Below are 68,702 nucleotides of genomic sequence, written 5' to 3'. Positions count from 1 at the left end.
TTTTTTACCATTTTAATTGAAAACAATCACAGTAAGGCACTTAATTGTTACCCGGAAATGATTTGTTATTGAGATACAAACGGCTGCATTGGACCTAAAGTTTTGGGAGAAATGGAGTGGTAGAGACAGCTCAAAGAGGACAAATAAATAAAATAAAAATAAATAATTCCATTATTATTATAATGGAATTGTAGAAAAATACTGTATTAATGTTTTAAAGGGAGGCACCCTTTCCAAAACTCAGGGTGCAGAAAACAGTAAAAAAATAAATACGGAATGTTAATTAGATGAGGAACTCCTAGGGATTCTCAAATTCCACAGGAGAATTCCCAGGGAGACTTATGAAGAGACGGACGGTATGAAGGAACACCAGAACTGAATAGTACACAACTGTTATGTTTTATATAGTCCAGTGTTTTGCTGCTATTTTTGTATATACAGTATGTATGCATTTGCATAGAAGTCACAATGTTTACAATGATAATAAAATACATTCTAGCTGTGAGCTAAAATAGCATCAAAGGTCATGTAAATGTATTAGAACTATAATTTGATATTTGTACAGACTGTTGAAAATGTTAAGGGATGTTGAAAATGTAGAATGATTTATATTGTATTTAGTGGTAAAAACATAGAAACTGGATATATACTATAGGTGAGGGACAACATACTGTATGAGGATTCAGGACCATAGAGTTAAGATTTCAGTAGAATGCCTATCAGAGGTAATAACATTAGACAGCTATTTACACTATACTCACATGTAATTCTGTGAATATGGCAGTTTAGGTTGATGGGAGTCAAGAACTCAATTGCACTCCGCTACTGTATATCCACATGTATACACTTTGACCCTACAGTTCCCTCCCCCACTACTCTATATCCACATTTATAAAGTGGGAGGTTTGAGCCCTGAATTCTGATTGGCTGAAGGCCATGGTATATCAGGCCATATACCAAGAGGTATGAGAAAACATTTCATTTTACTGATCTAATTACGTAGGTAACCAGTTTATAATAGCATTAAGTCTCCTCTGGGGTTTGTGATATATGGCTAAAATACCACGGCTAAGGGCTGTGTCCAGGCACTCCGCATTGCGTCGTGCATAAGAACAGCCCTTAGCCGTGGTATATTACATTGGCCATATACCACACATCCCCAGGCCTTATTCCTGAAATATATACTTTGTGAAAATATTTCTAGTTACACTTTACATTTCACTTCCATCACACTGCAGTTTGCTTCCCAGACAATGTTCAGGGAGTGAAGTGAAGGGATTAAGTGATTTGTTTGTTAGTTTGTCACAGAAGCAGAATGTGTGTCTTTTAGAGTGTGTCAAGTAGCCTGATCTATACAGTACAGTATGTGCTGTAGCCAACTCTTCTAGCATTGTCATGCCTTACTGTATATACTGTATGTTTGGCATGAAAATTAATGAACACATAGAACACAGAGAGGAGTTGGCTAAAGCACAAACAGACTCATTCACCAGGCTATGTGTAAAGATGTCAAGGTCCCAACACGCATTGTCCGTTTCATTCCCAATCCGTCCCAATAGTTCATATACGTTTTCAACCCTGTCCATCCCAATGTCCGTTTCATTCCCAATCCGTCCCAATAGTTCATATACGTTTTCAACCCTGTCCATCCCAATGTCTGTTTCATTCCCAATCCGTCCCAATAGTTCATATACGTTTTCAACCCTGTCCATCCCAATGTCTGTTTCATTCCCAATCCGTCCCAATAGTTCATATACGTTTTCAACCCTGTCCATCCCAATGTACGTTTCATTTCTGATCTCGGTGTGGCTTGCTATTCCTATTTATTGTCATGATCTTATATGGTTAGGGCACATGATCTTTTATACTGAAGAGTAGAGCTAAATATAAAGATGGAGATCATTTTCTGCCTCACAAAGATCTGTTGCGTGATATAAGCGAGATGTAAGGATACCATTAGAGAAAGTGTTACCTAAAGATGCCATCTAAGCCAACAAGAAAATGAAAAATACAGTAGAATATCCCCATTTTCTTATACAGTGGTTATCTTAAACCAACCTACAGCCAACAAACATTCCACTGACAAGTAGATACGTTTGGGAGTATTATTAGTATTATGTTTTGTATGTATGTCCGTCTGAACTTTAACTGTCCATGTTTGGTTCGGAGGGGGCAATGCTAGAGCCAGTGTTGATTAGGAATTTTATTTTTTATTTTTATATATTTGAGCACTTTAATACCCTATTATATTTCCTATTGTTGGAGCTAGGAACACAAGCATTTCATTACATCCGCAATAACGTCTGCTAAATATGTGTATGTGACCAATAACATTTCTTTTGATTTGATTTATTGATTGTATCATGTAAATGTATTGTTTTTTAAATTCAGTATGTAAACAGGCCAATACTTAACAGAGCTAATATTGTACTCGTTTTTTGAAAGTTACCTCTCATGGAAGTAAAAATTACATGATATTTTCATTGTTTTATTATTTATCTTATATTGAAAATGTGTCTGTCCTCAAAGAGATAGGAGTTGTTATTTTTCATTAATAGTCTTTATGCCATAAGTAGAGAGGGTGTGACTGTTTGTGTTTGAAATAGGACACATCATACCTGGTTGATTTCACTCAAAGTCGGTTGATTGAAGTCAATGTTGTAAATGTAAACGTGGGTTTAAAATAAAATAAAATTCCAATCTAATGTTCATCATTGTATTGTGAATAAGACATTAAAATGTACAATTGTACTGTAACTGAAGTGTTCATTGAATTTGAAACATGACTGCAATCCTATAGTAATTCTGTTCTTGTTCGAACAAGAACTTACATACAGGTTAAAGAAATTAATGTACTTTTATTCTCATTATATACAATATTATACGCATTCCATATTTACAAAAAGTATAAAAAAATCGACAAGTAAAAAAATAAATGTGTGTTTCCGGCCCAGTGTTCACTTTTTCACAGCAGGTTTTTTGGCTCCCCCCTTTGCGCCTCCTTTTGCACCTCCTCCTTTATCACCTCCTCCTTTCTCTATCTTCTTCCCTTTTACTTCACTTGCTTCTCCTTTCTTTCCTCCTTCCTTTTCACCTTTTTCTCCTTTTTTCTTAGTTGATCCCTCCTTTTCATCACCCTTTTCCTCCTTGGCACCCTTGCCCTCTTTCTTTCCCTTGGTCTTCTTTTCCCCCTTGTCACCGTCCACTTTTCCTGAGACCGTTGTTACCGCTTCTTTTTTCTCCACAACTACAGCTAGAAGGATAAAAAGCACAAGAGGGAACAATCACTTGGAGGCCGCAACAATAGCATTTGTTATCATCAAGACCTCTGACAGCAATAATATCTGGTAAGTGGAAAGGAAAATATATAATCCCGGCAAAGAGAACCCTACCTTCAGTGGGTCACAGTACATCTGTCTTTCTCCATTCTAATGAAAACGGCCTATATATTCTACTAATGAGGTTTCATACGTTTACTGGGCTGGCTGGGAAACAAATTATGGGTATTTGAAATATAAAAATATTTGATTACCTACGTTTGAATCTACCAGAAGGCCATGAAGTACTGTAGGCAATCTGCACTCCAGAGGATTTCATAATCCTGGTAACTGATCACGACAAACATAACAATCTAAATGGCTTCTGTACTACACAACATCAAAATAACTATGTTTGTTCTATGCTATAAGTTTTGTTTGCTCCACATCCGAGAACCAATCAAAATGTAAGGTGAACCCAGGTCAAGGTAGGAACGAGCTTCCCACTGATGCTAGGACAGCAGAGTTCCTGTCCATCTTCTGAAAATGTTTGAAACCCTAACTCTGTAAAAGTATCTTAAATACCCTCAGATTGCAGCACCTCAGATTGCAGCCCAAATAAACGCTTCATAGATTTCAAGTAACAGACACACCTCAACATCAGCTGTTTAGAGGAGACTGCGTGAATCAGGCCTTCATGGTCGAATTTCTGCAAAGAAACCACTACTAAAGGACACCAATAAGAAGAGACTTGCTTGGGCCAAGAACCACAAGCAATGGATATTAGACCGATGGAAATCTGTCCTTTGGTCTTATTAGTCCAAATTTTAGATTTTTGGTTCCAACCGCTGTGTCTTTGTGGGACGCAGAGTAGGTGAACGGATGATGTCCGCATGTGTGGTTCCCACTGTGAAGCATGGAGGCGAAGTTGTAATGGTGTGGGGATGCTTTGCTGGTGACACTGTGATTTATTTAGAATTCAGGGCACACTTAACCAGCATGGCTACCACAGCATTCTGCAGCAATACGCTGCCCCATCTGGTTTGCACTTAGTGGGACTATCATTTGTTTTTCAACAGGACAATGACCCAAAAAACAGGCTCTGTAAGGGCTATTTGACCAAGAAGGAGAGTGATGGAGTGCTGCATCAGATGACCTGGCCTCAACAATCACCCAACCGCAACCCAATTGAGATGGTTTGGGATGAGTTGGACGGCAGAGTGAAGGAAAAGCAGCCAACAAGTGCTCAGCATATGTGGGAACTCCTTCAAGACTGTTGGAAAAGCATTCCAGGTGATTACCTCATGAAGTTGGTTGAGAGAATGCCAAGAGTGTGCAAAGCTGTCAACAAGGCAAAGGGTGGCTACTTGGAAAAATCTCAAATATATTATGATTTATTTAAAACTTTTTTGGTTACTACATGATTCCATATGTTTAATTTCACAGTTTTTATGTCTACAATGTAGAAAATAGTAAAAATAAAGAAAAACCCTTGAGTGAGTAGGTGTGTCCAAACTTTTAACTGGTACTGTTTATACAGTTGAAGTCGTAAGTATACATACACAAATTTCTTGATAACAAACTATGGTTTTGGCAAGTCGGTTAGGACATCTACTTTGTGCATGACACAAGTAATTTTTACAACAATTGTTTACAGAGAGATTATTTCACTTATAATTCACTGTATCACAATTCCAGTGGGTCAGAAGTTTACAAACACCAAGTTGATTGTTTCTTTAAACAGCTTGGAAAATTCCAGAAAATTATGTCATGGCTTTAGAAGCTTCTGATAGGCTAATTAACACAATTTGAGTCAATTGGAGGTGTACCTGTGGATGTATTTCAAGGCCTACCCTCAAACTCATGCCTCTTTGCTTGACGTCATGGGAAAATCTAAAGAAAGAACCCCAAGTCCTCAGAAAAAGAACTGTAGACCTCCACAAGTCTGGTTCATCATTGGGAGCAATTTCCAAATGCATGAAGGTACCACGTTCATCTGTACAAACAATAGTACGCAAGTATGAACACCATGGGACCACGCAGCTGTCATACCGCTCAGAAAGGAGATGTGTTCTGTCTCCTATAGATTAACGTACTTTGGTGCGAAAAGTGCAAATCAATCCCAGAACAACAGCAAAGGACCTTGTGAAGATGCTGGAGGAAACGGGTACAAAAGTATCTATATCCACAGTAAAACAAGTCTTATATCAACATAACCTGAAAGGCCGTTCAGCAAGGAAGAAGCCACTGCTCCAAAACCAACATAAAAAAGCTAGACTACGGTTTGCAACTGCACATGGGGACAAAGATTGTACTTTTTGGAGAAATGTCCTCTGGTCTGATGAAACAAAAATACAACTTTTTGGCCATAATGACCATCGTTGGAGGAAAGAGGGGGAGGCTTGCAAGCCGAAGAACACCATCTCAACCGTGAAGCACGGGAGTGGCAGCATCATGTTGTGGGGGTGCTTTGCTGCAGGAGGGACTGGTGCACATCACAAAATAGATGGCATCATGAGGTAGGAAATTATGTGGATATATTGAAGCAACATCTCAAGACATCAGTCAGGAAATTAAAGCTTGGTTGCAAATGGGTCTTCCAAATGGACAATGACCCCAAGTATACTTCCAAAGTTGTGACAAAATGGCTTAAGGACAACAAAGTCAAGGTATTGGATTGGCCATCACAAAACCCCAACCTCATTCCTATAGAAAATGTGTGGACAGAACTGAAAAAGCGTGTGCGAGCAAGGAGGCCTACAAACCTGACTCAGTTACACCAGCTCTGTCAGGAGGAATGGGCCAAAATTCACCCAATTTATTGTGGGATGCTTGTGGAAGGCTACCCAAAACGTTTGACCCAAGTTAAACAATTTAAAGGCAATGCTACCAAATACTAATTGAGTGTATGTAAACTTCTGACCCACTGGGAATGTGATGAAAGAAATAAAAGCTGAAATAAATCATTCTATCTACTGTTACTCTGACATTTCACATTCTTACAATATAGTGGTGATCCTAACTGACCTATAACAGGGAATTTTTGCTCTGATTAAATGTCAGGAATTTAGAAAAACTGAGTTTAAATGTATTTGGCTAAGGTGTATGTAAACTTCAACTGTAAATGGTTGTCTAGCAATGATCAACAACCAATTTGGCAGAGCTTGATCATTTATTTTATAATAATGGGAAAATATTGTACAATCCAGGTGTGCAAGGCTCTTAGAGACTAATCCATGATGACTGTAAACACTGCCAAAGGTGATTCTAACATGTATTGACTCAGGGGTGTTAATACGTATGTACATTTCTGTATTTCATTCTCAATAAATTTGCAAAAATGTGTTGAAACATGTTTTCACTTTGTCATGTTTTTTGTGTGTAGATGGGTAAGAAAAACAATCTATTGAATCCATTTTTAATTCAACTGTAACGCAACAAAATGTGTGCTAATTAAAGGTGTATGAATACTTTTTGAAGGCAATGTGGATGGTTATATCCCTTCCTTGATCCAGCATATCCATTGATGTGTATTTATTCATTGTTTTACATGTATTTATTCATTGTTTCCAAAGTCAAATGGCATTTTGAGATAGATGAAAGTATTGAAACTATTTAGATGAAGACTGTTGCGGATACAGGTATTCTGTGTGTATCCTGTGTGTGTGTGTGTGTGTGTGTGTGTGTGTGTGTGTATTTCTTTTCTCTCCTTCTCCCCTCCTCACAGGTGGCAATCATCATTCCCCAATCAGTCAACATGCAGTCATCAATCAGAAGACACACCTCATTTTCCCTTACCCTATCACATTTCCTTTCCCTTGGTTTAAAAACCCAATCAGTTGTTTTCTCAGGAGCTCGATCTCTTTGTGTTTCAATCTCTCTGTGTCGCAATCTCTCTTTCTCTGGATTGAGCTCTTTTGTTTTGTTTTAGCACCTCCATATCACTTTGTCCCCACCTGTGAGTATTGGTTTTGTTATGGTGTTTGATGGTGGGAAAAGGGGGAACCAAGACAAGTTGCCCATGGGCATACACTACCCGTAGGACTACTTTGTCTAAGAACACTAGTTAGAACTGGGCGGACCACCCACTGTATTTTTGGTTAGTTAGTTAGCTGTATGGAAGTAGGCTAGTCTAGTTTAGGGGTATTTTTGGATGTTTGTTTCTTTCCTTGGGTCCAGCTCAGCCCCTTTTTCCTGGACCCCCCCCCCCCCCCCCGTGGTTATTTCGTTCTCACCATTACTTTGTCACTATTACACTTTGCATGAGTTATGTTACGGGTCTCGACACCATCCCCCCCTAGACTGCCGGACCAAAGGGATTTTTAACAAAGACAAAGCTGTTTATATGCCATCTGTTACAACTAAACATGTGAATCAGCATGAAGACAAACACAGTGTGCATGTCTTACAACGTCCACTCCATGCATGAGAGGATTTCTGTAATGAAAAATTCAACAGCTCCCACAATCTAGAGCTGTGAAGATTGCGAGGATTACCTACCTCCCGAATGCCCCCTCCCTCTTTAACATCCATGGTAACACCCTGGGTGTGCTAGTTCCTGCTCTAGGCGAAACCACTGCTGAGAGGGAGAGGATACTGCTGCTTCTTACTATACCTTCTTAAAGCAATTGAGCGGGACCTTAAGTGCAACAAATGTGTGAATTACTGTATGAATTAGATTCATAACATATCACACAAAAAGGGGACCCATTTTGGTTTGTGAGCAGTACTTTCAAAGCAGTACTTTCAAAGCTACTGGCTAAAATTATGCAAAACTTGTATAACGCAGCTTGAATACAGTAACAGAGGAGCAAACACAGAGAAATAGAATGGAAGTCCCCATTCAAGTCCATGATGGCATAATGGGTGGACCGGCAGCCATTTTCAGTGAACTCATTGGAGCAAAGGAGGAAGTAAAAACAGGAAGTAATAGTAAGAAGTGTACCCATCAATCTGTGCTGTGATTTCTTGATTCAACTCAACTGACATGCCATTATATGAGCCACATCAGTTAACATAATTTGAATGAACATTCCACATTACATCCAAGATGGTGTAGCAGTCAGACGTATTTTATCCTTGTCTTGTCGTATATATCTTTTAAAATATCTTTTTTTTTTTTCATATATTTTTTAAATATTTTTCTTAACCTCAACCTCAATATACTCTCCTGCAATCCGCCTCCCCCAATGTGGTATGGATCTGCTATTTTCTTTACACTTTGAACTGTAAACCCCAACATAAACTAGCTACTAGCTAATAGTCAGCTAGCTACTGCTAGCGGTCATCAGCTACCTTTAGCCCAACTCTCGCCAGTCTGCACAGCATGACTCAAACCAGAGCAAATCTGACTTATTTTTCTCCATATCTCTGGATTCCTACCTCAAGCTCTGAACCTTTTTCACCTGGATCATCGCAACTAGCTAGCTGCTATTCGAGTGGCCACTCCTGGCTAACGTCCATGTCCCGAAGCAAGAACCAATTAGCCTGGAGCTAACCGTTGCTAGGCCCAACTCAAGGCTAGCCGAAGAGGTCCAAAAGCCACTCCTTTGGCTACAATACCTATTTTGCCAATTGGCCTGGACCCCCGCCGACCCATCATGACTGGACTACCAACGTAAATCACCCGAGGGAGTTTTTCAACTGGCTCCTCCGTCGCGACGTCCCCTGAATGCCCATCTGCTAGCCTGCTAGCTGCGGCCGGCTAGCTGTCTAGAGCATATCGGATTGTTAGAGGCCCATCGGACAAATTGTTTGGCCACTACACCTATTTTGCCAATTGGCCTGGACCCTTTTACCACATGGAGCCCTGCTGATACCATCCTAACCAAATACACCATCCTAGCCCTCCAAATACACCTCTGCTGTCTTTAACCAGGATCTGTGTTCACTGCCTCATTGCCTGCGTCCGTAATGGGTCTGCGGTCAAATGACCGCCCCTCATCACTGTCTAAAAGCTCCCTAAAACACTTCAGCGAGCAGGCCTTTCTAATCAACCTGGCCCGGTATCCTGGAAGGATATTGACCTCATTCTGTTAGTAGAGGATGCCTGGTTATTCTTTGAAAGTGTTTTCCTCACCATCTTAAATAAGCATGCCCCATTCAAAAAATGTAGAACCAGGAACAGCTATAAATCAAATCAAAACAAATGTATTGATAAAGCCCTTCTTACAACAGCTGATATCTCAAAGTGCTATACAGAAACCCAGCCTAAAACCCCAAACAGCAAGCAATGCAGGTGTATAGCCCTTGGTTCACTCCAGACCTGACTGCACATGACCAGCACAAAAACATCCTGTGATGTACTGCATTAGCATCGAATAGCCCCCGCGAGGAAAGTTAGGAACCAATATACACAGGCAGTTAGGAAAGCAAAGGATAGCTTTTTCAAACAGAAATTTGCATCCTGTAGCACAAACTTCAAAACGTTCTGGGGCACTGTAAAGTCCATGGAGAATAAGAGCACCTCCTCCCAGCTGCCCACTGCACTGAGGCTAGGAAACACTATCACCACCAGTAAATCTGCAATAATTGAGAATTTCAGTAAGCCTTTTTCTACGGCTGGCCATGCTTTCCACCTTGCTACCCCTACCCCGGTCAACAGCCCTGCGCCCCCTACAGCAACTTGCCCAAGCCTCCCTCATTTCTCCTTCACCCAAATCCTGATAGCTGATGTTCTGGAAGAGCTGCAAAATATGGACCCCTACAAATCAGCCGGGCTAGACAATCTGAACCCTCTCTTTCTAAAATTATCTGCCAAAATTGTTGCAACCCCTATTACTAGCCTGTTCAACCTCTCTTTCGTATCGTCTGAGATTCCCTATATTCCCTATATCTATCCTACCCTGCCTTTCTAAGGTCTTCGAAAGTCAAGTTAACAAACAGATCACCAAACATTTTGAATCCCACCTTACCGTCTCCACTATGCAATCTGGTTCTGAGCTGGTCATGGGTGCACCTCAGCCACGCTCAAGGTCCTAAACGATATCATAACCGCCATCGATAGGAGACAATACTGTGCAGCTGTATTCATCGACCTGGCCAAGGCTTTCGACTCTGTCAATCATCACATTCTTATCAGCAGACTCAACAGCCTTGGTATCTCAAATGACTGCCTCGCCTGGTTCACCAACTACTTCCCAGACAGAGTTCAGTGTGTCAAATTGGAGGGCCTGTTGTCCGGACCTCTGACAGTCTCTATGGGGGAGCCACAGGGTTCAATCCTTGGGCCGTCACTTTTCTCTGTACACATCAATGATGTTGCTCTTGCTGCTGGTGATTCTCTGATCCACCTCTACGCAGATGACACCATTCTGTATACTTCTGGCCCTTCGTTGGACACTGTGAACTAACCTCCAGACGAGCTTCAATCCCATACAACTTTCCATCCGTGGCCTCCAACTGCTCTTAAAAGCAAGTAAAACTAAATGCATGCTCTTCAACCAATTGCTGCCCACACCTGCCCGCCAGTCTTTGCTAGGTAAAGCCCCGCCTTATCTCAGCTCACTGGTCACCATAGCAGCACCCACCCATAGCACTGGTCACCCCCAAAGCCAATTCCTCCTTTGGCCGCCTTTCCTTCCAGTTCTCTGCTGCCAATGACTGGAACGAACTGCAAAAATCACTGAAGCTGGAGTCTTATATCTCCCTCACTAGCTTTAAGCACCAGTTGTCAGATCCTCTCACAGATCACTGCACCTATACATAGCCCATCTGTAAATAGCCCATCCAACTACCTCATCCCCATACTGTTATTTATTTTGCTTCTTTGCACTTAAGTATCTCTACTTGCACACTCATCTTCTGCACATCTATCACTCTAGTGTTTAATTGCTATATAGTAATTATTTCTGGCCTATTTATTGCCTCACCTCCCTTATCCTACCTCATTTGCACCACACTTTATATAGACTTTTTCTATTGTATTATTGCCTGTATGTTTGTTTATTCAATGTGTAACTCTGTGTTGTTGTTTGTGTCGCACTGATTTGCTTTATCTAGGCCAGGTCGCAGTTGTAAATGAGAACTTGTTCTCAACTAGCCTACCTGGTTAAATAAAGGTGGAATACATTTTTTTACAAAAAAAATAAAAATTACAATGGAAATGATTGCATCACAATACCAAATTGTGAGGGATTTCTGACATTGCAATGCAGCAAATACATAGAGCACAACCCCACTAACTTCGTCACCGACAAGAGCAGGGTGGATTTTGTGTCTCTACTCACAGGCAAAGCCCTGGATTCCCACCGCCATATGGACTGCCAACAGCACAGAACTCGGCTCCAAGACCCATTTCCGCACCCTCTTCAAGGAGGTATTCAATCACTCTCCCTCCGGTCGTCCTTCTCTGATACAGAGCGTCACCTTCCAGATTGGAGTTTTCCACGCCGAAACCATTCAACTCATGGAACTCTCATCCCAAATACAGACACTCGTTCTCAGACAGCCCTGGCTTTGTCATCACAACCCTGCCATCTCGTGACAACAAGGTAAACTACTGTCCTGGTCTTCTACTTGCTTCTCCAGTTGTCCCAGCCTACCCTGCAGAGCCATCACCATTGAGGACTCTGCCTCGGCAGTGCCACCCACCATACCATCTGAATACGCCCAGTACAGCAATGTCTTCAGCAAAATCGAGGCCTCCACTATGCCACCACATCGCCCAGTTTACTGTGCTATTGACTTACTCCCTGGAGTGTCCCCACCGAAGGGCCGTGTTTACACCTATCTATCCCGGAAAATTAGGCAATGGAGAACTACATTGAATCACTCAAACGGTTTCATTCGTCCTTCTTCACCGGCTGCGTCCAGCTTCTTCTTGGGAAAAAAAAGTATGGTGGTCTTTGTCCATGTATTAATTGTCGTTCCCTGAATGACATAGTCAAGAACCATTTGCCTCTTCCTCTGATCTCAGCGACCCTTGAACAAGTGGGCCGCGCCAACATCTATACTAAACTCGACCTGCAAAGTGCATATAACCTTGTCTGTATACTTGAAGGTGATGAATGGAAGATGGCCTTTATCACCGCTCGAGGGCACTATGAATACCTGTTCATGCCTTACGAACGCCCCCGCCATCTTCCAATCCTTTATGAATGAGGTTTTCTCATCTTCTACATTGTTGACATCTTGATTTACTCCCACTCCCTGAAGGAACACATACAGCATGTGCAAAAGGTTCTTTAAGGGCACCTTGACCATAACCTTTATGTGAAGACTGTGTAACCTCAGTAAGCGTCTTACGGACACCTGGAGGGGTCCGAATGGATGAGAACAAAGTCACCCCCATCAATAACGGGCCCAAACCCACCATCGTTAAGGAACTCCAACTTTTCATTGGGTTCTCCAACTACTATCGCCGGTTCATTCAGAACTTCAGTTCTACTGCCGCTCCCCTAACTGCCCTTACCAGCCAAAAGACCCTGACCCTTCAATGGACTGAAACCGCCCTGACTGCGTTCAACAACTTGAAACACCTCTTCACCTCCGCTCCTGTACTTCGCCTACCTGATCCGAACCTTCCTTTCACCCTTGAGGTGGAAGCCTCTGGAGTAGGAGCCATACTCTCTCAGCGGGTGGGAACACCTCCCAAATCACATCCCTGTGCCTTCTTCTCCAGGAAGTTATTCCCAGCTGAGAGGAATAACGATGTGGGGAACTGCACTTCTCACCATCAAGCTGGCCCTCGAGGAGTGGCGCCACTGGTTGGAGGACGCACAACATCCCTTTCTCGTCCTAACAGATCATTGTAATCTGGAATATATCAGATGGGCCAACAGATTAAACTCCAGAGAAGCCCGCTGGTCTCTTCACACACTTCCATTTTCATGTTACTAACATCCTTGAAAAGAAAAACGTAAAAGCTGATGCTCTCTCCTGCCAGTTTGACCTTCCGACCAGTAACTCCGACCCTACACCCATTCTTCCTCCCTCTTGCGTTATGGAACTGGTACAGTGGGGGGGAACTGGTACAGTGGGGGGGAACTGTACGGTTCTGCTTTTCTTAGTCAGCCTTGTGTTTTTCTTTGTTCTTGGACGTAGCCCTGTCTTTCATTTTTGTTCATTTTCACCTGTGTTCATTTCTCACCTGCTCCCTATTTAGTTCAGTTCTTTCTGTTTGTATGGTTGAGGTATTGTTTGTTTTTGACTGCCTACCTGTGTTTGGCCATTGCCTTCTGTGAAGGCTTAATTAACAACTGCTGCGCTCTGTGCGTCAATCTATATATTTTTTCTACCTGAGTATTTAGGGAGATGCAGAAAAATTAATCTATGCTTTTGTCACTTCTAGGTTAGACTACTGCAATGCTCTACTTTCCGACTACCCGGATAAAGCACTAAATAAACTTCAATTGGTGCTAAACACGGCTGCTAGAATCTTGACTAGAACCACATTTTTTTATCATATTACTCCAGAGCTAGCCTCTCTACACTGACTTCCTGTTAAGGCAAGGGCTGATTTCAAGATTTTACTGCTAACCTACAAAGCATTGCATGGGCTTGCGCCTACCCATCTTTCTGATTTGGTCCTGCTGTACATGCATAAGCTATGGTCACAAGACACAGGCCTCCTTACTGTCCCTGGAATTTCTAAGCAAACAGCTGGAGGCAGGGCTTTCTCCTACAGAGCTTCATTTTTTTGGAATGGTCTGCCTATCCATGTGAGACGCAGACTCTGTCTCAACCATTAAGTCTTTAATGAAGACTCATCTCTTCAGTAGTTCCTATGATTGAGTGTAGTCTGGCTCAGGAGTGCGAAGGTGAACGGAAAGGCACTGGAGCAATGAACAACCCTAACTGTCTCTGCCTGGCCAGTTCCCCTCTCTCCACTGGGATTCTCTGCCCCTAACCATATTACAGGGCTGAGTCACTAGCTTACTGGTGCTCTTCCATGCCATCCCTAGTAGGGGTGTGTCACTTGAGTGGGTTGAGTTACTGATGTGTTCCCCCCCCCACTTGGGTTGTGCTGTGGGGGAGATCTTCTTGGGCTATACTCGGCCTTGTCTCAGGATGGTAAGTGGGGGCTGTGCTTTGGAAAAGTGGTTGGGGTTATAACCTGCCTGTTTGGCCCTGTCCGGGGGTATCGTCGGACGGGGACACAGTGTCTCCTGACCCCTCCTGTCTCAGCCTCCAGTATTTATGCTGCAGTAGTTTGTGTCGGGGGGCTAGGGTCAGTCTGTTATATCTGTAGTATTTATCCTGTCTTATCCGGTGTCCTGTGTGAATATAAGTATGCTTTCTTTTTCTTTCTTTCTTTCTCTTGGAGGACCTGAGCCCTAGAACCATGCCTCAGGACTACCTGGCCTGATGACTCGTTGCTGTCCCTAGTCCACCTGGCCGTGCTGCTGCTCAAGTTTCAACTGTTCTTCTTGCGGCTATGAAACCCTGACCTGTTCACCGGACGTGCTACCTGTCCCAGACCTGCTGTTTTCAACTCTCTAGAGACAGCAGGAGCGGTAGATATACTCTGAATGATCGGCTATGAAAAACCAACTGACATTTACTCCTGAGGAGCTGACCTGTTGCACCCTCGACAACCACTTTGATTATTATTATTATTTGACCCTGCTGGTCATCTATGAACATTTGAACATCTTGGCCATGTTCTGTTGTAATTTCCACCTGGCACAGCCAGAAGAGGACTGGCCTCCCCTCATATCATGGCTCCTCTCTAGGTTTCTTCCTAGATTTTGGCCTTCCTATGGAGTTTTTCCTAGCCACTGTGCTTCTACACCTGCATTGCTTGCTGTTTGGGGGTTTTAGGCTGGGTTTCTACACAGCACTTTGTGACATCAGCTGATGTAAGAAGGGCTTTATAAATGAATTTGATTTTATATTCATTACAGGTATGTGTAAATACACACATTTGCAGTAGATCCATGAACACACTCAAACCCCCTCTCCTCATCCCAGAATTATTGATTTGGATTACTGATTTAATGAACTACAAAATCGATCAAAACAGTCATAAATACAATGTCAGTGTACCCACATGTTCAGTTCCACTGTACCAGCCGATGTAATTACTATGAAAATAGTGGTCACACTTAGAGTCAATCTTCCTCCATCCCACTGTGACGTCCCTAGGCTACAACTCTTCTCACTGATGGTGTTATTTTCTCAGTCTGAGACACACAGGCGCACTCACACACAGTCTTGCACACCCGCACACACACACTTGCATGCACACTGTTAGTCTTCACCTTTTGTTTACGAAGCATGTGAACAAATACTATTTTATTTGTCACTCTCTCTGGTTTTCTGTCTGTCCGTTGGAGGCCAAGGTGCAACATGCACACTCCTTCTCCTGACTCGTCTTTGCATGCGGATGTGTAGGGTCATCTGAATAATCCTCAGATGACCCGACACCTCTGTGGGAATGAAATGTGGTTGCGTGTGCATTTGTGACCATGCGTATGTGTGCATCAGAGCCAGTAAACTGACACAACGCAGTGCATGACTGATCAAAGTGTGCTCGAATAATGTCTACTTTCATTTGAATAGCTTTTCCACTTGTCTGTAAGGCAAAGAATTAGGGGAGTGAAGTTGCACTTTGTCCCTAATCCTCCCCTCATCGTTTCCTCCTGTCTGGTGTTTGCTTTACCGTCTCCTGTGAATGTCAAACACTTACGGAATTTAACATTTAGAATGATCTTTTCATTATCACTTTAACCAAGCTGTCTGAAACCATTTTTTAAAATTTAGGCCAGGGGGGAACCGTGAGGGCCTTCTACGTCTTCAGAGAAGGCCTAAGGACTTGTAAAATAATTGTTTTTAATTATAAACGTTGTTTGAATTTATATTTCATCTTTTCAATACTATTTCAATTGTATTCTAATTTTATTTTTAAATTATATTCTGATTGAATCTCTTCGAATAGTGTTGGAAAGGGTTAACATTGAAAATAAATATATATGTTTTTACATTCATTCATACAGTTTCTTTACTGTGTCCAGTTTGCTAATTATCCCCGAAATGAAAGCTAGACAGTCTAGATGGAATTTTTTTCATCCCATTTTGACAGTGAGGAAATAACAAATTGTCAATGTGGCCCTCAGGGCATTGTTGAAGACCGAATGCAGCCCCCGTGAGAATTTGTTCGACACCCCTGAGCTTTATAAAAGGCATGTGCCATTCAATTTACAAGGGCCTTCTCAAAGGCCAAAATAGCGAGCAGTAGTTTTCCGACAGTCTAGCTAGCCAGCTTTTATTGTAAGCTAGTAAAAAGTGTGCAGCAGCAGCTGTTATCGATAAAGATGTCGCTAATTTGTTAGATTCGCCCTTTTCAAGATTAACTTTAAACAAATTAAGTTTCAAATGATTATCATCTGGTGAGTGGAACCATGTTTTTTTATTGCAGCTTGATTGCTGTTGGTAGCTATCTCTGAAAATAGATTGTGTGTTGAACATTGTTCCACTTAAACTTTAGATCACCGGTTAGGCTACTTTATGTGCTGAATGTGAAAAATATGTTTGCAAATGGAAGGAATAATTTCACATTTCAATTGGGAAATGCTTAGTCTAATGGTTGTGTTTTTGTTTTCTTATGTGATTGGGACCTACTGGCTTATTATGTCTGAGTGCTTATCTTTCAACTTCATGCTGTGTGTGACTGCTATCTTTCTATCGACCCTATGTGTTTTACAAAAAGTCTGCTCTCCTACATGGTGATAGTGATGGCATTAGGCTACCATAGGTTGTGTAAGCTGTGTGGTTGTTGTTGCTGGGTAGCATTATCCGTGCGGGTGCTGTGTCTGTGAGTGGAAGCCAGTAGCATGGCTCAGCCTCAGGCCTTTTTTTATTCAGTTGGGCGCATTAAGTGATGTTATGTTCCTGTTATTTTACTTGATTTTTGAGTTTGGTACAATGTGTTGGAAGATTTTCTTTCCACACTTTTTTTGTTCTAGGTAGAACAATTTGGGGTTCCATGTAGAACCCTCTGTGGAAAGGGTTCTAAGTGGGACCCAAAACGGTTATTCTTGGAACCAAAAGGGTTCTACCAGGAACCAACAAAGGTATTTCAAAGGGTTCTCCTATTGGGACAGCCAAACAACACTTTTAGGTTCTAGATAGCACCTTCATTTCTGAGTGTAGGTCCAATTGCCAATGTTCCCAACTGATTTAGGTCATGCAGGTAAAGTGTGCAGTAAAACGTTTGAGAAGGAAGGGATGTCAGTATTACCACAGCCTCTTTGCTGTAGGGGCCGATTCCAATTTAGGAAATTGAATGGAGTCTTAAATGGATTCTTGAATGGATTCTTCATTCTTCAGAATGGATTCTTAAAGGTTAGGCTTGGATGAATCCCGGGGTAAACAGATAGAGTTGTGTGGGATCCACGATTATAAACCATATCTGTTAATCCTTTCCATTTATAATTGCCTGCCTGCCTGCCTGCCTGCCTGCCTGCCTTCACTGCGTAAATATTAGAGCCAGTATCCCCTTATGCTGCATTATAATATACAGCTGTAGATTATGATTTCTCTCATGGATTAAGCTTGTCTCTGACTGACACTTCATTATGGTAGCAATCCAAATACAGAGTCAGTCCCCAAAAAGCATACTTTTGTTCATGTTATTGTAAAAATAATAATACCAATATTGTGGTATAGTACTGATATTGTGCATTATGTATATGTATATGTGTCTGGGTTGGTTATCACGGGTGTTACTGTATAAGCTTGCATTAAAGGGAAGCTATATTTATTCAAAGCCAAGCTTACAGATTGAGTCAGAGGAAGAGAAGGAAAAACAACGAATGACAAGGAATAGACATGCAACATCACTGACAGAAAGAAGCCTTAAAGATTAATCTACATTTTTTCATAATCCACAGTTGGCTACCAGATACTGAACTTGCAGTTCTGTGTCCAATGTACAATCAATGTACAGGGTAGCCTAGTGGTTAGAGCGTTCAAACCCCCGAGCTGACAAGGTTCTGCCCCTGAACAGGCAGTTAACCCACTGTTCCTAGGCCGTCATTGAAAATAAGAATTTGTTTTTAACTGACTTGCCTAGTTAAATAAAGGTAAAATAATAAAAAAATGTGTGATCGACAAGGATGAGTATATCAACAAAGAGCAGATGAGGAAATAGTGAAAACCCATTTCAAGTACTTAACACCTACAATTGTAACTCTTCAGCCGGCAATATTCTCAACAATCTCCAAGTCATTCTTTCTGGGAAGTAATGACTAACGCTGAGTTACTCAATGAACTATTCTATTCAGCTATTCATTCCTTTTTTGTGAATTACTGAATGCTGAGCTTCATGCTCCAATATTCCCTCTAGTGGATTTCCCATTTTGTCAGAACATAAATAGGAATGTGGAGAGAGGGAAGTTGAGAAGAAACAATAAGAAGTAGGAAATGGAGGGATGGACGTAATCCAGTCTCAGGCTGAGTGATAAGGAGGAGAAGGAGGGAGGAAAGTCATCCAGTCTCAGGCTGAGTGAGGGGACCAGTGAGCACCACCTCCTCTCTCACCACTGGGAGCTGGCTGCTGCTGGCGCTGCGAGTCTGGACCTGCTCAGAGACCGTTGGGAGGAATGCAGTGTCCAGGAACGCTGGAGGGACAGGATGAAGAGGAAGAGATGGATGAGGGGGAGGAAGAGAGGGAGGATAGAGTGGAAGACAAGTGTGAGGATAGAGAGTAGGAAGAGGAGGACAGGGAGGATGAGGAGGAAAAGAGGGAGAATGAAGAGAAAGAGGAACACAAGGAAGAGAGGAGGAAAGACAGGGTTTGGAGAGGAAGGGTACAGGTCAAATGGAAGGGATAGGGTTGGAATATGAAGGATTGCGAGAGGACGAAGCCAAAGGGAAGGCATGAAAGTTAGAACAGTTGCAAAGGAGACAGACTCTGACATAGAAGAGGAAAACGCTTTAATGTAAAGTCAATGAAACTTTGAATATCCTGTATTCAATAATCCAGAGTGTGTTTGTATCTCCAAGACTATATGTCTATGTTGACTCCATCTACAGCTTCAGTCAGATAGGACAGGGACAATATGGCACATTAAACTAATTCAAAACACCATTTGCATCCAGAGAGATTCAGACAGAGGTGTGAGATTTCGTGCTGCTTGTTATCCATCGGAAATGAGAGAAAACATATCTTAGCTTCGAATGGTTGGAAGTGATGACCATTAGCATAATATGATGAAATCTGAGAGAAACATCAAATTAATTAATACAAAAGCTGTCAGGGGCCCAGTCTCGTTAGTGTGCCAAGTCAAACAGCTATGATTCTCCTACTGTATAAACAGGCTTAGCAGGTGGTATTTCATTAATAGCATCCAGAACTCGCACTTAATTTTCTCCTTGCTGTGGATTTATTTCACCAAGGAGAGATGAGTGTGTGACTTTTTTACCATTCGTAAAGTTATAATGTAGTTCAAGAGAGTAGGGACATTTGTCACAAGGAGAAGGGATGTGCTAAAATGTACACCGCACCTGCCTCTTAGGGACTTTGTCGTAGAGAGTAGTAGAGATGTCCTAAAATGTACACCACAACTAACTCCTTGGAACTTTTGTCATGGGCAGAAGGTATTTTCTATAATGTGCACCATAGTATTCTTGAGGGGATTCTGAGAGGAGCTTTAGCCTACTTACCTCCTGGGATCTCTGTGAGCTCGTTGAGAGGAGGCACTGTCTCCAGTGTGTTGGCGTAGTCCTTAGCTGCTACTCTCTGAGCATGTCGCGCCTCAATCTCCTTCTTTGTCCTGGGGATACGGCATTTGAAGATGCAGCATAGGGTTATGACTTACAAATGGAGAAAGAGGGAGACGAAGAGAGAAAGATAAAATATAATAGTATTTCCTATGTGGAATGTTATGTGTTTCTGAAGTACATCTGAAGACGTTTTGAATTAGACACTACTCAACTGTGTCACATTACAGCTATTATATAACTGTATACGTGACACTTCATTATCCACTGTTATCAGACTATTTTCCTTTTTGTTCATTTGGGCTCTGTCATGACATGGTAAATTATTACTGTCTGATGGATTATCACTAAACTAGAATGCCATCATTGTCTTGTGAAGTGCAATTGCTGTCCTCCACCCCTTATTGAACCATGCATCATGTGGTTTGATAAACCAATCACAAACAGACGATGCCATTACCATTTGGAACCCTTCCTCATAATAACCATCATGACAATTCAGCGCATATAATATTACAGGACCATGATATTTATTTTACCTTTATTTTAGCAGAGTCCCCATGAGACCAACGTCTCTTTAGCCAAGTACAAACTCAACTCCACACATTGTCCCGTGTAATTGAGTACTGTTCTTTGGGTGCTGAAATCCATAGTATTTTAAAAATATATAAATATATTTTTGTACCCCTTTTCTCCCCAATTTCACAGTATCCAGTTGGTAGTTACAGTCTTGTCTCATCGCTGCAACTCCCATATGGACTAAGGAGAGGCGAAGGTCGAGAGCCGTGCATCCTTCGAAACACAACCCAACCAAGCCGCACTGCTTCTTGATGCAATGCCTACTTAACCCGGAAGCCAGTCGCACCAATGTGTCGGAGGGAACAGCGTACACCTTGCGACCGTGTCAGTGTGCACTGCGCCCAGCACGCCACAGGAGTAGCTAGTACACGATGGGATAAGGACATCCCTGCCGGCTAAACCCTCCCCTAACCCGGACGACACTGGGCCAATTTTGCGTCGCTCCATGGGTCTCCCGGTTGCGGCCAGCTGCGACAGAGCTGGGACTCAAACCCAGAATCTCTAGTGGCACACACCACTGCGTTACTCGGGAGGCCCGAAATCCATTGTTTTTTATACAAACTTTTATGTGATGTAGGTAGGAGCTCCAGTCCGCCCACACTAGTTGCTGCTCAACTCTGTTGATGTGAAGTACATAATAGAGTTCAGTTTTACTTGGCTAAGGTCTAAAGCCTGCATCTCACAATTAAAAGAACAAATTACACATTCGCCTCTCCATGCATCATGCAATATATCTGTTCAGTATGCAAACTAGTTGGACCATGAAGCCAAATACAGTGCCTATCATAAGTATTCAACCCCCTTGGATTTCATCACATTTTGTGTTACAAAGTGGGATTAAAGTGGATTTAATTGTAATTTTTGGACAATGATCAACACAAAATATTATGTAATGTCAAAGTGGAGGAAAAGTTCGAACATTTCTCTTAGATTAATGAAAAATAAAACACTTATATACCTTAGTTTGATAAGTATTCACCCCCCTGAGTCAATATATGTTCAAAACACCTTTGGCAGCTAATTACTTCTGTGAGTTGTGCAATATTTGCTCATTATTCCTGAAAAAATTCTTCAAGCTTGGTCAAGGTGTTGGGGATCCTGGCTAGACAGCAATATTCAAGTCTTTCTACAGATTTTCAAGAAGATTTAAAACTGTAACTTCAAATCAAATGAAATGCTTTCTAACAACACGTGTAGACGAAAAGTGAAATGCTGACTTACGGGTCCTTTTCCAACAATGCAAAGTTAAAGATAAAATATGTAAACTACCAATCAAAAGTTTTGTTTTTGTTGTTTCATCTGTACAAACAATAGTACACAAGTATAAACACCATGGGACCACGCATCATTCATACCGCTCAGGAAGGAGACACGTTCTGTCTCCTAGAGATGAACGTACTTTGGTGCGAAAAGTGCAAATCAATCCCAGAACAAAAGCAAAGGACAGTGTGAAGATGCTGGAGGAAACAGGTACAAAAGTATATATTTCCACAGTAAAACGAGTTCTATATCGACGTAACCTGAAAGGCCGCTCAGCAAGAAAGAAGCCACTGCTCCAAAACTGCCATAAAACTGCCAGACTACGGTTTGCAACTGCACATGGGGACAAAGATCGTACTTTTGGGAGAAATATCCTCTGGTCTGATGAAACAAAAATAGAACTGTTTGGCCATAATGACCATCGTTATGTTTGGAGGAAAAAGGGGGATGCTTGCAAGCTAAAGAACACCATCCCAACCATGGGAAGCTTGTGGAAGGCTACTCGAAATGATTGACCCAAGTTAAACAATTTAAAGGCAATGCTACCAAATACTAATTAAGTGTATGTAAACTTCTGACCCACTGGGAATGTGATGAAAGAAATAAAAGCTGAAACAAATAATTCTCTCTACTGTTATTCTGACATGTTACATTCTTAAAATAAAGTGGTGATCCTAACTGACCTAAGACAGGGAATTTTTACTAGGATTAAATGTCAGGAATTGTGAGAAACTGAGTTTAAATGTATTTGGCTAAAGTGTATGTAAACTTCTGACTTCAACTGTGTATGTATGTATATATATATATATATATATATATATATATATATATATATATATATATATATATGTATATATATACACACACAGAGTGACACGAGAAATAAATACACTGAATAATGAATAAAAATAATGAGTAAAAATGGCAGGGAGTATCAGTACCGAGTCTATGTGTAGTGATACGAGGTAACTGTAGCTATGTACAGGTAGTGGTAAAGTGACTAGGCAACATGATAGATAATAGACAGTAGCAGCAACGTATGTGGTGAGTGTGAAAGTATGTCTGTGTGTGTGAGTGTGTGTGGTGTCAGTATCCTTGTCTGCGCGTGTTATGTGTGTGTTTGGGCGTATGTGTGTGTTAGGTTGTCTATGTACGTATGTGTGAGCGTGTGGGTAGAGTCCAGTGTGTGTGCATAGTCAGTGCAGGAGAGAGAGTGAAAAAAATGTATGTGTTGGGATGTCAGTGTAAGTATTTGTGAGTGTACCTACACGCCCCCAGGTGGTGAGGGTAAGTAACAACATCTCCACCCGGCTGATCCTCAACAAAAGGGTGCATTCTCAGCCCTCTCCTGTACTCCCTGTTCACCCACGACTGCGTGGCCATGCACGCCTCCAACTCAATCATCAAGTTTGCAGATGACACTACAGTGGTAGGCTTGATTACCAACAACGACGAGACGGCCTACAGGGCGGAGGTGAGGGCCCTCGGAGTGTGGTGTCAGGAAAATAACCTCACACTCAATGTCAACAAAACAAAGGAGATGATCGTGGACTTCAGGAAACAGCAGAGGGAGCAGCCCCCTATCCACATCGACAGGACAGTAGTGGAGAGAGTGGAAAGTTTTAAGTTCCTCGGTGTACACATCACGGACAAACTGAAATGGTCCACCCACACAGACAGCGTGGTGAAGATGACGCAGCAGCGCCACATTGAGTGGCTGCTGCCAACATACTGACTCAACTCTAGCCACTTTAATAATGCAAAAATTGATATAATAAATGTATCACTAGCCACTTTAAACAATGGCACTTTATATCATGTTTACATACCCTACATTACTCATCTCATATGTATATACTGTACTCTATACCGTCTACTGCATCTTGCCTATGCTTTTCGGCCATCGCTCATTCATATATTTTTATGTACATATTCTTATTAATTCCTTTACACCTGTGTGTATAAGGTTGTTGTTGTGAAATTGTTAGGTTAGATTACTTGTTAGATATTACTGAACTATTACGGAACTAGAAGCACAAGCATTTTGCTACACTCGCATTAACATCTGCTAAACATGTGTATGTGACATAAAATGTGATTTGATTTGAGTTTGTTTTGCTAGAGTCCAGTGTGTGTGCATAGAGTCAGTGTAGGAGAGTTAATGCAAAAAGGGTCAATGCAGTTAATCCGGCTAGCCATTTCATTAGCTATTTAGCAATCTTGTTTAGCAGTGTTATGAATTGGGAGTAGAAGCTATGGAGCGTCCTGTTGGTTCCAGCCTTGGTGCACGATCAGCTCCTTTGTCTTGCTGACTTAGCCAAGCAGGAACATTCACTCTCTTCTTGGTAAGCAACTCCAGTCTAGATGTGGCCTTGTGTTGTACAGTAGGTTATTTTCCTGCTTAAAGGTGAAATTCCTCTCATAGTGTCTGGTGTAAAGCAGACTGAAGCAGATTTTCCTTTAGGATTTTGGCTGCGCTTAGCTCTCTCCCATTTATTTTTATCCAGAAATACTCCCCAGTCGTTGCCGATGTCAAGCAAACACATACAATGATGCAGCCACCACCATGCTTGAAAATAAGGTGGCAGTTACTCAGTGACGTGTTCTGTTGGATTTGCACCAAACATAAGGCTTTGCATTTAGGCCAAAAATTACATACATGGTGTTTTTGCATCATTACTTTGGTCCTTTGTTTCATGTTATAGAAAATTTGTATTCTGTATCATTTTTTTCACTCCGTCATTTAGGTCATTATGGTGGAGTCACGACAATGTTTTTTTTTTAATCCATCCTCAGTGTTCTCCCATCACAGCCATTGAACTCTGTATCTGTTTTAAAATCACCAATAACATCCCTGAGCAGTTTCCATCCTGTCCTACAGCTCAGTTCAGAAGGACGACTGTATCTTTGATGTGTCTGGGTAGTTTAATTCATCATCCACGGCATAATTATTAACTTCACGTTTCAAAGTTTCAAGTTCTAAGTTTTTTTGTCATGTGCACAGGATACAACAGCTGTAAAACAGTACAGTGAAATTATTCCCTTAAGAGCTCTTTCCGAACAATGTATTGATAGTAATAATAATATATACGGTGTCATGATGTTGGCCTGTGGGTAAGGTTTATGACCCCCCCATAAATACCTTTCTCCCTTCCATCTCTCTTGACTCTACATGAGGGACTCTTGAATAGCCGTTGTTAAACATAGAGAGTCTGGGAACATCAAACAAGTTGGGGGAAAGGAACCATTTTTCGGTAATAGAACCAGTTGAAAATATGCGTTGGTACTTAATGAATATGATGTCAGTTCGGTTCTCATCTGAGACATTATGACTGATGACAGGATGACATAAACTGTATCTGTCACGGTCGTCCTCCTCTTCATCTGAAGAGGAGAGGCGAAAAGGATCAGAGGACCAATATGCGGCGTGGTAAGTGTCCATGGTAGATCTTTAATAAAGAAAGACTGAACACTATACAAAAGAGTAACAAAAACAATAAACCAAATTCGACCGTGAAGCTACAAAATGAGACCTGTGCTGACACAAGCCACTAACATACCTAATCACCCACAAACAAACAGTGCAACCCAGGCTACCTAAGTATGATTCTCAATCAGAGACAACTAATGACACCTGCCTCTGATTGAGAACCATACTAGGCCGAAACATAGAAATGCCCCAAAACATAGAAAAACAAACATAGACTGCCCACCCAACTCACGCCCTGACCATACTAAATAAATACAAAACAAAGGAAATAGGTCAGAACGTGACAGTATCTGGGAAAGTCTACACATTATAGTTATCAGATTCACATGGAATTGTTGTGCAATTCAAATGTTTAAATATAAAATTATTTGTGAAAAGATTAAATGTAATTTTAGCTTCCAAATGAAAGATTTGGGTTTTCATAAGGTTAGGGCTCTGCTCAATCATTGGCCCGCCCCTGTGAAGAGACATGGGTTGTAAACTATGAAACACACCCTTCTCTCCTTCCACTATATAAGCCCTTGACAAAAATGTAACCTCCTGTTCCGGGTACATTAGGATGACGGTCCGATGTCAGAAGGATTCAGATAATAACTACAGAATGAAGCCAACCTCAGCGTGAGGTTTGGTTGCAAATGGTATGAACTTTGAACTCTTATTCGCTACAGAAGTGACACCTCCTAGCCGTTGAGTTAGCAGCGGCCGCTGTAAACGTTGGCTAATAAAAGACGGACAGAGTATCCCATCTACCACACAACGACGACATGACAACGTATGCCGTTCACCACCAGAGACACTCTTCAAAGGACAAAGGACTCTGTTGGGCAACACAGCTATCCATCTACCACCAACCAATTGAAGCGGAGCTCAGAGTAAATATAAATATAAATAAATATTTAGAATGCATAGGATATTGTACTTGTTCCTCAGTCTTCCCGCTCTTTCACTCAAACCCAACCCACTTCCCTTTGTGTAACCAGCTGTCATATCTGCTTCCTTTATGACATAATTTGTATCAAGGTATGATTCATTCTGTGTATATGTAATTCTGTGTGATTAGTTAAGTATTTAGTAAATAAATAATTAAACCCAATTTTGTATTGCTGATTCAACTTGTTAGCCAGCGTTCGTGAAGATAACCAAGAATTTACAACTTTCAGATGAGACTGAAATAAGGTGACGATTAATATTGACTGCTATTGATGAAGGTCTTTAAGAGTTTATTCGGAAGAAAACTGCTCTATAAATATTATTTTGTGGTGCCCCGACTTTCTAGTTAATTACATTTACATGATTAGCTCAATCAGGTAATATTAATTACAGAGAAAGGATTTTATAGAATAGCATGTCATATCACTTAATCCGGCATAGCCAAAGACACGACAACTGAGTGTACAAAACATTAAGAACACCTTCCTAATATTGAGTTGCACACCCCCTTTTGCCCTCAGAACAGCTTCAATTCGTCGGGGCATGGACTCTACATGGTGTTGAAAGCGATCCACAGGGAAGCTGGCCCATGTTGCAATTCTTCACACAAACCGGTGTGCCTGGCACCTACTACAATATTTAATTCAAAGGCACTTCAAGCTTCTGTCTTGCCCATTCACCCTCTGAATGGTACACGTGCGCAATGTCTCAGTTGTCTCAAGGCTTAAAAAGTATTCTTTAACCTGTCTCAGACACCTCACAAATCCTCACCTGGCCTCACTAGTCCTCAGTAAATAGTACCCACAAAACACCAGTCTCAACATCAACAGTGAAGAGGCGACTTCGGGATGCTGGCCTTATAGGCAGAGTTGCAAAGAAAAAGCCATATCTCAGACTGGCCAATAAAAAGAAAAGATTAAGATGAACAAAAAAACACAGACACTGGACAACGGAACTCTGCCTAGAAGGACAGCATCCCGGAGTCGCCTCTTCACTGTTGACGTTGAGACTGGTGTTTTGCGGGTACTATTTAATGAAGCTGCCAGTTGAGGACTATTCTGGTTAGAGCCAGTTTGCGCTGTTCTGTGAAGGGAGTAGTACACAGCGTTGTATGAGATCTTCAGTTTCTTGGCAATTTCTCGCATGGAAAAGCTTTTATTTCTCAGATCAAGAATAGACTGATGAGTTTCAGCAGAAAGGTCTTTGTTTCTAGCCATTTTGAGCCTGTAATCGAACCCACAAATGCTGATGCTCCAGATACTCAACTAGTCTAAAGAAGGCCAGTGTTACTGCTTCTTTAACTTCTTATGGCTGCAGGGGCAGTATTTAGTAGCTTGGATGAAAGGTGCTCAGAGGTGGCCAGAGTAAACGGCCTGCTCCTCAGTCCCCAGTTGCTAAAATATGCATATTATTATTAGTATTGGATAGAAAACACTCTGAAGTTTCTAAAACTGTTTGAATGATGTCTGTGAGTATAACATAACTCATATGGCAGGCAAAAACCTGAGCAGAAATCCAAACAGGAAGTGGGAAATCTGAGGTCGGTTGATTTTCAACCCAGCCCCTATTGAATACACAGTGGGATATTGTGGCTTCCACTCCTAAGGCTTCCACTAGATATCAACCGTCTTTAGAAACTTGAATGAGGCTTCTACTGTGTTGTGGAGCCGGATGGGAGCTGTTTGAGTCAGTAGTCTGGCAGAGAGCCAGGTCCTGGTCACGCGCATTTCACATGATAGCGACCTGCGTTCCATTGCTTCTCTACAGACATAGGAATTCTCCGGTTGGGACGTTATTGATGATTTATGATAACATCCTAAAGATTGATTCTATACTTAGTTTGACAAGTTTCTTCGACCTATAATATAACTTTTTTAAGTTTTCGTCCGACGTTCGGCTGGACCTTCACAAGTGTTTGGATTTGTGTACTAAACACGCTAACAAAAGTAGCTACTTGGACAAAAATAATGGACATTATCAAACAAATCAAGCATTTATTGTGGAACTAGGATTCCTGGGAGTGCATTCTGATGAAGATCATCAAAGGCAAGGGATTATTTATAATGTTATTTCTGATTTCTGTTGACTCGAACATGGCGGATAATTGTTTTTTTCTTAGCGCTGTTCTCAGATTATTGCATAGTTTGGTTTTAACGTAAAGTTTTTTTGAAATCCGAGACAGCGGTTGCATTAAGGAGAGGTAAATCTATATTTCCATATCTAACAATTGTATTTATCAACATTATAATGAGTATTTCTGTAAAATTATGTGGCTCTCTGCAATATCACCGGATGTTTTTGGAGCTAGTGAACGTAACGCGCCAATGTATACTAAGGTTTCTTTATTTAAATATGAACTTTATCAAACAAAACATACATGTATTGTGTAACATAAAGTCCTATGAGTGTCATCTGATGAAGATCATCAAAGGTTAGTGATACATTTTATCTCTATTTGTCCTTTTTGTGACTCCTCTCTTTGGCTGGAAAAATGGCTGAATTTTTCTGTGAGTTGGTGGTGACCTAACATAATCGTTTGTGGTGTTTTCGATGTAAAGCCTATTTGAAATCGGACACTGTGGTGGGATTAACAACAAGATTACCTTTAAAACGGTATAAAATACATGTATGTTTGAGGAATTTTAATTATGAGATATCTGTTGTTTTGAATTTGGCGCCCTGCACTTTCACTAGCTGTTGTCATATCCATCCCGTTAACGGGATTGCAGCCCTAAGAAGTTTTAAACAGGACAACAGTTTTCAGCTGTGCTAACATAATTGCAAAAGGGTTTTCTAATGATCAATTAGCCTTTTGAAATGATAAACTTGGATTAGCTAACACAACGTGCCATTGGAACACAGGAGTGATGGTTGCTGATAATTGGCCTCTGTACGCCTATGTAGAAATTCCATAAAATATCTGACATTTCCAGCTACAATAGTCATATACAACATTAACAATGTCGACACTGTATTTCTGATCAATTTGATGTTATTTTAATGGCCAAAAAATGTGCTTTTCTTTCAATAACAAGGACATTTCTAAGTGACCCCAAACTTTTGAACGGTAGTGTATATATAAAACACAAGAGTGTGGCTTCCCAAGTGCCGCAGCGGTCTAAGGCACTGCATCACAGTGCTTGAGGTGTCACTACAGACCAGGGATTGATCCCAGGCTGTGTCACAACAGGCCGTGGCCAGGAGTCCCACAGAGCGGCGCACAATTGGCCCAGCTTCATCCAGGTTAGGGGAGTGTTTGGCCGAGAATAGTTTACTTGGCTCTTCTCGCTCTAGCAACTCCTTTTGGCAGGCTGGGCGCCTGCAGGCAGACTTCTGTAATCAGTTGAGCGGTGTTTCCCTTCAACACGTTGGTGCAGTTGGCTTCCGGGTTAAGCGGGTGGGTGTTAAGAAGCGTGGTTTGGCTGGTCTTGTTTCGGAGCACACATGACTCGACCTTCGCCTATCCCTAGTCCGTTGGGAAGTTGCAGCGATGAGACAAGATTTGAGATTGTCTCAAGATTGGATCGCAGTTGGATATAACGAAATTGGGGTCAAAAAAATATAGAAATTAAATAAAAAAATAACAAAAAAACAAGTGTGACAGTGAAGGTGTTTGTGTCAGAGTGGGTAGAGACCTGTGGATGGGCATAGAGCCGGTGTGGATAGTCTGTGGGAGAGGGAGAGCAGTAGCTGTTAGCCATTTAACCCGTCTCATTGCCAGGGGATAGAAGCTGTTTAGGAGTCTGTTGGTCTGAGCATTGATGCTATGGAGTATGGAGAATAGTCAATGTTTTGGGTGGCTGGAGTGTTTGGCAATTCTTTGAGCCTTTCTCAGACACTGTCTGGCATGTCCTTAGAAAATCATTCAACCCCTATCATTTAATTTTTCAATCCCCCCTTGTAATGCAACAAAATGTGAAAACGGGTATGGATACTTATGATACCCACTGTAGCTGAGCTGTGGCATTGTGGCTTAATTGACTGACTGACTGACTGACTGACTGACGCACTGACGCACTGACTGACTGACTGACTGGCTAACTGACTGACTAACTGACTGGCTGACTGACTAAATGACTGACTGACTAATTGACTGACTGACTGATTGACTAACTGACTAACTGACTGACTGACTAATTGACTGACTGGCTGACTGACTGACTAACCGACTGACTGACTTACTGACTGACTGGCTGACTGACTGACTACCTAAATGACTGACTAACTAACTGACTAATTGACTGACTGACTGACTAACTGACTGAATGATTGACTGACTGACTGACTAACTGCAGACTGACTGACTAACTGACTTACTGACTAATTGACTGACTGGCTGACTAACTGTCTGACTAACCGACTGACTAACTGACTGACTGACTGACATTGAATAACTGATGCACTAACTAACTAACTGACTAACTTACTGACTGACTGACTAACTGAATAACTGGCTGACTAACTTGCTGACTGACTAACTAACTGCAGACTGACTGACTGACTGACCAACTGAATGACTAATTGATGGACTAACTGACTGACTAATTGACTGACTAACTGATTAACTGACTGACTGATTAACTGACTAACTGACTAACTAACTGACTGACATTGACTAACTGATGGACTAACTGACTGACATTGACTAACTGATGGACTAACTGGCTGACTAACTAACTAACTAACTGACTAACTAACTGATGGACTAACTAATTGGCTGACTAACTAAATGGCTGAATGACTAAATTATTGACTGGCTGACTGACTGACTGACTGACGAACTAACTTACTAACTAACTGATGGGCTAACTAATGGACTAACGAACTGGCTGACTAACTAACTAACAGATTGACTGACTAACTAACTAACTGAGTGACTAACTGACTGATTTATACATTCATTTTATTAATGTGATTTATGTAAAATAGAATTGGAAGGGAGAATTGATGTGAGATTGATAGATACTTAAGTGAATGTGTGTGAATATTCTCATCTCATAAATCATTGTGAATGAGTCTGGCACACGATTATGACAGGTTTGGAGAAATACTTACTGACTGCTAGAATAAACATAGAGAAGATGCCAATAACCTGCCATAACCGCAGTCCCCAGAACACGACTGTTTCTGAAGTGACTGGGTCTGGCTTCTTTGGGGGATCTGTCGGTAAAAGCTGAGGAAAAAGAGCCAAAATTTGCATTAGTTAGTTATTGTGTAATCTAGACAGGTACTCTTCAAATCACTATGCAGTTTGAGAATCTTCATATAAATTAGTCTAATGCAAATTGGAAATATACCGCAATGGAAGCAAATATCAATCTGATTGAGAGAAAAATAGTTTTCGCTTCCTTTCAGTTTCTGAAGAGACATGGTGGAAAGACAACTGGAGGAAATACAGAATTGGAAAAGACAACACACTGGGCACACACTGGTTGAATTTTCTATGAAATTATGTTGAACCAACATGGAATAGACATTGAATTGACGTCTGTGCCCAGTGGGAAGTTTATGTCACTATGTGTTTAGGGAGAAAACAGGGAAGATAGGCTTGGAATAAAACCCTCAAAAAGAGGATTTAGTAGATCATGCAGAATGTGGAACATGCCAGTCTGGTGTGACCCCTCATGACCCATTCATATTCTGAATATCTCAATCAACCTTAGGCCACTTGTGAGAGCTACCAGCACAGGCCTAAAATAAATATAATCTGCCTCACAAATTGCCTCGAAAATAGAGAACAATGGGTTGAATCCCAACCACCTTTCACAGAAATAGAAAGATGACTATCTGAATAAGAAAAATTGAAAAAAAAAGAGCATTGAACAACAAGCAGCAATAGACAAAGAGCAACATTATGTTTGTCGTGTCATGCCCAATCACTTCGAACACTAGAATCTGTATTAAGTCATTTTTTCCCACCAATTTGTTATATTATGTTGACTAAACGCAACTTTGCAGAAAACTCAAGCTACCGAATGTTGAGAAATACTGTAAGAACACAATGAAAACAAAATAATTGCCTCACTGAGTGAATGGCACTGATGGAGGAGAATGAATCACACATCTTGGCACAAAGAGTGAATGGAAGAAAACATTCAACACTCTCCCCCTAATTAGAGGGATTCAAACACTGTTTGTTTGGTGGAGAGGAAAAGGGCACTTTTAAACTGAACATGCTCCTTCTTTAGTGTGACAATCTTAAGATATTGTTGAGATATTGATCTGATATGATTGGAAGCATGTTTTTTGCTGACTAAAAAGAGTCTCTAAAGTGTTGAAGGTTAAAGTGTTAGTCTGAGTATTCACATTTCAACACGTTTTTATTTCAGATAGGTCTTGAGAAAATTGAGAAATTCAGCGCTAGCAGACAGACATGAATCAAGAAAGATAAGCCAACTCCTCTTAGCTCTGACTCAAAGTTACTAGTCCATTTCTTTGACATCACAATTAGACTACAGAGGTTATGCTGTTTTATCAATACAGTCATCATTATGATTAATTCAAAGCCCTGGTGATGAGCCTTAAATTATCTATAGTGTGTGAAATGTTTGTTAAAAGGATAGTTCATCCAAACTACAAAATTACATGATGCTTTAGTTTATAACCTGTAACCAGTCTGTCACGGTTTTCCTCCTCTTCGTCTGAAGAAGAGAGGCGAGAAGGATCGGAGGACCAATATGCGGCATGGGAAGTGTCCATAGTTTTAATAGGAAAACTCAAACACGAACACAACTACAAAACAAGAAACGTGCAAACCGAAACAGCCCTATCTGGTGCAGTAAACACAATGACAGGAAACAATCACCCACAAAATACCCAAAGAATATGGCTGCCTAAATATGGTTCCCAATCAGAGACAACGATAAACACCTGCCTCTGATTGAGAACCACTGTAGGCATTCATAGACTTACCTAGACAACTAAACTGAACACAACCCCATTAATCTAATAAAACCCCTAGACAAGACGAAACACAATAAATCACCCATGTCACACCCTGGCCTAACCAAAATAATAAAGAAAACAAAGATAACTAAGGCCAGGGCGTGACAGTACCCCCCCCCCCCCCCCCCCAAAGGTGGAGGGTCTGGGTGGGCGTCTGTCCACGGTGGCGGCTCTGGCGCGGGATGTGGACCCCACCATAGTCTTAGTCCGTTTTTGTAGTATCCTAGGAACGGCGACCCTCGCCGCCGACCTAGGATTGGCAACCCTACTAAATGACCCCACTGGACTGAGGGGCAGCTCTGGACTGAGGTAGCTCAGGACTGAGAGGTAGCTCAGGCTGGTTGACGGCTCTGGCAGCTTCTGGCTGAAGGGCGGCTCTGGCGGATCCTGGCTGACTGGCGGCTCTGGCGGATCCTGGCTGACTGGCGGCTCTTGGCTGACTGGCGGCTCTTGGCTGACTGGCGGCTCTGGTGGATCCTGGCTGACTGGCGGCTCTGGAGGATCCTGGCTGACTGGCGGCTCCTGGCGGCTCTGGAGGATCCTGGCTGACTGGCGGCTCTGGAGGATCCTGGCTGACTGGCGGCTCTGGACAGACGGGAGACTCTAGCAGCTCTGGACAGACGGGAGACTCTAGCAGCTCTGGACAGACGGGAGACTCTAGCAGCTCTGGACAGACGGGAGACTCTAGCAGCTCTTGACAGACGGGAGACTCTAGCAGCTCTGGACAGACGGGGCGCACTGTAGGCCTGGTGCGTGGTGCCGGCGCTGGTGGTACTGGGCCGAGGACACGCACCTCAGGGCGAGTGCGGGGAGGAGGAACAGGGAGTACTGGGCTCTGGACACGCACAGGAAGCCTGGTATGGGGGGCTGCCACCGGAGGGCTGGTGCATGTAGGTGGCACTGGATAGACCGGACCGTGCAGGCGCACTGGAGCTCTTGAGCACCGAGCCTGCCCAACCTTACCTGGTTGAATGCTCCCGGTCGCCCTGACAGTGCGGCGAGGTGGAATAGCCCGCACTGGGCTGTGCAGGTGAACCGGGGACACCATGAGTAAGGCTGGTGCCATGTACGCCGGCCCAAGGAGACGCACTGTAGACCAGATGTGTAGAGCCGGCTTCATGGCACTCGGCTCGATGCCCACTCTATGCGAGGAGCTGGTATGTACAGCACCGTGCTATGCACCCTCACTGGGGACACTGTGCACTCCACAGCATAACACGGTGCCTGCCCAGTCTCTCTCGCTCTCCGGTAAGCACAGGAAGTTGGCGCAGGTCTCCTACCTGGCTTCGCCATACTTCCTGTGTGCCACCCCCAATACATTTTTGGGGCTGACACTCTGGTTTCCAGCCCTGCTTCCGTGCTGCCTCTTCAAACCGCCGCCTCTCCACTTTGTCTGCCTCCAGCTCTGCCTTGGGGCGGTGATATTCCCCCGGCTGTGTCCAGGGTCCATCACCGTCCAACTCGTCCTCCCATGTCCATTCCTCCTTGCGCTGCTCCTGCTGCCGCTTCTCCTGCTGCACCTTGGGGCGGCGACACTCCCCTGGCTTTGCCCAGGGTCCTCTCCCATCAAGGATTTCCTCCCACGTCCAGAAGTCCTGATTGCGCTGCTCCTGCTGGCACTGCCTGTCACCACGCCTCTTGGTCCTGTTGTGGTGGGTGATTCTGTCATGGTTTTCCTCCTCTTCGTCTGAAGAAGAGAGGCGAGAAGGATCGGAGGACCAATATGCGGCGTGGTAAGTGTCCATGGTTTTAATAGAAAAACTCAAACATGAACACAACTACAAAACAAGAAACGTGAAAACCGAAACAGCCCTATCTGGTGCAGTAAACACAAAGACAGGAAACAATCACCCACAAAATACCCAAAGAATATGGCTGCCTAAATATGGCTCCCAATCAGAGACAACGATAAACACCTGCCTCTGATTGAGAACCACTCTAGGCAACCATAGACTTACCTAGACAACTAAACTGAACACAACCCCATTAATCTAATAAAACCCATAGACAAGACGAAACACAATAAATCAACCATGTCACACCCTGGCCTAACCAAAATAATAAAGAAAACAAAGATAACTAAGGCCAGGGCGTGACACAGTCTAACAAACAAACAGTGCCAGAGTTATAAAACCAAAGCATGAATTGCTGTCACAACATGTTCATAGACTGCTTACAAGAAAACAAATGTGTATTGTGGGAACTTGTGTGAATTTGTGTGAACTATCCCTTTATGTGAATAGAGGCTATGAAAAGAACAGTATGCTGTGATTGCAGTTTAATCAGGAAGGTGTTGGAAAATCAAATCAAATATATACATCAAATCAAATATATTTGTCACATGCACATGGTTAGCAGATGTTAATGCGAGTGTGGCGAAATGCTTGTGCTTCTAGTTCCGTGCTAGTATAACGTGCTGCATGGTGTTCTGCAGGCAATGCGAGCCATCACACTTACCCTACAACATATACAAGCATGCACACACTCGCACTATGGGTCTCATTCCTCTTCCACACCACAGTCAGTGAGGTTTTCTTCCTGGTGCTCCAGAATTGACATGCTTGGTTTAATTGAACAACAAGTGATGGGTTACATCCCATTATGTACAGTGCTTTTGGAAAGTATTAAGACTTTCAACATTTCATTTCAACATTTTGTTACATTACAACCTTATTCTGAAATTGATTAAAGAGTTGTTTTACTCATCAATCTACACAATACCCCATAATAACAAAGCAAAAACAGGTTTTTAGAAATTTGTGCAAAAAGAAAAATAATAATACATAAATATTCAGTACTTTGTTGAAGCACCTTTGGCAGCGATTACAGCTTCAAGTCTTCTTGGGTATGATGCTACAGCGTGGCACACCTGTATTTGGGGAGTTTCTCCCATTCTTCTCTGCAGATCCTCTCAAGCTCTGTCAGGTTGGATGGGGAGCTTCGCTGCACGAATATTTTCAGGTCTCTCCAGAGATGCTCGATCGGATTCAAGTCCGGGCTCTGGCTGGACCACTCAAGAATATTCTTAGACTTGTACCGAAGACACTCCTGCGTTGTCTTGGCTGTGTGCTTAGGGTTGTTGTCCAGTTGGAAGGTGAACCTGAGAGTTTTCATCAAGGATCTCTCTGTACTTTGGCCTGTTCATCTTTCCCTTGATCCTGACTCATCTCCCAGTACCTTCTGCTGAAAAACATCCCCACATCATGATGCTGCCACCAGCATACTTAACTGTAGGGATTGTGCCAGCTTTCCTCCAGACATGACACATGGCATTCAGGCCAAAGAGTTCAATCTTGGTGAAATCAGACTAGAGAATCTTATTTCTCATTGCTTCCGTAAGGGCACTCTACCATAAAGGCCTGATTGCTGGAGTGCTGCAGAGATGGTTGTCCTTATGGAAGGTTCTCCCATCTCCACAGAGGAACTCTGAAGCTTTATCAGAGTGACCATCGGGTTCTTGGTCACCTCCCTGACCAAGCCCTTCTCCCCAGATTGCTCAGTTTTTTCCTGGTGGCCAGCTCTAGGAAGAGTCTTGTGGTTCCAAACTTCTCAATTTAAGAATAATGGAGGCCACTGTGTTCTTGGGGACCTTCAATGCTGCAGAAATGTTTTGGTACCCTTCCCCAGATCTGTGCCTCGACACAATCCTGTCTCGGAGCTCTACAGACAATTCCTTCGACCTAATGGCTTGGTTTTTGCTCTGACCTGCACTGTCAACTGTGGAACCTTATATATACAGATGTGTGCCTTTCCAAATCATGTTCAATAAATTGAATTTACCACAGGTGACTCCAATCAAGTTGTAGAAACATCTCAAGGATGATCAATGGAAACAGGATGCACCCGAGCTCAGTTTCAAGTCTCATAACAAAGGGTCTGAATACATTTGTAAATAAGATACTTTTTTATACATTTGCAAAAATGATTTCACTTTGTCATTATTGGGTAGTGTTTCTAGATTGATGAGGAAAATGTTTAATTTAATCAATTTTAAAATAACAGTGTAATGTAGCAAAATGTGGAAAAGGGGAAGGGATCTGAAGACTTTCCGAATGCACTATATATAAACCCTGGATTGCTGACGTGATGTATTGGCCATTGAGAGGCTTTGAAGCCAACAGTCGTCCATATTGGCACTCCCCAGTAGAAGCAGTCCTCCATAGGAATGAATGGAATTCTACAGTATTTACATGTTTTTAATTTTTTTGTTGTTGTTGTAGTGGGGACAGTAACATCAGTAATCAAAAAGAATATACGTACTTCAAGGAAAAAAAATATTTGTTCATTTTTTTAATGTTTGTCTCACATAATGCAATTTAAAAGTATGCATAAAGGTGTCTGTAATGGAATAAATGTGGCAAAAATGCAGACATTAACAAATGCATTTCTATTTTTTCCAAAATATGTTTTTACAATGGTGGGGGAGTGCCAAGATCGAGGCACGGTGGTTTCAACACAAATCCCCCTATCAGTCAACTAGTGTGTATACAAATCATTGGTTTAATCTAGCCCCATAGTTCATGTCTACTGATCAATACATGATGGGTCAGGACATGAACACTTATTATGTTTTCTGCCGTTGTAAATAATCTAATCTCACACTGTAATGGGAAGACGGTTTATGAAACAATACATCTGGGAAAAAGCCAAAACACTTACTTCAGATGACTGTCAAGCAAATGGGACTTTCATGTGAAAAATGACATTGTTTTTTAAAATTCAGAGTGCAATATTAGAAACATTCATAATAGCACCTCCTCCCAGCTGCCCACTGCACAGAGGCTAGGAAGCACTGTCACCACCGATAAATCCACAATAATCGAGAATTTCAATAAGTGTTTCTCTACGGCTGGCCATTCTTTCTTCCTGGCTACCCCAATCCCGGCCAACAGCTCCGCACACCCCGCAGCTACTTGCCCAAGCCTCCCAGCTTCCCCTTCACCCAAATCCAGATAGCAGATGTTCTGAAAGAGCTGCAAAACCTGGACCCGTACAAATCAGCTGGTCTAGACAATCTGGACCCTCTCTTTCTAAAATGATCCGCCGCCATTGTTGCAACCCCTATTACCAGTCTGTTCAACCTCTCTTTTGTATCGCCTGAGATCCCTAAAGAGAGGAAAGCTGCCGCGGTCATCCCCCTCTTCAAAGGGGGTGACACTGTAGACCCAAACTGTTATAGACTAATATCCATCCTGCCCTGCCTTTCTAAAGTCTTTGAAAGCCAAGTTAACAAACAGATCACTGATCATTTCGAATCCCACCGTACCGTCTCCGCTGCCCAATCTGGTTTCCAAGCTGGTCATGGGTGCACCTCAGCCACGCTCATGGTCCTAAACGATATCATAACCGCCATCGATAAAAGACAGTACGGTGCAGCCGTCTTTATCTACCTGGCCAAGGCTTTCGACTCTGTCAATCACCGTAATCTTATCGGCAGACTCAACAGCTTTGGTTTCTCAAATGACTGTCTCGCCTGGTTCACCAACCACTTCTCAGATAGAGTTCAGTGTGTCAAATTGGAGGGCCTGTTGTCCGGACCTCTGGCAGTCTCTATGGAGGTACCACAGGGTTCAATTCTCAGGCCGACTCTTTTCTCTGTATATATCAATGATGTTGCTCTTACTGCGGGAGATTCCCTGATCCATCTCGACGCAAACAACACCATTCTGTATACATCTGGCCCTTCTTTGGACAATGTGTTAACAAAACTCCAAACCACGCAAACAACACCATTCTGTATACATCTGGCCCTTCTTTGGACAATGTGTTAACAAAACTCCAAACCAGCTTCAATGCCATACAACACTCATTCTGTGGCCTCCAACTGCTCTTAAATGCTAGTAAAACTAAATGCATGCTTCTCAACCGATCACTGCCCACACCTGCCTGCCCGACCAACATCACTACTCTGGACCGTTCTGACTTAGAATATGTGGACAACTACACATACCTAGGTGTCTGGCTAGACTGTAAACACTACTTCCAGACTCATATTAAACATCTCCAGTCTAAAATTAAATCTAGAATCTGCTTCCTATTTCGAAACAAAGCTTCCTTCACTCATGCTGCCAAACATACTCTCGTAAAACGGACTATCCTACCGATCCTCGACTTCGGCGATGTCATTTACAAAATAGCTTCCAACCCTCTACTCAACAAGCTGGATGCAGTCTATCACAGCGCCATCCGTTTTGCAACCAAAGCCCCATATACTACCCACCACTGCGACCTGTATGCTCTCATTGGCTGGCCATCACTACATATTTGCCACCAGACCCACTGGCTCCAGGTCATCTATAAGTCTTTTCTACGTAAAGATCCGCCTTATCTCAGCTCACTGGTCACCATAACATCACCTACCTGTAGCACGCGCTCCAGCAGGTATATCACACCGGTCATCCCCAAAGCCAACACCTCCTTTGGCCGCATTTCCTTCCAGTTCTCTGCTGCCAATGACTGTACCGAATTGCGAACATCGCTGAAAATGGAGACTTATATCTCCCTCATTAACTTTAAGCATCAGCTATCTGAGCAGCTTACCATCCCAATATTGTTTTTATTTACTTTTTTTGCTCTTTTGCACACCAGTATTTCTACTTGCACATCATCATCTACGCATTTATTACTCCGGTGTTAATTTGCTAAATTGTAACTGGTGGCAAGGAAGTCAGATGCAGGGGAGGAGGACTGGGTAATAACCGGCGCAGTTTAATTGTCAAACCCAACGGCATCCAGAATAACAAAATATGGGTAGAAAACCCCTCGCGCACCAGTCACAAAGTGCACAAGTACTTACAACAAACAATTTCACACACAGACATGGAGGGAACAGAGGGTTAAATACACGACAAGTAATGTGAACCAGATGTGTGGGAAAACAAGACCAAACAAATGGAAAATGAATGGTGGATCGGCAATGGCTAGAAGACCGGTGACGTCGACCACCGAACGAACAAGGAGAGGAACCGACTTCGGCGGAAGTCTTGACACACACTGTATATAGACTTTTTTCTATTGTGTTATTGACTGTTTGTTTATTCCATGTGTAACTCTGTGTTGTTGTTTTTGTCGCACTGCTTTGCTAGGTTGCAGTTGCAAATGAGAACTTGTTCTCAACTGGCTTACTTGGTTAAATAAAGGTGAAATTAAAAAACAGAATGAACGGAACAGAATGAATGGAATGGTCTCAAACACATCAAACATCTGGTTTCCATGGGCTTGATACCATTTCAATTCATTCACTCCATTCCATTAATTATTATGAGTCATCCTCCCCTCACCAGCCTCCTTTGGGTGAAATGTAATCTACCAGTCAGTAAACAGGATGGGAACAATGTACAACTGTGACATTATCAAAACATAGATTACTGTACATCTTGAAGCCATTGTTATTTATGTAGATGTGTTGTTTAGTCATTGGTGGATTGACCAACAAATAACATCATATGTTGGAAATGACTTTGGGCCAAACTCTTCTAGACATCATACATGCTGAAAGACCATTGCCTTGGGGTACTGTATATTTCGTAAGGGAATTACTGAAGACTCATCTCTTCAGTGGGTCATATGATTGAGTGTAGTCTGGCCCAGGAGTGGGAAGGTGAACGGAAAGGCTCTGGAGCAACGAACCACCCTTGCTGTCTCTGCCTGGCCGGTTCCCCTCTTTCCACTGGGATTCTCTGCCTCTAACCCTATTACAGGGGCTGAGTCACTGGCTTACTGGGGCTCTCTCATACCGTCCCTGGAGGCGGTGTGTCACCTGAGTGGGTTGATTCACTGATGTGGTCATCCTGTCTGGGTTGGCGCCCACCCCTTGGGTTGTGCCGTGGAGGAGATCTTTGTGGGCTATACTCAGCCTTGTCTCAGGATGGTAAGTTGGTGGTTGAAGATATCCCTCTAGTGGTGTGGGGGCTGTGCTTTGGCAAAGTGGGCGGGGTTATATCCTTCCTGTTTGGCCCTGTCCGGGGGTGTCCTCGGATGGGGCCACAGTGTCTCCTGACCCCTCCTGTCTCAGCCTCCAGTATTTATGCTGCAGTAGTTTATGTGTCGGGGGGCTAGGGTCAGTTTGTTATACCTGGAGTACTTCTCCTGTCCTATTCGGTGTCCTGTGTGAATTTAAGAGTGCTCTCTCTAATTCTCTCTTTCTCTCTCTCGGAGGACCTGAGCCCTAGGACCATGCCTCAGGACTACCTGACATGATGACTCCTTGCTGTCCCCAGTCCACCTGGCCGTGCTGCTGCTCCAGTTTCAACTGTTCTGCCTTATTATTATTCGACCATGCTGGTCATTTATGAACATTTGAACATCTTGGCCATGTTCTGTTATAATCTCCACCCGGCACAGCCAGAAGAGGACTGGCCACCCCACATAGCCTGGTTTCTCTCTAGGTTTGTTCCTAGGTTTTGGCCTTTCTAGGGAGTTTTTCCTAGCCACCGTGCTTCTACACCTGCATTGCTTGCTGTTTGGGGTTTTAGGCTGTGTTTCTGTACAGCACTTTGAGATATCAGCTGATGTACGAAGGGCTATATAAATACATTTGATTTGATTTGATTTGATTTGATTTTGATTTGAATTGTAATTCTTTGAAATGTTATATTGTAATTTTTCTCAGTATTATTACCATGTTGTCTCTCATCTCAGTGTGACAGACAGGGGTGTGTCTGAAATGGCACCATATTCCCCATAATACAGTGCACCTTTGACCAAAGCCCATCTATTCCCTACGTAGTGTATGACTTTTGACCAGGGCCCTAGGGCTTTGTACAGGGAATAGGGTTCCATTTCACACTCAGCCAGGGTCTTACAGGGCTGAGTGTTTGGCCTCAGTTGGGAGCTGCGTGTTAGAGCTGATTGGCTTTGGTGAGTCAGCATGTTAACGAGATGTCATGGGCCTAACCTTGTCTGACTTCCCAGCCAATCTCCAAATATCAGCAGTGTACCGTATGAGTATGTGTTCTATCTGCCAAGGCCATCAACCTGTTGCCAAAACCAAAACTAATAATGGATTTTTGATTAAAATTGTTTGTAGCCTGACATGACTTTACTCCAGAGTGTAATGCCACTTTAGGGGGGAAACAGATTGTAACTCTGCTGCCCTTAATTCAAAGTAGTGAATTCATAGTATTTCAACATGATTATGTAATGCTAAAATGTCTTTCTCTCTCTCCTATTTGATGTGGTGGGATTAGTAGATGAGCCAGATAGCTTTGGTAAACATATTGAGACAACTCAGATCCAGTGGGAGAGTTGACTGTCTGCAGCTTGCAGTTGCTATGGTTGTCGAATTTTCGATGTCAAACCTGATTCAGGAAAGGCTTAGTTGAGATAATTCTGACTTTATGCCATAAAATGAACACACTCTTAGCATATTTTTTTCTAAGTAGAACCATACAGAGTTCTTTGGTTTGTCCCCATTGGGGAACCCTTTTTGGTGCTGGGTAGAACCCTTTGCAGAGGGTTCTATCTAGAACCCTCTATGTAGGGTTCTTCAAAGAATCCCCAGTATCCTCTATGAAGGGTTCTACCGAGAACCCTTTTATCTTAGGAGTGTTCTTCCTAGATCCCTCTGTGAACGGTTTCACCAGCCTTATTAGCCTTAAACATGTAATTAGTTATAACAATATATTACAAACTGTGCATCATAAAGCCTTTCTTTGAGGGCCTAGTTATACCCTAACGCAGTGGTGTTAGGAATCTCCTGGTTTACAGGCCACATCAGGCTTACAAGTCACATTATACTGGCTTATTAAGTGATGTGTAATTCCTATTGGAATCCAGCCAGCGTTAGGATATCCAACAAGTGGAAATGTTAATCACCCGCAAACTGCATTCAGAATAGGAAAGGTTGAAAAGGTTGAATACTGAGACTACCTCAATCATCTAAACTGGAACAACCATCTCAGTAACTGGTGCAATAAATCCAATTACTAACAGATGAAATTATACAATTCATCAATCAACCAATCAATGTACTGTACATGCAAAAACACAGATATTACAGTAAAACAAACAATTCTGAAAATCTCCCTGCAATAGAGCATGCTGGGAAATATTATATATGGTTCTATGTATAACCCTTCATGCCTTCTAAATCATTCTTCTTCTCTTCTAAAGAATCAAATAACTCTTTCTTCCAAAAATAGTTATTATGATGTTAAAGGTTTTAGGAAGAACCCTTTGCCTTACAAAACCCCATGTCTTCCAAAAAACGGTTCTTCTGATCAAAACGGTTCTTGGTAGAATAACCCTAGCCCTCTGCAAAGAACCCTTTTGGAACCCTTTTTTCTAAGAGTGTACATGAGAGAACATTCAAACTGAACCGGATGTCATTCTTCAAGAGAGTATACATCACATGAGTATTGTAATTCAAATGATTTGGGAGAGGTGTCATGTGCATGCTGGTTCTCTTTCTTTGTTATTATCTAAATGATTATAATTTCTCTAAGATTTCCCATTATTTAGATCCCTCTCGGAACATAATGAAATCTACCCCCTAAGTGAATGAAAAGTATAGAGTATTGAGTATACAAAACATTAAGAACAAAACTAATTGGATTTGAAAAAAGTTAATGTAAGGGAATTTAGTATTTTTTTCACCCAAATTTTTACCTAAATCCAATGACATGGTGACATTTTTTGTTGGTTTCACGTTAGTTAACAACTTAACCAAATGTAAATCAAAACTAGATGCTGAAATGACATCTGTGCACAATGGAATATGATTGACCTTGTTCACCAAATTCCAATTTCATTACAATCAATAATATATATATTTTTTAAATGGCTCATTATATTTATTAATGAATCAGCTTTTCCTACTGGATCTGTCACCTATTCTCTATTAAACTCTCTACCAAAATCTTCTGAAATCAACATTTGAATATCAGAGACTGATAAGTACAAATACATGGAGCAACCACCTTGGGAAAACTCTGGATCTATTGAAGCAAAGTGAATATTAAAGCGGCTCTTCCTCATCGGAGGATTTCATCACTAACGCCCACAAACTACCAATGCTGCTGGCGCTGCTGGTGCAGCATATCAACACAGAAATTGTCCACATGATCAACAGTCTGGGTATCCATCAGCAATAACAGTGCATGTGTTGTCACTATATCAAGACGGACATTTCTAGAACTTTCATGTTTATTCTCTGATCTAGCATGGAATTGTGTTGCTTGTTTTGTACAACACCCTGTATGTGGTACAAAAACCCCTAGACATTACAAAAACAAAACAAACCACCCTCGTCACACCCTGACCTAACCAAAATAATAAAGAAAACAAAGATAACTAAGGTCAGGGCGTGACAGTACACCCCCCCACCCCACCCCCCCAAAGGTGCGGACTCCCGGCCGCAAACCTAAACCTATATGGGAGGGTCTGGATGGGCATCTAACCTCGGTGGTGGCTCTGGTTCTGGACGCCGCCCCCCTTCTTTACACTGAGTTCGCTCTTGAAGCACTGACCCGTGGATCATCGCCGGAGGCTCTGGATTGCGGATCCTCGCCATAGGCCCCGGGCTAGGGACCCTCGCTGCGTGGATCATCGTCGGAGGCTCTGGACTGCGGATCCTTGCCGTAGGCCCCGGGCTGGGGACCCTTGCTGCATGGATCGTCGCCGGATGTTCTGGACTGGGGACCGTCGCTGGAGACCCCGGGCTGGGGACCGTCGCTGGAGGATCCAGACTGTGGCCTGTCGTTGGAGGTTCCGTTCTGTGAACTGTCGCCGAACGCTCTGGACTGGGTACTGTCGCCGGATGCTCTGGACTGCCGAGGCGCACTGTAGGCCTGGTGCGTGGTGCCGGCACTGGTGGTACCGGGCTGGTGGCACGCACCTCAGGGCGAGTGCGAGGAGCAGGAACAGGGCGTACTGGACCCTGGAGGCGCACTGATGGCCTGGTGCGTAGTGCTGGCACTGGTGGTACTGGGCTGGTGACACGCACCTCAGGGCGAGTGCATGGAGCAGGCACAGGATGTACTGGACTGTGGAGGCGCACTGGAGGTCTGGAGTGTAGAGCTGACACAACCCGTCCTGGCTGGATGTCTATTCGCACCTCAGGGCACTGGCACAGGACGCACTGGGCCGTGCAGACTCACCGGAGACACAGTACGCAGAGCCGGCGCAGGATTTCCTGGTCCAAGGAGGTACACTAGAGATCAGGAGTGCTGAGCCGGCACCCTCCTTCCTGGCTGGATGCCCATTCCAGCCTTTTTTTGGTGGGCTGTTCTGCCGCGGTCGTCGTAAGGAGGAGACCGAGGCGCAGCGTGGTAAGCGTACATACTTATTTAATGAAAGAACGAATACTGAACAAACTATACTAAACTACCAAACGAACCGTGAAGCTAATATGAGAAGTGCAGAACAGGCAACTAAACATAGAATAACAATCCACAAAATACCCAAGGAATATGACTACCTAAATATGGTCCCCAATCAGAGACAACGATAAACAGCTGCCTCTGATTGAGAACCAATCTAGGCAACCATAGACATATAAACCCCATGACACAAAAACCCTAGACAATACAAAAACTAAACAAACCACCCTCGTCACACCCTGACCTAACCAAAATAATAAAGAAAACAAAGATAACTAAGGTCAGGGCGTGACACATGGAGTCTCACATTTCAAAACAATGCATTAGCTCCCTTCTATATTCTGCCGTGGTGCTCTCAACTGCCTGCCACAGTATTTAATTTTTGATTCCGCCACTTACGGCATCACTCCCAGCTTTAGAAAATACAAATGGTGGCAAATGGCTATCAGTATGTCTGTGCATGCTGCAACGGCCCGTATTAGCCATGCTACTCTAGGAAGAATGCCACCACAAAGTATCCCATTACGACACATGTAGATTGACTATTGTCTAAGGGGCCGCCCAACACTATAGCTCTATAGCAAACAGGCCCCATTCATTAATCACATGAAAACAAGCAACCAGCCTATAAACAGGGGAGGGAGCGAGTGTGACAGACACCCACACCTCCGTAAGCAGTAACCCGATGATGAGCCTCAACCAGTGGACAAAGACATATATGAACGAACACTTTCTTACCTCTGGGTCTGGGACCTGGGAGAATACAGTGGAGATGCAGAAGGAGAGCAGCGCTGCCTCCAAGCGCAGCATCACTGGCTGGAGAAGAGGACAGGAAGTAGGCCGTTCCCCGGCTGCCATTATTTTCCACTTTCCTTTCTCCCTGAAGGCTACAGCTCCTTGCCCCCTCTCTCCTCTCCTCTCCTCTCTTCTGCCTGCCTGGCTGGGTGGCTGGGCTGTGTGGTTGCGCTGCAGGCTACCCTGGATAGGACCACAATGGCCCTGGATGATTGATGGTCAGAGAGGGGTGCTGAAGAGGAAAGAGGGCGTCCTCTCTCCTCTCATCTGGTATACTGCCTCTGCCTCTCCTCCCCTGTTCTTCTTCCTCCCAACACAGAGCACCATACACCACTGTAGCACATCACACTGTCTTCCTGTAGACAGCTCCACGAGCCACTAGCCAGCCCCTTCAGGTAGGGTCATTAATTAATGAATAGGACCGGTGTAGTTTACAGCCCATTCTGCCAGGAACGAGAGGTAGGGAGTTTATAACACTGTTTTGTCTGGGGGACGGGATGTAGGGAGGTTATAACACTGCTCTGTCTGGGGGACGGGAGGTAGGTAGATTATAATATTGCTCTATCTGGGGGACGGGAGATAGGGAGGTTATAACACTGCTGCCTGCTCATGTTGAACAATCAGGGGAATATAGAGAGGTGAATGACATCATCTTTCAGTTCTACTGTCCTTGTCCTCTGTGTGGCAGGATATAATATAAAGCATAGGTCGTAGGTGTCTGGCTTCAGATCACAGTGTTTGACTGACACTGTGTTGTTGCCAGTGGACTGTTGACAGGTACTTTGCTCCTGAAATTACAGATGGATAAATATAATCAATCACTTGGGTAATTTACTGACTTCAGAGATGCAAGTATGTTATAACATAGTTCATGTTTTTGTCCAGTTTTTTTGGTCTACAATGACCAGATATTCACACAAATCTGACTGGTCCATTTCACAGGATTGTTTGCTGCATTTATTGGTAAAATCGATGTGGAAATCAGTTGACTCTATACTCTGCTTTGACCATATGTAACACCCCCACCTCCACAGCAAGCAGGCAGAGGCAGAGGTGGTTAGCTAGTGGTCATGGAACACACAGATGATGGCTCAGTTACACAATAAGAGAGCTGAGGCATAGTAACTGTCACTGTAGCAGCAGCATGGAGGAGGATCCCTTTCCCTTTAATCCCAGGCTCACATCCACATCACAGGAAGAGATGTACTGGTTGATTTATTTTAGTTGAGTTTTTAAAGATATCCATTAGTCCATCAGGGATAATACTCCCAGAGTCTTTGTCTGGCTAAGCCACCTTTTCTCGACTGGCTAAGGAGTCACTTAGGCTACTTAGGCGCCGTTCACACTTTTTTCTACTAATTGGTCCTTGACCAATCACATCAGGATCTTTTCACATCAGATATTTTTCACGAACTGATTGTTCAAAAGACAAAAAAAAACATCAGAATCGGGCTGCCTGTCTAAACGCAGCCAATGCCCTAGATCTGTGCTCTTGAATATTAAGCTGTCATGCTCTCTATGATTAACCCTTACAGGATGTGAGAGGCCTACAGTACTCAATATGATACATTAATGTGCTGCTCTTAGTTTGAATTAGGTTGCATCTTGTCATGTAAAACAAGCCACAATTAAGGATTTCATAAAGGGGGGCAACAGCCTAGGTGTTTTTCTTAGTCTTTTTAATGATCAAATACCTCACTTTGACATGTAAGTGCCCTTACAATGTGGGAAAAACTGCATTAAATTACTCATCATTTCCTTTTGAGTGTTTTGTGTACTACCAACTACAAAATGTGCTTCTGATAATGGTATTCGGGAATGTCAAATGGTGGAAAATGTACAGGTTATTTTGGATCTGGGTTGCGCCGGTAGCGTGAGGTAGCTAACTGGGTGACAACATCACTTCCTGTGGGCAGCCATCTGGAACACAAGAATAAAGGGGTTTAAATACATATCACTTAGGTCAATTGTCCAATGGAAACACCTGCTGATTTTACAGGAGCAATTAGTCACACCTGTGACAGAACAAGTGAAACAATCGGGCCTGATTCCTCTGATGGTTAGATGGCCTGATGGTTAGATGGCCTGATTCTTCTGATGGTTAGATGGGAGGATAAGGGGGTTAACATGACCTAGTGTAAGTGACACAAGCAAATTGGTTGGAAAACAAAATATGATTGTATATATGAGTAATATGAGTAATCACCTTTACTGGTTATTTTCTTCCAAAATAGGTAATTTTTTTGTTTAGTCTAAATGTATTTGATATAGATGAATGTGGTGATTAGGCAATAATTATTTCAAGGCATCATACAAACATTTGATCAACTAGTTTTATAATCCCCTCAGCGCTAAAATGATATGAGAGTCAATAACCACAGCGTGAATGGCATTGGAGGAAGCTTTTGGACATTTGCTTGGTTACCAGAAGCCATAGCAGCGCAACAACTAAATGGATGTCAATGGTACCTTTTATTCAGCATTGCCCTTGGTGCTACGGATTTTGTCACACAATTGCACATTTGTATTGCTTTTCTCAATACAAATTGCTGGCATGATCAGTTATCCACTCCAAGCCTTTGCTGTACTCCGTGTAGACACTAGACAGTAGGCAAGGTTTTGACTAGACAATATACAGCTACGAAAATAATGTACTTTTTTGTAGCAGGTTAGGAGAACTTATGCAGCAGGTTAGGATAATTAACATAGTAGCTTAGTAGAAATAGGTTAATGTTAGGAACAGGGTTTGGGTTAGGGTTAGTTAAAATTATAAAATTCTCCCCGACCAGTAGACCTACAGGCAACATGGGAATGAATAATTGGCCAATTAGGTTTTATTTTCTATAGTCACAAGATGCGAGGGGGCAGCTGTCATCTTCACAGCTCACAACAGGGAATAGGCAGCAGTCACGCTCAAAGACGTGCTGATATTCTGTTCTCTAACAGCTAGGTCTGGAACAACATGTTCGCGGAGGAGGATTTCCCTCATGCTCTTTTCTTCTTCATGACAATTCCCATTATGGTCTTTATCTATATATATAACCATTACTTACTGATTTGTCACAATGTCAGTCTTACATACTGTAGCTATATACTGTATATGTATTTGATTTTTAACATATCCTTATTAGATTTATTGTACATTGGGAAATAGGGTTCTTCACTGTTTGACCCAGTGTACTTTGCACCCTGACTTCTCCTTCGACCTACTCTTCCTAAGATCAAATGGATTACATCATGTGCTAGAAACACACACACACACACACACACACACACACACACACACACACACACACACACACACACACACACACACACACACACACACACACACACACACACACACACACACACACACACACACACACACACAGGGAGCAACCTTTACCTTAAGGCCATTAAAGCTTGGGACCAGGAAGTAGAGGACAGAGCAAGGTGAGAAACAGGAAGTGCCTCTGGTAGCACTTGAATAAATGTAGTCTGACAATAATGTATTACTCTATATGACCTTCAGTGATTGGATCCATCTAACATGAATACATTGAGATGCTGTGCGTGAGCAAACATTGTCCTTTTGACAGCTGCTTTTGACAGTACCATTAGCCTATAAATTATTATTCATCTGACAATTTTCAGGGGATCTGACATTTCCTGGTCTGATCTATTTCTCATTCGGACTAAGATCAGCATTCTTATCTGAGCAGGGACTGGAAAGACAAACTGATTTCTACAACCACTGAGAGAGCTTGACAAGCCAAGATAACCAAAGAAAATACCAAGAGAAACATGCAAAAACTAGCCTGCATTCTTAAAATACAAATGAAATAACTTTGAGGAAAGAGAATATTCCCTTGATCAATGGTACTCTTCCTGCCGTTTGCTATAAACAAGGCAATTCCCCTGTATCTGTTTTGCCACGGCACTGTGATATAACACAACACCAGTCATATCCACCAACCATCTGTCGGTGGGGCGTCATGGACAGCAGTGTGTGAATGTGAAAAGGAGTTGAGCTAAAACGGTCGCCATGCCTTATCTCCATTTATCCTGTCTTGCTTGTTTAACATATGACTCATGGCTGTACTTACATGTCAACTGGGGTACAAAGGGTATCTGCGTCAGTGGCTATGGCTATCGCTGTGGCAGACACATAACACAGTCAGTGATTCAGACTTCCAGGCAGCTTGAGTTGGGCCTATTCATCCTTACTACCTCAGCCATAAAAAGTATATGCCCCTTTGCCATGAGGGATGATTGGTAATAACGTGTGTGGTGTCTTCTCAGTGAAAGGTGAAATACACTACCGTTCAAACGTTTGGGGTCACTTAGAAATGTCCTTGTTTTAGAAGGAAAAGCTCATTTTTTGGCCATTAAAATAACATCAAATTGATCAGAAATATAGTGTAAACATTGTTAATATTGTACATGACTATTGTAGCGGTAAACGGCAGATTTTTTTAATGGAATATCTACGTAGGTGTACAGAGGCCCATTATCAGCAACCATCACTCCTGTTAATTGTGCTAATCCAAGTTTATAATTTTAAAAGGCTAATTGATCATTAGAAAACCCTTTTGCAATTATGTTAGCACAACTGAAAACTGTTGTTCTGATTAAAGAAGCAATAAAACTGGCCTTCTTTAGACTAGTTTAGTATCTGGAGCATCAGCATTTGTGGGTTCGATTACCGGCTCAAAATGTCCAGAAACAAAGACCTTTCTTCTGAAACTCATCAGTCTATTCTTGTTCTGAGAAATGAAGGCTATTCTATGCGAGAAATTGCCAAGAAACTGAAGATCTCGTACGACGCTGTGTACTACTCCCTTCACAGAACAGCACAAACTGGCTCTAACCAGAAGAGAAAGAGGAGTGGGAAGCCCCGGTGCATAACTGAGCAAGAGGACAAGTACATTAGAGTGTCTAGGTTGAGAAACAGACACCTCACGAGTTCTCAACTGGAAGCTTAATTAAATAGTACCCACAAAACACAAGTCTCAACGTCAACAGTGAAGAGGCGACTCCGGGATGCTGGCCTTCTAGGCAAAGTTGCAAAGAAAAAGCCATACTGTATCTCAGACTGGCCACTAAAAATAAAAGATTAAGTTGGGCAAAATAATACAGATACTGGACAGAGGAAGATTGGAAAAAGTGTTATGGACAGACAAATCTAAGTTTGAGGTGTTCGGATCACAAAGAAGAACATTCGTGAGATGCAGAAAAAATCTAAAGATACTTGTATAGTTTGGAGTGCTTGACGCTATCTGTCAAGCATGGTGGAGTTAATGTGATGGTCTGGCGGTGCTTTGGTGGTGGTAAAGTGGGAGATGTGTACAGGGTAAAAGGGATCTTTAAGAAAGAAGGCTATCACTACATGTTGCAACGCCATGCCATACCCTTAATTGGAGCCAATTTCCTCCTGCAACAGGACAATGACCCAAAGCACAGCACCAAACTATGCAAGAACTATTTAGGGAAGAAGCAGTCAGCTCATATTCAGTCTATAATGGAGTGGCCAGCACAGTCACCAGATCTCAACAATATTGAGCTGTTGTGGGAGCAGCTTGACCGTATGTGCCCATCAAGCCAATCCAACTTGTGGGAGGTGCTTCAGGAAGCATGGGGTGAAATCTCTTCAGATTACCTGAACAAATTGACAACTAGAATGCCAAAGGTCTGCTAGGCTGTAATTGTTGCAAATTGAGGATTCTTAGGCAAAAGAAAAGTTTGAAGGAAAAAGTTTGAGTCTTATTTTTGTGTATATTTTTATATTTATATAGTTTTAAATGTTATGATTATTTATTTGTGTTGTTCCAAATGTCTGAATAAAAATTACTGTTAGTGCAGAATGGTGCTTTTTTGTGTTGGGTGGGGTGGGGGTTTCGCCCAGGGAGCCATACAAGCTAGAACCGAGAAGTCATTTTCCAAAAGGATTGCTTTGATGGTAGCCTCTGTCACAGGCTACTATAATAGAGTTGGGGTCAGCTGCCAAGGTGTGCATCCGTTAACATCTGATAAAAGATTGTATAAAAACAGGTATAACTAGAGGACAGAGTCATATGAAGACAAAACAGAGGAATTGTCCAAGATAACATACTGGTGTATTGCAGCCTAGGGTTTAGCAATTTGACCAAATACGTGAGCTACACAAAATGGGGTGCTCCCATTCATTTTCAGAATAGAAGTGTTTATTTGAAGACTCGGAACATTGCTATTCGTTGAGGCCTCAGGCAACATCTTATCTTTGATTATTTCCCAGAAATGTTTTCTTCTTGGAAATAAAAGCAGTGCTTGCTGTACCTGTTGAAAATACAAGATAAGTCTGGAACACATAGGCTATGAATTCAAATTGGTAATTGAAGGGATAATCTAATTTATTAGAATAGAAAGCTGCACAAATTAATGTATTTTGTCCATTGTGAAATCAGATGAGATGTTCATCACATGAAATGAAATGATAATTCATTGTCAAAATAATTTCATCAGAGGTAGAAAATTGAAATACAGAATTGACCATACTGCCATCTAGTGATATGCACTGAATGTAAATGTTGACCCTGTCCCATCTGTTTGTGCTTAAGCCAAGTCTCTGTGTATAATATATTTGTTATCATTCCAAAGATGAGTTGGTTACAGCACAATATGGTTAGTACTGTTTGGGTCCAGAGCTGGTTTGTGTGCGCAGTTTAAAACCCCGAGAACTTCCCTTTTAAAACCAATGACAGGGAGTGACTGACTGTGATATCAACATCTATCTATCAAATCAAATCAAATCAAATTTATTTATATAGCCCTTCGTACATCAGCTGATATCTCAAAGTGCTGTACAGAAACCCAGCCTAAAACCCCAAACAGCAAGCAATGCAGGTGTAGAAGCACGGTGGCTAGGAAAAACTCCCTAGAAAGGCCAAAACCTAGGAAGAAACCTAGAGAGGAACCAGGCTATGTGGGGTGGCCAGTCCTCTTCTGGCTGTGCCGGGTGGAGATTATAACAAAACATGGTCAAGATGTTCAAATGTTCATAAATGACCAGCATGGTCGAATAATAATAAGGCAGAACAGTTGAAACTGGAGCAGCAGCACAGTCAGGTGGACTGGGGACAGCAGTCTATCTATATCTATCTATATTGTACATCATGATATATTGAATATCAATAGCAATGTCAAGATCAGGTTCAATTACCTTTTCCAAGTCACGTAGGGCAAAACGCCAATGAAGGTTATTCCATAAAAAAATATATTTTCATTGTTGTAACCTTGATTTATTTTTATCTAGCCTAAATACCTTTGTTGTAAAACCACAGTCTTGGCTTGCTTTCCTCCTTACTTACTGTAAATGACCAGATTAGGACTCATCTGGGGCAGCATATTTATTGGCTTTCCATTGCATGTAAATGAGAAAGTTGTTACAGTGGGAATGAATAGACTCATAGAGGGGCACACATACCGTCCGTTCATTTTCAGGGCCCAGAGAAATGTTCACACACACACAGTATCCCTCAAATACTGATGGCTAACTTAAACCTCTGCGTTCACAGCTTCGGTGGTTGACTTTAGTTTCTGGATGCAGTGAATGGTCTGGAGGAAGCACTGATCCAGAATGAGGGGGAACACCTCTGAGGAGAAGGATGGAGAAAGGAGTCATTGAAACCTGGAATGACAAATAGGTCAGCATGTTTACGTACTGCTGTGTTTACACAAGCTTATGTTTGGCTTGGTGGGTTATTGGGCATTTTGGAATAAATCTACACCTTTCTGCGTAATCCAACTTTTATACAACAACATTAAAATCGTTTGGTTGAAATGTAATTTATTTGAAAGTGATGACAGTGACATCCCTGTAATTACTGAAGTCATCAGGAATAGACATATTAATGTTAATGCTGCATTTGTAAACAAGAGGTGGGAATTTACCTGCTGTGAAGTTGTAAATACCAGTTGGATGCATTCACGTGCCTTGAACTCATTTACCTGCCGAAAATGCTGTTATTGAGGTCATTTCCTTAGTAGGTGATGTCAGAGGTCAAAATGTGGGAGAAGTGGGTGAAGTTGGTCTGGATGATAGAGGAGTTTCCCACTAGTAATTTACCAGTGGAAGATTTTTCCCAGTCTTATGTGGTAAATTCTCACTTCCCACTTGGTTACAAATGCAGCATTAGACAACATGGAGGTTTACTACTTGGCGACATACAGGAGTGACTGACAGCTCATTTAAGTTGCAAATTAATGCAATATAATGGTACAATTGTATTCATAACTGACTTACACAGAATGTAAAAAACATTAGTCCAGTGTGGCTCAGTTGGTAAGAGCATGGCGCTTGCAATTGTAACGTCAGGAGAGTGATGGGTGTGGAGTCAGGCGCAGAGAGCAGAAGTTTCACGGGAAAAAACGCTTTAATGTCCACAGTAAACAGGAACAGGTTAAAAAATGGGTGAAGCCAAAACACAGGCGCAACACAACCCAAAGACCACTGTTACACAAACCGGACAGCGAAAACCCAAAATGAACAATACACCTCCAGCGTACAATGACATGACAACAAGCCCGCACAAACACTAGCGGGCTAAACAAACTTAAATAACACCCACCCCAAAACCCCAACAAGGAACAGGTGAAAACAATTAGACCAAAACAAACGAAAAGGAAAAAAAGATAGGTGGCAGCTAGTAGACTTGCGACGACGACCGCCGAGCGCCACCCGAACAGGAAGGGGAGCCACCTTCTGTGATATTCGTGACAGCAATGCCAGGGTTGTGGGTTGATTCCCATGGAGAACAAGTATGATAAATCTATCCACTCAATACTGCAAGTCGCTCTTGATAAGAGTGTCTGCTAAATTATTCAAATGTACAAATGAATTAGGAAGACATGCTCTTTCCATGACAGACTTGTCACGCCCTGACCAGAGAGCCTTTTTATTCTCTATTTTGGTTAGGTCGGGGTGTGACTAGGGTATGTAATCTAGATTGTTTTATTTCTATGTTGACCTGGTATGGTTCCCAATCAGAGGCAGCTCTTTAGCGTTGTCTCTGATTGGGGATCATACTGTATTTAGGCAGCCATTTCTCCACTGTTTTTTTTGTGGGATATTGTTTACGTGTAGCTGCCTGTGAGCACTCCATAGCTTCACGTTTTGTTAGCTTTTTTTTTATTGTTTTGTGCGTTTCACGAAATAAAAGATGCGGAACTCAAAGCTGCGATTTGGTCAGAATGTTATTTCGACGATCGTGACAGAAGATCCCACCACACCAGGACAAAGCAGCGTGCCGTGGAGGAGAAGGTATCCTGGGCTTGGGAGGAGATCAAGGAGGAGATGATATCCTGGACTTGGAAGGAAATAATGGGAGGACACTAAAGCCTTCCTTGGAAGCAGACGCAAAGAGAGAAGGCGAGACAGCGATGACGCCGGGGTTCGCGGCCACAGCGAAAGCCCAAAGAACAGCCCCAATCCGGTGGCACCTGTGCTGGCTCCACGCACCAGGCCTCCAGTGCGCTTTCCCAGTCCTGTACATCCTGTGCCTGCTCCTCGCACTTGCCCTGAAGTGTGTGTCACCAGTCTGGTACCACCTGTGCCGGCTCCACGCACTAGGCCTCCAGTGCGCCTCCCCAGTCCGGTGCGTCCTGTGCCTACTCCTCGCACTCGCCCTGAGGTGCGTGTCACCTGTGCCAGCTCCACACACTAGGCTTCCGGCGACGGTCCCCGGTTCAGAGCTTCCGGCAACGGTCCCCGGTCCAGAGCTTCCGACGATGGTGCCCAGTCCAAAGCTTCCGGCGACGGTCCCCAGTCCAGAGCTTCCGGCGAAGGTTCCCAGTCCAGAGCTTCTGGCGATGGTCCCCAGTCCAGAGCTTCCGGCGACGGTCCCCAGTCCAGAGCTTCCTGTGACGGTCCACAGTCCGGAACCTCCTGCGACGGTCCACAGTCCGGAACCTCCTGCGACGGTCCACGGTCCAGAACCGCCTGCAACGGTCAACGTTCCGGAACCTCCAGCGGGGGTCAACGGTCCGGAGCTTCCAGGCAAGGTGTCCAGTCCAGCTCCAGGGCAGGAGCCTTCCTCTGCGCCGGTACCCAGTTCGGGTACGGTGTCCAGTCCAGCTCCATGGCCGGAATCTTTATCTGTGTCGAGGCCCAGTCCGGGCATGGCGTCCAGTCCAGCTCCAAGGCCGGAGCCTTCCTCTGCACCGAAGTCCAGCTCAGGTCCAGTGTCCAGTCCTGCCTCCCTCTGCGCCGGTACCCATGGTGTCCAGTCCAGCTCAGTAGTGGCTTCGGGACAAGTCTCTGAATGTCCTTGAGTGGCCCAGCCTGAGCCTGGACTTGACCCCAATCGAACATCTCTGGAGAGACCTGAAAATAACTGTGCAGCAACGCTCTCCATCCAACCTGACCTAGCTTGAGAGGATCTGCAGAGAAGAATGAGTGAACAGGAGGAATACTTTTTCTTCAATGAGTCGGAAGGGAAGTATTTACTTCAGAGACGGAGGTATGGGAGATGAAGGTCTGGGTGACTTGTAAGGATCTGTCGCCGAGAGGGTAGTCTACCTTTACCATCAGTCCTATCAGCCAACATACAATCAATCAATAATAAAATAGACAAAGTACGATCACGTGTATCCTACCAACGGGCCATGATTAAAAACTGTACAATTGTATGTTTCACACAATCTTGGCTGAACAACGACATGAATAAGATACAGCTGGCGTGTTGTAAGCTTTTTCAGAAGGATAAAACAGCGGCCTCTGGTAAAGACAAGGGATGGCATTCTATGTATATTTGTAAACAACAGCTGGTGCATGAAATCTAAGGAAGTCTCAAGGTTTTGCTCACCTAAGGTATCTCATCATAAGCTGTAGACCACACTATTTACCAAGAGAGTTTTCATCTGTATTTTTCATAGCTGTCTACATACCACCACAAACCGATGCTGGCACTAAGATTGCACTCAATGAGCTGTATACGGTGTTACAATCTGGCACAAGAATGTAACAAACAATGGGAAACCACACACTGAGTAAAGGAATAACAAAATTAATTTATTCCATAATCAGATGGGACATGAAGGTCAGCAAATTAGGTGTCAACTGCCAAAGTCACAGCGAAACAACCTATGGTATGCATGGGGAGAGGTATCTCTTGCTGAATTGGGAAACAGTAGCTTTATGCCACATCTGAGCTTTCACAGGTGTGCCCCATCAGCACTGACGACCCTCCTAGCTCCGCCCACCTCTCCTAATCCGCCCAGCAAACTCCTTCTGGAAGTAAGCACAGCAAAACCCAGTAGACAGAGCAGGGAGGGGCAGTCACAACAGCCATAAGCAAACAGGAAAACACTCATTCAGAGGTGGCGCTCCTAGTAGCCGGGGACGTTAATGCAGGGAAACTCAAATCCGTTTTACCTCATTTCTACCAGCATGTTAAATGTGCAACCAGAGGGAAAAAAACTCGAGACCACCTTCACTCCTCACACAGGGACGCGAACAAAGCTCTCCCTCGCCCTCTATTTGGCAAATCTGACCATAATTATATCTTCCTGATTCCTGCTTATAAGCAAAAAGTAAAGCAGAAAGCACTAGTGACTCGGTCAATAAGAAAGTGGTCAGATGAAGCAGATGCTAAGCTACAGGACTGCTTTGCTAGCACAGACTAGAATATGTTCCAGGATTCTTTCAGTGGCATTGAGGAGTACACCATATCAGTCACTGGCTTCATCAATAAATTCATTGATGACATCGTCCCTACAGTGACCGTAAATACATACCCCAACCAGAAGGCATGGATTACAGGCAACAACCGCACTGAGCTAAAAAAAAAGAAGCGGGACTCAAACCCAGAAGATTATAAGAAATCCTGCTATGCCCTCCGACGAAAGCATCAAAGCATCAATACAGGACTAAGATTGAATCGTACTACTACACTGGCTCCGACGCTCGTTGGATGTGGCAGGGCTTGCAAACTATTACAGACTACAAAGCACAGCCGCAAGCTGCCCAGTGACACGAGCCTACCACATGAGCTAAATTCTTCTATGCTCGCTTCGAGGCAAGGAACACTGAAGCATGCATTAGAGCACCAGCTTTTCCCGGAAGACTGTGTGATCACACTCTCCATTGCCAATGTGAATAAGACCTTTACACAGGTCAAAATTTACAAGGCAGCAGGGCCAGATGGATTACCATGACGTGTTCTCCAAGCATGCGTTCACCAACTGGCAAGAGTCTTCACTGAAATTTTCAATCTGTCCCTGACTGAGTCTGTAAAACTAACATGTTTCAAGCAGACCAACATAGTCCCTGTGCCCAAGAACACTAAGGTAACCTGCCTAAATGACTACCAACCCGTAGCACTCACGTCTGTAGCCATGAAGTGCTTTGAAAGGCTGGTCATGGCTCACATCAACACCATTATCCCAGAAACTCTAGACCCACTCCAATTTGCATACTGCCCCAACAGATCCACAGATAAAACAATCTCTATTGCACTCAACACAGCCCTTTCCCACCTGGACAAAAATAACACCTATGTGAGAATGCTATTCATTGACTACAGCTCAGCATTCAACACCATAGTGCCCTCAAAGCTCATCACTAAGCTAAGGACCCTGGGACTAAACACCTCCCTCTGCAACTGGATCCTGGACTTCCTGATGGACCGCCCCCAGGTGGTAAGGGTAGGTAACAACACATCCGCCACACTGATCCTCAACACGGGGGCCCCTCAGGGGTGCGTGCTCAGCCCCCTCCTATACTCCCTGTTCACTCATAACTGCATGGCCAGGCACGACTCCAACACCATCATCAAGTTTGCCGATGACATAACAGTGGTAGCCATGAACACCAACAATGATGATACAGCCTATAGGGAGGAGGTCAGAGACATGTCCGTGTGGTGCCAGGACAACAACCTCTCCCTCAATGTGATCACGATAAAGCAGATGATTGTGGACTACAGGAAAATGAGGACTGAGCACGCCCCAATTCTCATCGATGGGGCTGCAGTGGAGCAGGTTGAGAGCTTCAAGTTCCTTGGTGTCCACATCACCAACAAACTAACATAGTCCAAACATGCTAAGACAGTCGTGAAGAGAGCATGGCAAAACCTATGGAGACTGAAAAGATTTAGCATGGGTCCTCAGATCCTCAAAAGGTTCTACAGCTGCATCATCGAGAGCATCTTGACTGGTTGCATCACTGCCTGGTATGGCAACTTCTCTGCCTCCGACCTGCAAGACACTACAGAGGGTAGTGTGTATGGCCCAGTACATCACTGGGGCCAAGCTTCCCGCCATCCAGGACCTCTACACCAAGCGGTGTCAAAGACTCCAGCCACCCTAGTCATGGACTGTTCTCTCTCCTACCGCATGGCAAGCGGTACCAGAGCGTCAAATCTAGGTCCAAGAGGCTCCTAAAAAGGCTCCTTCTACTCCCAAGCCACAAGACTCCTGAACAGCTAATCAAATGGCTACCTTGACCCCTCTTTTACGCTGCTACTACTCTCTGTTTATTATCTATGCAAAGTCCCTTTAACTCTACCTACATGTACATATTACGTCAATTACCTCGACTAACCGTTTTCCCCACACATTGACTCTGTACCGATACCACCTGAATATAGCCTCACTATTGTTATTTTACTGCTGCTGTTAAATTATTTGTCACTTTTATTTTCGATTTTTTACTTAACACTTTTTTTAAGTAAAACTTTTTTAAAGTATTGTTGGTTAAGGGCTTGTACGTAAGCATTTCACTGTAAGGTCTACAACTGTTGTACAGTGCCTTGCGAAAGTATTCGGCCCCCTTGAACTTTGCGACCTTTTGCCACATTTCAGGCTTCAAACATAAAGATATTAAACCTTATTTTTTTGTGAAGAATCAACAACAAGTGGGACACAATCATGAAGTGGAACGACATTTATTGGATATTTCAAACTTTAACAAATCAAAAACTGAAAAATTGGGCGTGCAAAATTATTCAGCCCCCTTAAGTTAATACTTTGTAGCGCCACCTTTTGCTGCGATTACAGCTGTAAGTCGCTTGGGGTATGTCTCTATCAGTTTTGCACATCGAGAGACTGACATTTTTTCCCATTCCTCCTTGCAAAACAGCTCGAGCTCAGTGAGGTTGGATGGAGAGCATTTGTGAACAGCAGTTTTCAGTTCTTTCCACAGATTCTCGATTGGATTCAGGTCTGGACTTTGACTTGGCCATTCTAACACCTGGATATGTTTATTATTGAACCATTCCATTGTAGATTTTGCTTTATGTTTTGGATCATTGTCTTGTTGGAAGACAAATCTCCGTTCCAGTCTCAGGTCTTTTGCAGACTCCATCAGGTTTTCTTCCAGAATGGTCCTGTATTTGGCTCCATCCATCTTCCCATCAATTTTAACCATCTTCCCTGTCCCTGCTGAAGAAAAGCACGCCCAAACCATGATGTTGCCACCACCATGTTTGACAGTGGGGATGGTGTGAGCTGTGTTGCTTTTACGCCAAACATAACGTTTTGCATTGTTGCCAAAAAGTTCAATTTTGGTTTCATCTGACCAGAGCACCTTCTTCCACATGTTTGGTGTGTCTCCCAGGTGGCTTGTGGCAAACTTTAAATGACACTTTTTATGGATATCTTTAAGAAATGGCTTTCTTCTTGCCACTCTTCCATAAAGGCCAGATTTGTGCAATATACAACTGATTGTTGTCCTATGGACAGAGTCTCCCACCTCAGCTGTAGATCTCTGCAGTTCATCCAGAGTGATCATGGGCCTCTTGGCTGCATCTCTGATCAGTCTTCTCCTTGTATGAGCTGAAAGTTTAGAGGGACGGCCAGGTCTTGGTAGATTTGCAGTGGTCTGATACTCCTTCCATTTCAATATTATCGCTTGCACAGTGCTCCTTGGGATGTTTAAAGCTTGGGAAATATTTTTGTATCCAAATCCGACTTTAAACTTCTTCACAACAGTATCTCGGACCTGCCTGGTGTGTTCCTTGTTCTTCATGATGCTCTCTGCGCTTTTAACGGACCTCTGAGACTATCACAGTGCAGGTGCATTTATACGGCGACTTGATTACACACAGGTGGATTGTATTTATCATCATTAGTGATTTAGGTCAACATTGGATCATTCAGAGATCCTCACTGAACTTCTGGAGAGAGTTTGCTGCACTGAAAGTAAAGGGGCTGAATAATTTTGCACGGCCAATTTTTCAGTTTTTGATTTGTTAAAAAAGTTTGAAATATCCAATAAATGTCGTTCCACTTCATGATTGTGTCCCACTTGTTGTTGATTCTTCACAACAAAAATACAGTTTTATATCTTTATGTTTGAAGCCTGAAATGTGGCAAAAGGTCGCAAAGTTCAAGGGGGCCGAATACTTTCGCAAGGCACTGTATACAGCGCATGTGACAAATACATTTGGATTTGATTTGACTCAAGCCTGTAGTCGCTACCATGGGTCCTTCAACAAAGTACTGAGTAAAGGCTCTGAAAACGTATGTAAATGTTATATTTCAGGGTTTTTTGAATGATAAATTAACAAAAATGTATAAAAACCTGTTTTTGCTTTGTCATTATGGGTATTGTGTGTAGAATAATTTACTGTTATTTTATTTCTTTACTTACTTATTGTTCACCAAATTCACCAGTTTATTCGGCGCACATGACAAATAAACTTTGATTTGATGAGAACATTTCTTATTCAATTATTTTAGAAGGCTGTAATGCAAAAAAAAATGGAAAAAGTCAAGGGGTCTGAATACTTTCCAAAGGCACTGTATGAGCTGTCAGTCACTAAGTGTGGTAAGTAATTCGTTTAGAGAAAATCCTGGTTTCATTTGTGCAGATTGATGTTGTGAAGGGATCCCAATCATGATCATGAATGTTTGGTATAGCCTAACAGTGTCAAATTGGTTATTGAGGAATATTCAGAATGCACACATCATCCATTGAGTAGCCTACACTTAACATATCAGACTTTCAGACTGTCATACGATCATTTGAGGATGTTTCTATATCGTGATAATGTAGTTATTGCATATGATAACAATTTGCTCCATCAACAAAAGCTGTGAAGTTACTTGGATACAAAACCTGGCACCGTTGTGGTGAGAGCCTAAAATAGAAAGTCCTTTGCTTTCTTCTCTGTCTTACCAAGTCAAAGTCACAGCTACAGTAAGTAAAACGCTGCTAATAGTTCACTACCTAGAGTGTCTCACCTTCGATCCTAGGAGGTATGCATTGCAACACAAGCAGTTTTTTTGTTTTGTTTCTTGCAGTATAAAGCATTTCTTCATCACCTCCTGAAGTCTGATATTTTTGTCTTGCGGCACTTTTTCTCTCTTTTGCTCGGTCCAGCCGGGACCCGCCAATCTCCCACGGGGTTCTGGGAGAAATAGTGCAGTATTTCAAGCAGCACACTAACTCAGCCATGGGTTTAAATTAAGCGTGATGTGGAGGGACCGGGAGGGAGAGCAGGGGGTTCTGCTGAAATCCTTTTGGCTAACTCCCACAAGGGTACACAGTCCAGTGGACAGATCTTTGGAATCGACTAGTGGAATGAGATGCACAGGTCATATACTGTAGATACAGTATGCATTGAGAACATGCTCTAGGGAACCTAGTTTGTGTAGCTTTAAGTCTGCATTCGTTTTCAACCACTATTCCCCCACATCTGGTTTTAAGTCAGAAGTGATTATCCGCGATAACTCTGAATAAATTGAGAACTATGGAGTGACTTTACTTTATTTACTATTTGGTTTGGGGTTGTCAAATATTTATGTGTGATACTGTAGCCAAGTCTAAGTAAACATTACCAAATGTCCTTTCATTGATCAAATTAAAAGAATATTTCTGTTGCTTTGTTGCTATAACATGTTGACGACTCCATTGGTGGAATACAAACACACTGCGGCTCTCTATAATATATCTTACAAACACACTGAGGCTCTATAGTATATATTAGAAACACACCGAGAGAGTGCTAGAGGTGCTAAAAGGAGGATACACTATATTAATACGATATGAAAGTGACATTTAGAAAAGAAAAGCCCCTTTGGACAAGTCTATCCACTACATGGGGGCCATCAAAGTAGGTAATTGTCTTTTTGTGGTGAACAGGGTTAGCAGGGAGCAGTCAGGAGACCAGAAAGCAGTAATGACATTGTATTGCTGAAACAGACAGGCCTGTTCCATTACTGTTCTTCCTCAGAGCTGATATGACTGGACAAGAGGAACTAAAGGTCTTGTGGGACGTTGTTGGTCCAGCAGCCAGCCAGGGCCTATTATAACATAGCTAACTAACTCCCCTGGTTTGTGTCCCTGTCCTGCTTGTGTTGTCGCAGCGCCTGCAGGAAGACGTGCTTGACTTGGTTCATCATGTCAATGCAGAGATGCATGTTCTCAACCTTGGCCTGGAGAGTGCTCCTCAGCTCAGCCCCTCAGAGCTTCATTCTCCCCCTGCAGCACTGCCAGCCTGGGGGACAGAGGGAGGGAAACACACAACAACATGGTGGTGTGCTCCACTCATTTAGGAGTTTGTAATGTATGAATATCCTCTGCATTTTGCCAGCTGTTCTTAGTCTTCATAGAAAGCGAAATGTGTACACATGTGATGCATCTGTCTTTGTTTCCATAATTGTGATTATACAGTACATTTACATTTTAGTCATTAGCAGACGCTCTTATCCAGAGACACTTACAGTAATGAGTGCATACATTTTTATACATTTTTCATACCCATGTGCCATGCTATACCAACTGAGCTACACAGGAACACAGTACTGTGTACTGTGTAAGTATTTCTAGTATGTTAGTTATATTCTGTAGTCTTGTGTGTGATCTCACTGAAAACTTTCAGTCTTATCAGAATTTAACAGAGGTTGACAGTTTGTTTCTCCAGGCTGTGAGACTGACAGGGTAACCACCCACAACTTCAAGGAGAGATAGAAGACAAAATAACACTAAGTCAGATTCACTAGGTAGTTAGTTCATTGACTTGGGCCTCCCTGGAGAGGTCAGGAGGGCTTCGAGAGGATGATTCCCCCTGTCTCCCGTTGGATGAAGCTCCTGGGAAGCGGAGGGAAAAACAACAAATAAGAGAAATAGCAGGAATGGATCAATATATACCATTTTCAGTCTTCTCACTGTGTTACTGTGTTATAGATCAGTGTGCCTAATCCGAGACTTATCTCCAGTGCCCTTGTTGCTAGTTTTCCTGGGAGTCAATCCTTTGCACAGATCCAGCTTTGCCTTCTCTAGCTGCTGCTCTAGGGCTACGGCCCTTCTGCGTTCTCCCTGGAATGTTTGCTCTGCCCCTAGGCACCCCTGCTTCACTTCCTCCTCCCTGTCACATCAATCACACCAGCCCAGTCTCTCACTACTACTGTGTGGTCATCATGAAAATCCCCATCAAGTACTGTAAATGTAGTAATTACAAAGTATGGAGGGTTACATTTCCATGGCGGAGAGAGATGTAAAAAAGCAGTGATAAAACAAGAAAGGGAAAACAAAAAGGCCCACATAAAATATTTGCGTTCTAAACACCCACCGGGGAACTAAACTAACATACTTTACACAATACACCCCAAAAATAAAATGCACTGGGTTGCTGTATGTAATACCTGGGTTGCTGAAGCTTGACTAGCCCTAGGAGCCTATCTCTCTCCACACAGGCAGCCTCACAGAGGGGTCTGGGACTCTGTACACTGGGGATTCAGGGACGTCACCTCCTCTGAACAGTGTTGACAACCCAAAGGAGCTCCTGCATCTCTGAGATAGTAGTGGTAAGCTGTATCAGTCCACCATAAACAGCTTTTATTGTAGTACTAACTTGTACCACACGCTGCTGAGGCTAAGACTTGCCTGACCTCGAAACTGATCCCAGCTGCTGACAACACTAGTTCATGTCCAAGTTTACATACTGAACTATATGAGAGAAGAAAAAAAACTCAATTGAGAAAATGTATAATGCATCAATATAGTCATTATACAGTCAATGACACTATCAACAGATAATTCAATCATTTGTAGGCAAGTTAGAGGAGTCATATGTACAGGAAATCTACATGGTCATGGATGTACTATAATATTGAGCTTATAACCTCTTACTGTTGTCTCCCCCTGCTGTCGAAGGCCTGGAACTGTCAGTAGTAGTCTTGAGCCTGACTGACCGTCATCCTCTCTCAGCAACACATTTACAAAGTCCATTGTGTTTCAATTACAGCCCTGAATTCCACAGGGCAATTTAATTTGAATACATGCTCTTCACCATATAGCATCCTTGTTACATTTTTCTATACCGGAAATGACAGGAACAAAATGGAACTGGAACAAAATGCTGGTGCCAAAACTCAGAAATAACATGAATTGCTGCATCTCGTTGTGTTGTTGTCCTCCGGTGGCTAGCTACCTAGAAGAAAATGTCCCTTTCCTAAATTATCCATGGATGGAGATAGGGATTTTGACTTGTGGTTTTAATTCATTCTCCGTACTGGCCAGTGATTATAACAGCGATTCTGATCCAACCATTAATTCATACATTGTTGTGCCCCTATCCTGAGAGGATGGAAGTCCGATATGTACAGTAGCTAGATGTAGAAGTCTAATGTTATCTAGCTAATGTTGCCCATGAATGGAAGTTAGCCTAGGACAACAAAAAATAATAGCAGGTACTGTATGACAGAGTGATAGACCGTTTCGTCAACATGAAAAAGAGGAGGATGGCATTTCTCCACAAGTAGGATGAGTCAACATGTTTTTCTACTTGCACGAACAAACGAATGCACGCACGCACACACACACACACACACACACACACACACACATGCGCCCGCAAACAGAAATCAGATCCATGGACAGCCACATTATATTTAGCTTATGTTGATTGGACTCTATTGTTAATTTGCTTAACCATGCTGTAGGTTATATAACTGTCTGTTACATGTGATATGCATCATGGACTTCACCAGATAGAGGTTTCTGTAAGGATCTCTGAGTGAACATTTAATCACCACGGACAGGAACAGAATACGGACAGCGTCTGGACAGGGGAAACCGAAAAGACAATAATGCTGACACGGGGATGAAACAGAGGAAACACACAGATATAGGAAAGGCAATCAAAACGTGAAGTAGTCCAGGTGAGTCCAATGAGCGCTGATGCACATAATAATGGTGACAGGTGTGCTTAATGAAAGACAGCCTGGTGTCCTCGGGTGCCAGAGATGGAGAGCGGGAGCAGGCAAGACAGGTTTCTATCCGGTTTTGTGATTAATAAAAAGGTGTGGTTGAATTTATTCTGAACAAGAAAAAGTTTACAATGACGGCCTACAAAAAGTAGGCCGTCATTGTAAATAAGAATCTGTTCTTAACTGACTTACCTAGTCAAATAAAGTTTTATTAAAAAACTTTTTTTTAAATACTTATTTAAAAACTTTGTGTATTCTGTTTAACATTTTTTTTTATAAATGTGCAAACATTCAAAAAAAAATGTTTTGCTTTGTCATTATGTGGTATTGATGAATTGAATCAATTTTAGAATAAGGCTGTAAAGTAACAAAATGTGGGGAAAGTACTGTATATATCACGGTTGCAAGCACAGTTGGAGTGCTTGGCTTCCCCAGTGATTTTACCCACACACTGCTACTGGAGATAGGTAAGTATAATTAGTTCACAATACAATACATTCATTGCACTATAATGGTGACAAATGGTGCCCACAAACTGTTAGGGTCTACATAAAGCTGCCCCAACAGCAGTCCCAACATCTTACGACTGCTACACCTGGCTATCAGCAGAGCCTTGTCTGTCAGCAAAACAGTTCATTCAGCCTCATTTACTGCCTTTAAAAAAACATAGCTGATATGGCTGACTTGCTTAAACAACTGTGGTTTCCAATGACAATTGAGATGTACCAACTATGGCATAAGGGGACGACATGCGCATAAGACTATCCATAATTCTGATTAAGACATTAATGAGCGAGCTAGGATGGACGTAGTCAATATAACTATTTGTTTAGCACTTTTGAAGTGTACAGCAACAGAATTCAGAACATGGGCCATTCTTACATTGTTCTCCTTGTACACCAAGTCAGAAGCGTAGGATAAATAAAGGGGGCATATAAGCAGACAATGAAAGCTCTTACCATATTCAAAGATTACATTTCTCTTAAACAGGTTATAGGCTACATGTGCACCACCAAGTGAGAACCGCATGCAAAATTAATAGAGGTAAGTAGACCAAATTATTAGGGTGAGGCATATGGGCTACTAACATCTTAATACACAACACACACTTAGTATTAATTTATTGGCTACAGTATAGATATCTCCCTGGCATATTACTGCAGCATACAATACATTTTTGGACTCACCTTGTGTTGTGCTCACTTGAAAAGGAAGGTGGCGCGGTGGTCCTTCGTGGGCAAATGTTGTAATCAAAGTCTGGCCTTCTCTGGATTTATGGTGCTTTCAAAACAACAGGGAACTCTGGAAAAAAAACAAGGTTGAATCATGATGACGTCATTGATGTTCAGGTTGTAGCTCTAGAAAGAGGCCGGATTTACAATTCCGAGTTGGATGACCGTTCTAAATGTATTTTCCCAGTTGGAGCTCGTTTATTCCCAACTTCCCAGTTGTCTTGAACTCACTGAAGTCAAGTTTTCGCAGTTCAGAGTTAACAGTTGATTATTCAGTTCATTATTTCTATTCATATGACAAGGATTAAAAAGTATTTGCCAGTAGATTGTCGACTTGATTCATGATGATGATTGCTAGCTAAGATTTTGAAAGTATGATGTTGACATGATCAGTCCATTCACAGCTACAGTACATATAATGTGATTTGAAGTCATTTTATCTGTGTTCAATGACCATGAGCGTTCTTGGATGGGCACTTCTAATGTAACTATATGGCAGCACCCAGGGGGCTAGATTTTTCTAGCTCTACCCTTAGACTTGGCGGTGACGAAGTGTCCTCATGAGTGACAAAACACTGAGGCAATCACGGCGCAATGCACCGTCTTTTCTCAGGGTTTGCCCCACCATCACAGAAAGCACTGAGTTAGGCTGAAACACCTCCATTTCAGAGCTGCCTTACTCAAGAAAACAAAAAAGAGACCACGTTTGTATGCGGCTTTATTAACTCAAAGATATGTATTTTTTTTTACATTGTTTGCAAACTGATATGTGACATGTATTAATGCCAAAATAACATGCAAAACAGGCAAGCCCCAAAAACAGGTGGCGTTCAGCCCCACATGCCCTGAATGACGGGTTGCCACTGCTCAGTTGACATGCCGGTAAGCGAAAATTAAAAGCTGATTGAGTTGTCATGTGACCGAATGCATTCACGGGTGACTACGGATAAGGGTTAGTTCCTGACTCAAAAGGAATTACCCTGCTGTTTCCCTCTGACCATTAACTCCGCTTTCAAAACTCAGAAATCTCAAACTTCCGACTTCAGGACGTTCAAGA

General features: G+C 42.7%; 1 protein-coding gene across 1 annotated transcript; it reads right to left on the bottom strand.

The window, feature by feature from the left end:
• Positions 1-18,686: 18,686 nt before the first annotated feature.
• On the bottom strand, positions 18,687-46,304 carry LOC139386745 (transmembrane inner ear expressed protein-like). The gene is made up of 4 exons (XM_071132565.1): positions 46,185-46,304; positions 31,237-31,354; positions 19,866-20,015; positions 18,687-18,820 (listed from the first exon to the last, which is right to left on the bottom strand). Exons 1-4 carry the CDS (start codon positions 46,302-46,304, stop codon positions 18,687-18,689), a joined length of 522 nt encoding a protein of 173 aa, XP_070988666.1.
• Positions 46,305-68,702: the final 22,398 nt, after the last annotated feature.

The sequence above is a fragment of the Oncorhynchus clarkii genome, chromosome 28, assembly GCF_045791955.1.
Source record: "Oncorhynchus clarkii lewisi isolate Uvic-CL-2024 chromosome 28, UVic_Ocla_1.0, whole genome shotgun sequence".
Lineage (NCBI taxonomy): Eukaryota > Metazoa > Chordata > Actinopteri > Salmoniformes > Salmonidae > Oncorhynchus > Oncorhynchus clarkii.
This window is presented reverse-complemented; position numbering and strand designations above follow the sequence as displayed.

Excerpts from the sequence above, each read along its gene's own strand:
- LOC139386745 (XM_071132565.1), bottom strand. The coding sequence starts at position 46,304 with ATGGCAGCCGGGGAACGGCCTACTTCCTGTCCTCTTCTCCAGCCAGTG. Across the intron at positions 31,355-46,184 it reads CCCAGGTCCCAGACCCAGAG|CTTTTACCGACAGATCCCCC; the intron begins GTAAGAAAGTGT and ends CTTTTTCCTCAG. Across the intron at positions 20,016-31,236 it reads TATGTTTATTCTAGCAGTCA|TCATAACCCTATGCTGCATC; the intron begins GTAAGTATTTCT and ends TCCATTTGTAAG.